Consider the following 67,690-nt stretch of genomic DNA (forward strand, 5'->3'; position numbering starts at 1 on the left):
CAACAGGCTTTAGATGCCGGGCCAAAAACATGCTACAATTGTGAACAAACAGGACATTTTAAAAGGAGTTGCCCCATAGGAGGAGGATTTAACGAAACTAGGTATCAAAGGAGTAGAATACCGAGCATTTGCTCACGATGCTGTAGAGGGAGACATTGGGCTAATGAATGCCGTTCTCAAATCACTATAGAGGATACTCCATTATCAGAAAATGGACAAGGACCAGGTGTTTTCCCACGATATCGTGGAGAGAAATTTGGGCTCCATTGCCAAACAATGGACAGTGGGGTGCCATGCTCTGGGGCCCACGACCACAAATATATGGGGCACAGGAGGAACCCAGCAACCCCATCAGGGTAGTTCCCAGGACACATTGTCCATTAGATCTCTCATCAGACAAAACAGAGGGAGTGCAGGGTTGGACATCTGCGCCTCCTCCAGAGCAGTACTAACTCCAGAGATGGGAGTTCAAATCATCCCCACAGGGGTAAAAGGGCTTCTTCCCCAAGGAACAGTAGGCTTATTATTGGGACGCAGTTCTTCTACTCTAAAATGACTTATAATAAATCCTGGGGTAATTGATCCTGATTATGAAGGTAAAATAAAAATTATAGCCAGTTCTCCAAGGGGTATATTAGTAATTTCAACAGGAGATAGAATAGCGCAGTTATTAATAATACCCAGCCTACATGATAAATTTTCCAGTCATACTATAGAAAGAGGTTCCAGGGGATTAGGCTCCACAGGTGTAGATTGGGCTATGCTGTCTTTAAATTTAGATTCTCACCCAATGCTAAAACTAAATATTCAAGGACATGAATTTAATGGGCTACTGTATACAGGTGCAGACCTTAGCATCATCTCTCATCAAGAATGGCCAAAACATTGGCCGTTACAACAAGCCACTCAAATGTTTCGAGGCCTAGGAGTGGCAACTACTCCCCATAGAAGTGTGATGGTATTAGATTGGAAGGATCCTGAAGATTGTGAAGGAATTATACAGCCATATGTATTGGATCATCTTTCTATAAATTTATGGGGACAAGATGTCCTAGATCAATTAGGACTAACATTAACAAATAACATCAATTCAAATGCGCCCACTATTATGGCTAGACAAGATTTTAGGCAAGAAAAAGGATTAGAAGAAAAAGGACAAAGTATAGTGTCACCAATACAAATAGATCAAGAAATAGATAGACATGGATTGGGTTTTCAGGAGGGGTCACTGAGACAATAAAAATTACTTGGAAATCAGAAAGAACAGTATGGGTTCCTCAGTGGCTCCTGACTAAAGAAAAGATACAAGCATCCCATGACCTGGTCAAACAACAATTAGCTGAGGGACATATACAACCCTCTCATTCTCCCTATAATACTTCCATTTTTGTCATCAAAAAGAAATCTGGTAAATGGAGATTATTGTAAGATTTAAGAGCTATTAATAATGAGATGGTTATTATGGGACCTGCTCAATTGGGGATTCCTCAATTGTCTGCTTTGCAAAAACCTGGTATGTTTTAGTTATAGATATTAAAGATTGTTTTTTTTCAATTCCAATTCATCCTGAGGTTAGTCCACGTTTTGCATTTAGTGTCCCTGCGCTGAATCGTGAAGGTCCCAATCAGAGATATGAATGGAATGTACTCCCTCAGAGTACTTTCTGGGATGGCTAACAGCCCAACTATGTGTCAAATTTATGTTAACAAAGCAATCCAGCCACTTAGAGATCAAAATCCTGAACTACAAATATTTCACTATATGGACGATGTATTATTAGCACACAAAGACAAAAACACATTGCTAGAATGTTATGCCACACTTAAGAACTTATTAAAAATTATAATCTAGAGATAGCAATAGATAAAGTACAATTAAATTTTCCAATTAATTATTTAGGAGTTCTATTATCCTCAACCATGGTCCATCCACCAAAAATTCAAATACAAGAAGATCAACTCAAATCACTTAACGACTTTCAAAAGTTATTAGGAGACACAAATTGGATAAGGCCTTATCTAGTCATACCAACAGGAGAGTTGGGACCTTTATTTGATATCCTAAAAGGTCCATCAGATCCAAATTCACCCCGCATGTTAACGCCTGAAGCAAGAAAGACATTAAAAATCATTGAAACATATATGGAGAATATGCATTTGGATAGAATTGATAAATAAAGTTTGCCTTTATTATTTATTGTACCACCAATAAAAAATATTCCTACAGGAGTATTTTGGCAAGAAGATCCATTATTATGGATACATTTATCTTATTCTCCTAACACTATTCTTACAAGGTATTCTGAGGCTGTAGAACAATTAATACTCAAAGGAATAAAAGCAGCAAAGGGAGTGTTTGGAATTTCTCCCAATAAAATTATTACTCCATATACTATGGATCAAATTGATGAGTTAGCTAATGAGTTAAATACTTGGGAATAATCATGTGCAAATCTAATGTTTCATTTGATAACCACTTACCATCTAATCTTTTGTTGTCTTTTTGGTCTTCGCATCCTGTAGTTTTTCCAAAAAATGACAAGAAAAACCCCTATCAGGAATGCTCAAAGTATATTCACTGATGGGTCAAATAATGGTACAGCAGTAGTTACCCCTGATCAAACTTTTACATTTTTTGTACCCAAACAATCAGCTTAAAAGGTAGAGCTTAATGCAGTATTACAAGCTTTTGTGATGTTTAAAGATTCTGTATTTATTTTCCGATAGTCAGTATATAGTTAATGCTATAGTATCCCTTGAAGATGCTGGTAGGATTTCCTCTTCCTCTACTGTTTTCTCTTTTTTTCCATTATACAAAGTCTAATCTTGGACATACAAGATCCATTCTTTATAGGACATATCAGGGCACATACAGGATTGCCTGGAACCCTTAGTTTGGGCAATGATTTAGCAGATAAAATTACACATGACATACATATTTTTTGTATGCTAGAAGAAGCTACAAATTTTCATAAATCCTTCCATGTCAATGCAAATACTTTAAAAAAGCATTTTAAAATACCTAAGGAACAATCTAGACAAATAATAAAACAATGTCAAAATTGTGTGACCTTTTTACCACAAGTTAATCTTGGAGTCAATCCTAGAGGACTGATATTTGGCAGATGGATGTAACACACTTGCCAGAATTTGGAAAATTAAAATATTTGCATGTTACAGTTGATACTTCTTCCAGATTTTTGATGGGCTCCCTTCATGCTGGAGAAAAACTAAAGATATTATAGCTCATTGCTTACAAAATTTGCCACTGTGGGCATTCCAAAACAGTCAAAAACAGATAATGGCCCTGCCTATACTTCTACCTCTTTTAAACAATTTTGCTCATCATTTGGCATTACTCATATAACCAGAATCCCATACAATCCACAGGGTCAAGGCATAGTTGAGAGAGCTCATCAAACTATTAAAATGTACTTATTAAAGCAAAAAGAGGGAATTGGGAAGGGGTATATATCCCTCAAAGGTAAACTTAAAATAACCCTTTTTACTCTAAACTTTTTAAATTTTGATTCATCGGGGCTTAGTGCTGTGGAAGGGCACATGTGTCCAAAAAATGTACATAAGCCCAAGGTACTTTGGAAGAATATTCTAACAGGACAATGGAAAGGTCCTGACCCATGATTGTCTGGAGTTGGGCTTCTGATTGTGTGTTTCCACAGGGAGAACAGCAGCTGATTTGGATTCCAGAGCGACTAACAAAGCAATTTCTACAGACCAAAAAGAAGATGATTTGGCTCAAATCCATAAGAGCTGATATCCAGAACTCCAGTTTGGCTATTCTTACATCTGTGACCATGGTTCTCCCCCACCTGGATGCTAATGAATATGAACACCATTAAGACCTATTTCAAATGTAAGAAATCTTGGGGCTTGCTTGTGGGAATACCTTCAGACCCATATGCAAGTTACAGAGAAAAGGATGGGATATCAAAAGAAGAGTTAAACCCAGGTGGTAACCAGGATGCTTTTTTCAATATCTATTTTATTATTGCCCTTTCCCACATCATGAAGTTTTATTTTGTTTTTTGAGCTCATACAGACCTAGGTTAATGTTTTTCTGATCAGTTTCTATTTTTTGACTGGAGTTTTTGAGCATTGTAATGGGGATTTCACCTGTGGAAAGCTACAAGGTCTTTACTATTGTCTTATGTGTTGTATGTATTGTGTTATGTGTGCACACTTGTGTTTTCTGTTGTATGTCTGTATGTGCATATGTCCATATATCATATATGAGGAGCGCTCAAGAAAAAATGGATCCAAATTTTTTTTTTTATTATTCATGTGATTTAAATGGTTTAATTTAAATTGGGTAAACAGCTGTTGAGGATTGTTTTAAAATGTGAACAAAAAAGGAGGTTAACAGATCTGTTTGTTTACTTTCACCTTTCCTTTTCATTATATCTAATTCTATTCAGGATACTAAATTGTTTAGAAAATTGCTTTTTTTTAGTGCCTGCTGGAATGTTACATAATTTTTTTAGCCATCACTGCCAGAACACCTATCTTCATCCCAGTGCTGGTGAAGACAAAGATAAAACCAAACTACAGCTTCTGCGATAGCTATCACAACAAACTGTATAAACTGATGCATCAATGAATAATGTAACTCAACAAGTGATACTCAATCAAGGAGTCGATTTACTTTGGGAGGAAATGGACATATTAATGGATTCCTCTGCTTTGAACTGCTTGTAGACTATGTATCACTTGTATACATTGTGAACTATCTGTTGGTGCAGCAACTTGTGGTAGTGCCGGGGTATCATTGCGATGATTTCATCAGTGGTACAATTTTTCCAAAAGGGGCCATTGTGGTGTATTGTATCCTCCCCTTTCTGCTTGTAGCAGGTTGTTTATGGTGTTTGTGTAAAAACCACTATCCACAAGTGTGGCTAAATGCTGGACCAGTAGTCAATGACCGGTAAGATCCAATTGCAATGGTACCAACCTAAGACAGGAGGCTGACACCTTGAGGTCAGCTCATCTGATGACGGATAAGAACCATATGTAGTATTGGACAATCTAAGACAGGCATGGTCCCTAAGCCACATACTTGTTGTTTAATTAAACAAAAAGGGGGAGTTGTTGAGAGCCGCAGCCGAGTCGGGATGGCACCTGGCATTTTGCCAGGGGGAGTGGTTGAGAAGTGGTGCCAGTGAGCCATTAGGATGGTTGAGTTCCCGTTGAGTTCTCACGGAGTTCCCATTGAGTTTCGGTTGAGCTCTCGTGGAGTTCCTAGAGAGTTTGTGTGGGTTTGTTGAGTTCCGGTTGAGCTCTCGCGGAGTTCCTGGAGGGTCTCGTGGGTGGCGTTTGAGTGGGTTGGGAAATAAAGTTCATTCCTGCTTGAATCTACAAGTGGCTCGACCTCCCAGTTATTTGTGCCCAGCCAGACTGCAGCACACAGTGAAGGGACACTTCCCTCTATTGTGTGTGAGGAGCTCTGTGACTTCAATTCTTAGGTCTGTGTTTTATTATGTTTTGAGTTCAAGAGCCTGACTTTATTTTTTTTCACATAGAAATCCAGTTTAACCAGAACCATTTATGAAGAAATTCCTAAGGGTAGCCCCATATCCTACAGTAAAGACCAAAGTAGGATGTGCTAGCACTGAACTGGAATCTGTAAACACGATGGGACTCTCTGCTCACAGGGTCAGGTTTGTCATGTGCTATACTGATTCACCAAGGGCAAGGTGGCCATGGAACCACTGGGGGCACACTGAGGGTCAAGAGATCCAGGGAGATAGCCAGTGTTTTCAAGATCACCATTTCAAGGTTCGTTTTCTATCTGCCACACTCTTGGATGTGAAACAATTTTAATCATGTGCATTTATGTTCTCAATTGTTTCTTTTTTTGTGTGTTTCTACTTGTTTTTGTTAAATTTTCTCAACTCAATTCTAGTTTTAGTGAAAAGTAGAATCCAACTGCTTTAAAGAGTAAAGCTGCAGGAGAACTTTAATTTTCCCAAGAGTCACAAATACTCTCCTTGTTCATCTAGATAGTTCCTCTGTATTTAGTGCTCAGACATTTGTTCTTCATAAATCAACCTTTTTTAAAAAACAAAATTATGGGTATTTGAGATTAAAACCAAGAGCACATTATCATCGAGCCACACCCCACCCATTGTCACTTTATATTTAGACCTCGTTTCACTAAGTTGTCCAGGATATCCTTGAAGTTGGAATCTTGCTGCTTTGCTCTCCCAGGTGGCTGGGTACAGGTGTGTGCCACTGCACCTGGCATGAGCCAACCTGCATGTGAGATTCCTACCTGACATCCAGGATTTGCACTCCTGCCCTTTGTGTCCATAGCCAAGGACTTACTCAGGACTGCTCAGTGGATCCTGCTCTCGATGCTAGCTATTAGGAGATGGCTGTGGATGGAGAGTCCACTCCCTGTGTTCCATCAAGCCATGGTTGTATGAGGAAGATGAGCTCCCGTCATAACAGAGTGTGATGGAATAACACTGATTAGTCAGTACCCTCTGTGTGGACATGTTACCGTGAAGCCACAAAGAAGAGCCCTTCACCATTGTTTATAGAGAAGTAAGACCCCAAGCATGTCAGGGAACAATGAAGCATGAGACTTGGTGTCATTTATAGTGATTTGAAGTGTGGGTAGGTGAAATAGGTAAAATAAAATCACAAAATTTTAATGGCTTATTCAAATATCATAATGGCAAAACAATGCCAATTTTTTTTGGTTGTAATCTAAGAAAAATACAATGAGATTTCTTCACTTAATTAAGAACCAGAACCTCTTGTGGACCACTGAAGTCAGGACCACAGCCCAGGCAGTGAAGAGGCTATAACAATTCAGCGTGTTTAAAAAGTCATGAATTGTGAAGAGGGGATCCAACATGGCGGCCGGCGAGGAAGCAGCACTTTCAATATCTCCACATTAATGGGATCAGAAAGACCCATTAAAACAGCTACGTTCTACCTACTGAGGAACTTCTAGCAAAATTCTGTTGAAAGGAGACCTGCCGGGAATTAGTAATTTTATTAGAGTTGACAGTTTGCCCCAGACAAGTGAATCTTTGCCTGCCACATGGGCACAGAGGTCCAATCCCGCGGTCCCCGCCCGACCCGGCAAACGGCACCCGCCATCCTGGCTCTCCTGGTGCCCAGGTTTCTCTCTGGGAACAGCCACCCCGCCTGCCCAGCTCTTAGCCACGGGCCGCAGCTCCCTGGCTCTACAAGCGGCCCCCGGAGGCCCGGGTCAGCGAGAAGGGTCCCCGCCTGGCCGGCAGACAGCTCCTGCCATCCCGGCTCTCCTGGTGCCCCGCTCTCACTCTGCGAACAGCCACCCCGCCTGCCCAGCTCTTAGCCACGGGCCGCAGCTGCCTGGCTCTACAAGTGGCCCCCGGAGGCCTGGCTCAGCGAGAAGAGTCCCTGCCCGGCCGGCAGACAGCTCCCGCCATCCCGTCTCTCCTGGCGGCCCTGCCCGCTCTGCAAACGACCACCATGCCCGCCCGGCTCTTGGCCACATGGGCGCCGCCTGCCCGGCTCTGCAGGCGGCCCCCAGCGGCCCAGCGCAGTGAGAAGGGTCCCCGCCTGGCCCGGCAGATGGCCCGGCAGATGGCCCGCGCCCTCCCGGCTCTGCTAACATCCCCACCCACTGTGCAAACGCCCCCCCCCCAGACGACGTGAAGGGAATCTAACCAAGCCTTTATGAAATAATGAACTGGGAACTAAAACCAGAGATTGTGTCAGACCAGAGACAAGCCAGTTCCACCCCTCCCTTTGGACACTCCGGCAAGGAGCCAGGGGCCTGCCATAGCAGAGAGGGGAAGTCACCAAATTTCAGCCAAAGAGACTCCTTCCCAGCGGAATCTACTTTAGCAGGTGTGTGACTCCCACCCACATCAGATACAAACAACCGGGAAACTTCGAAATCTCTCCGTAGGCGTGACCCTAAGAACCAAAGGACGCTCGACCCCCAACTCCCCCGAATGCCAGTGATGTGGGCGTGACTGTAGGGGCAGAGGGAAGCAGAGAAGACTCCCAACCCCTAACCCCCCCAACCGGGCGTGACGGTAGGCTTGGAGGGAAATAGAGGACACTCCAGACGCCCAACTCTTTCTACCGCCAGTGGAGTGGTCATGATTGTAGGGGCTGAGGGAAGCAGAGGGGATCCTTGGCTCCCAACTCCCATTACCACCAGCGGCGACACCAATGGTCTTAGCCGCCAGATTCCGAAGGTGTGCCCACCAAAGGGGTCCGGAAAAATTAAACTATTGATTCCCAGACCACAGCTCCACAGCACTGGGGCTTAGATGAGTGACAGAGAGAGTGCTCAGTCATTAGGGAAATAGAGCACTTGGTGGGGCTGAAAGTGTAACCAAATCCTTGGGGAACTGCCTCCAGTGAGCAGGACCTGGCTGTCTTGCAGGAGAAAGGGGAGGAGGGGCCGTAGAAGTGAAACAGCTCTGGACCAACAGGATTGAGAGACTCCCAGGAGCCACCTTACAGGGATTGCTGTTTACACATTGAGGGCAAATCTCAGCCTGGAGGGCTCAGCTTTGCCTACGGGAAGAGAAAAAAATGGATCTCTAAGACCTAATTTTATTTCTTGTTTCATTTTATTTTTTCTCTTCCTTTTTCCCTCTTTCTCTCCCCTTCAAGTTTTATTGTTCTTTCCATTCTCCTCTATACTATTTATCTCCCTCTCCTTCTTTCTTTTCATGAGCACCTTCTTCCCCTCCCCCACCAACTTTCATCCCAAGCATTACGTCCTCCATTTCGTGTAACTGTCTAAATGCAAATAGGTGAATGTTTCGAGGCCGTCTATAGTGCTCCTAAATACATAGCTGCTACCAACACCCTGATCCAATCGACGGTTAATACCCGCCTTCAGTAGAGCAATCTTCTAAAGTAGCCTAGACATACTAACCCTTATGCCTGCATAGCACCTAACCTAAAGTCCTAAGAACAAAAAACAAACCACTATATGCATACAAAATCAGGAAGCCCTTTATAATTTGAATGAATCAGCTCTAAGTACAATAAAGCCCAACATCTATAGGAATAATCTCCCACCACAAAGGAGAGACAACAGAGATAAACAAAGCCAAAACAAATGTATAGGAGAAAGAAGTTACAAAGCAGTCAAACAGAGCTGGAAAGTAACGTGAACAACATGAAAAAACAAGGGAAAAAAGGATTACAGATAATGCAAGACAACTTAAATCTACAGGAGGACCTAGAAGCATCAGAAACATGGAGAAGGAAAGAAATCAAGGCATACCTAACTCAGATGGAATGGAATTTTAGAGAAGACATGAGAAAGCAAGTCCAAGAATTGAAAGTATATTTCGAAAACGAACTAAACAAACAAATTCAAACTGCAAAGAATGAGTTTACCAGGAGATAGAAATCTTTAAAAAAACCAAACAGTAATTTTAGAAATGCAAGAAACCATAAACCAGATTAAAAACGCTAACGAGAATATTACAAATAGACTAGATCAAGTAGAAGTCAGAACATCAGATAATAAAGACAAAGTTTATCAACTTGAAAAGAGTATAGTCAACACTGAAAAGATGCTTAAATCTCATGAGCAATCTATCCAAGAGGTATGGGATCTCATCAAAAAACCAAATTTGAGAGTCATTGGGATAGAAGAAGGCACAGAGGTTCAAACCAAAGGAATGCACAACCTATTAAATGAAATAATCCTAGAAAACTTCCCAGAGATGAAAGATGGAATGGATTGCCAAATCCTGGAAGCCTACAGGACCCCAAACATCCAAAACTGTAATACACCAACTCCAAGACATATAATTATGAAGATAGCCAACATACAGAATAAGGAGAGAATATTAAAAGCTACGAGGGAAAGGAGGCAGATTACATTCAGGGGTAAACAAATTAGGTTAACGGCTGATTTTTCATCACAGACTTTGAAAGCGAGAAGATCCTGGAACAATGTATTTCAAACGCTGAAAAATAATGGTCTACAACCAAGAATACTGTATCCAGCAAAATTAAGCTTCAGATTTGACAATGAAATTAAAATCTTTCACAATAAACAAAAGCTAAAAGAAAACCAGCACTGCAAAGCATTTTGGGCAAAATTCTACAAGAAGAGGAATGGAAAAATAGTGCCCAAAACCAACAGCGTGAGGTATCTCAGTAAAGGGGGAGGAAAACAACCAAAAAGTAAAAACTAGCCAAACTAAATAAATAAATAAACATGACTGGAAGTACAAATCATATTTCAATTGTAACCTTAAATGTTAATGGACTAAACTCACCAATCAAGAGACACAGGCTAGTAACCTGGATCAAAAAAACAAACCCAACAATATGCTGCCTTCAGGAGACTCATATGATAGGAAAAGACATACACAGGCTGAAGGTGAAAGTTTGGGAAAAATTATACCACTCACATGGCCCTCGGAAGCAAGCAGGAGTGGCCATACTCATATCGAATAAAATCAACTTCAAACCTAAGTTAATCAAAAGGGATAAAGAAGGACACTATATCCTGTTAAAAGGAACTATCCACCAACAAGACATAACAATTATCAATTTATATGCACCAAATAATGGTGCAGCAACGTTCATAAAACAAACTCTCCTCAAGTTCAAGAGTCAAATTGACCACAACACAATAATTACGGGTGACTTCAACACACCACTCTCATCATTAGACAGATCCTCCAGACAAATGCTGAATAAAGAAACTGTAGAACTCAATGACACAATCAATAACCTAGACTTAACTGACATATATAGAATATATCAACCATCATCAAGTGGATACACGTTCTTCTCCCCAGCACATGGATCTTACTCAAAGATAGATCATATATTATGCCATAGGGCAACTCTTAGTAAATATAAAGGTGTGGAGATAATACCATGCACATATCTGATCATAATGGACTGAAACAGGAAATCCATGATAAAAGAAAGAAGGAAAAATCCTGCATCACATGGAAAATAAACAATATGTTACTGAATGATCAATGGGTTACCGAAGACATAAAGGAGGAAACCAAAAACATTCTTAGAGATAAATGACAATTCAGACACAACATACCGGAATTTATGGGACACAATGAAAGCAGTTTTAAGAGGGAAATTCATTTCCTGGAGTTCATTCCTCAAAAAAAGAAAAAACCAACAAATAAACAAACTCACACTACATCTCAAAACCCTAGGAAAGGAAGAACAAAACAACAGCAAATGTAGCAGAAGACAAGAAATAATTAAAATCAGAGCGGAAATCAACGAAATTGAAACAAAAAAAAAAACATTGAAAAAACTGATAAAACTAAAAGTTGGTTCTTTGAAAGAATAAATAAGATCGACAGACCCTTAGCCATGCTAACGAAGAGAAGAAGAGAGAAAACTCAAATTACTAACATACGGGATGAAAAAAAAAAGTCACAACAGACACTACAGAAATACAGAAGATAATTAGAAAGTATTTTGAAACCCTATATTCCAATAAAATAGAAGACAGTGAAGACATCGATCAATTTTTTAAGTCACATGAGCTGCCCAGATTGAGTCAGGAAGACACACACAATTTAAACAGACCAATAACAAAGGAAGAAATAGAAGAAGCCATCAAAAGACTACCAACCAAGAAAAGCCCTGGACCAGATGGGTATACAGTGGAGTTTTACAAAACCTTCAAAGAAGAATTAATACCAATACTTTTCAAGCTCTTTCAAGAAATAGAAAAAGAAGGAGCCCTTCCAAATTCATTCTATGAGGCCAACATCACCCTGATCCCCAAACCAGACAAAGACACTTCAAAGAAAGAAAACTACAGACCAATATCTCTAATGAACATAGATGCAAAAATCCTCAATAAAATCCTGGCAAATCGAATACAAAAGCATATCAAAAAAATTGTGCAACATGATCAAGTAGGATTCATCCCTGGGATGCAAGTTTGGTTCAATATACGGAAATCAATAAATATTATTCACCACATCAATAGACTTAAAAATAAGAACCATATGATCATCTCGATAGATGCAGAAAAAGCATTCGACAAAGTACAGCATCCTTTTATGTTCAAAAAACTAGAAAAACTGGGGATAACAGGAACTTACCTCAACATTGTAAAAGCTATATATGCTAAGCCTCAGGCTAGCATCATTCTAAATGGAGAAAAACTGAAGGCATTCCCCCTAAAATCTGGAACAAGACAGGGATGCCCTCTCTCACCACTTCTATTTAATTTAGTCCTTGAAATACTAGCCAGAGCAATTAGACAGACAAAAGAAATTAAAGGCATAAAAATAGGAAAAGAAGAACTTAAAATATCACTATTGGCGGAAAATATGATCCTATACCTAGAAGACCCAAAAGGGTCTACAAAGAAACTACTAGAACTAATAAATGAATTCAGCAAAGTGGCAGGATATAAAATCAACATGCATAAATCAAAGGCATTTCTGTATATCAGCGACAAAACTTCTGAAATGGAAATGAGGAAAACCACCCCATTCACAATATTCTCAAAAACAATAAAATACTTGGGAATCAACCTAACAAAAGAGGTGAAAGATTTATACAATGAAAACTACAGAAACCTAAAGAGAGAGATAGAAGAAAATCTTAGAAGATGGAAAAAAGTACCCTGTTCATGGATAGGCAGAACCAACATCATCAAAATGGCAATATTACCCAAAGTTCTCTACAGGTTCAACGCAATGCCAATCAAAATCCCAACGGCATTTCTTGTAGAAATAGATAAAGCAATCATGAAATTCATATGGAAAAACAAAAGACCCAGAATAGCAAAAGCAATTCTAAGCAGGAAGTGTGAATCTGGAGGTATAGCGGTACCAGATTTCAAACTATATTACAGAGCAATAGTAACAAAAACAGCATGGTACTGGTAACAAAACAGGCGGGTGGACCAATGGTACAGAATAGAGGACACAGAGACCAATCCACAAAATTACAACTATCTTATATTTGATAAAGGCGCTAAAAGCATGCAATGGAGAAAGGAGAGCATCTTCAACAAATGGTGCTGGGAAAACTGGAAATCCATATGCAACAAAATGAAGCTGAACCCCTTTCTCTCGCCATGCACAAAAGTTAATTCAAAATGGATCAAGGAGCTAGATATCAAATCAGAGACTCTGCACCTGATAGAAGAAAAAGTTGGCTCCGATCTACATATTGTGGGGTCGGGCTCCAAATTCCTTAATAGGTTGCCCATAGCCCAAGAGTTAAATACAAGAATAAACAAATGGGACTTACTCAAACTAAAAAGTTTTTTCTCAGCAAGAGAAACAATAAGAGAGGTAAACAGGGAACCTACATCCTGGGAACAAATTTTTACTCCTCACACTTCAGATAGAGCCCTAATATCCAGAATATACAAAGAACTCAAAAAACTAAACAATAAGATAACAAACAATCCTATCAACAAATGGGCCAAGGACCTGAAGAGACACTTCTCAGAGGAGGACATATGCTGCAGCCTGGCTGGCTGGGCAAAATAACCCGGGGATGACGAACTACTTGTGTAGATTGATGCAGCAGGAATAGGAGCCGTTTATTGTAGGATCTGACCGATATTTATACATTTTACACAGCTTATCTAATTAGCATAAAATAGATACACCAGTCAACCAATCAGGAATCTCCACACTTAATGGCTCCCTTTTGTTACTTCACAAACCACTCCCTCTGGCATTTTGCCAGGCGCCTTGCAGACTTGTTTACAGACTCTAACATTTCTCTGGCAAAATACCAGGTGCCAATCTGACTTGTTTACAGACCTTAACATTTCCCCCTTTTGTTTAATTTAAATAAGGACCATAGTGTTTTTTACAGAAACACCATAAATAACCTGTTAGAAACAGAAAGGGAGGATACAAAATGTTACAATACCAAGCCAATTGATGGCTCCATGCAAGAAGCCCTTGGAAAAATTGTACCAGCAATGACACTGTTAGCAAAGATACCGAGTTACAATTTGTTGTAGATTACAGTTTGTTGTCTTAGTCCAGATAAAGCAGTGTCTCAATAGATTAACTCACAGTCCAGGTAAATCACAGTCCAGGTAAGTTCTGCAGGCAGCTAGCTTAAGTTGTAGCAGCAGAAACAGCAACAGCTCCGAAGTCTCGTTGGGTTCTCAGCCGAAGTTTCCTCCAGTTCTCAGCAACACTGTAAATTCTTTCACCTTTGTTTTCACCGGCACTGGGAGGAAGGCAGGAACTCCGGATGGCTGAAGAAAATCCTGTAGCATTCTACTAAGAAAACAACCTTCTGAACAATTTAGTACATTATCTCAAGGTTTTTTTTACATTTGAAATAAGCCTTAATAGTACTCATTACTCATCAGCCTCCAGGTGTGGGAGACCCATTGTAGTTACTGGCCTTGGAAATGATCAGACTTCAGGGACGCCAGTAGTGTCTTCCTCCCAGCTGTAGCGTCCTCGGGCAGCCCCAGACGGGGAGTGTCCAGACTCAAATTGCCACCGGGCACAGGGAGCAAAAGCTTGCAAGACTGTGCCTCTGGGTCAGGTCTAGATTTGGGCTCACAGTGGCATTCCGCTCCCCCGGGCAGGGGGGCGGGGAAGAGCCCACAACTGCCGCTTGGAAAATTCTTGTTGCGCCATGATCGGCTTGGGCAGGTGGCAGCCACCTTGTCGTTTCACGCACCCTGCGGTATCAAAAAGTATTCAGTAATAGCCTTTTGCTGCAACTTTTTTCCTGATAATCCTTCTTCTTTTGAACTTTCTTTTTCTTTCTTACTAGAGTTTCTGGGCTTTTATCAACACATGCCCTAACTATTCTTGGTTCCACTGGGGTGCCTCCTTCCCTTATCAATTTACTTCTCACCCCTTCCATATTTTCATCACAAAGACAATATAACATTTCAAGACAAAACAAGACACAAACATACCGTATTAATCTTCTCCATTTTCTTGAAATGGCCATTTTTCCTCTCGCCCTATCTGCCTAGGGACGAGCAGATTGCTCCCGTCCTATCTATGGACGGGCAGCTTTTTTCGTCACTTACCCCCGAGTGTCCCGGGACTCCCCGTACAGGCCACCATCTGCCGCAGCCTGGCTGGCTGGGCAAAATAACTGGGGGATGACGAACTACTTGTGTAGATTGATGCAGCAGGAATAGGAGCCGTTTATTGTAGGATCTGACTGATATTTATACATTTTACACAGCTTATCTAATTAGCATAAAATAGATACAGCAGTCAACCAATAAGGAATCTCCACACTTAATGGCTCGCTTTTGTTACTTCACAAACCACTGCCTCTGGCATTTTGCCAGGTGCCATCCAGACTTGTTTACAGACTCTAACATTTCTCTGGCAAAATACCAGGTGCCAATCTGACTTGTTTACAGACCTTAACAGACATACAATCAATCAATAAGTATATGAAAAAATGCTCACCATCTCTAGCAGAGAAATGCAAATCAAAACCACCCTAACATACCATCTCACTTCAGTAAGATTGGCAAGTAACAATAAGTGCTAGCGAGGATGTGGGGAAAAGGGTACACTTGTACATTGCTGGTGGGACTGCAACTTGGTGCGGCCAATATGGAAAGCAGTGTGGAGATTCCTAGGAAAGCTGGGAATGGAACCACCATTTGACCCAGCTATTGCCCTTCAAGGTCTATTCCCTGAGGACATTAAAAGAGCATACTATAGGGATACTGCCACATCAATGATCATAGCAGCACAATTCACAATAGCTAGACTTTGGAATAAACCTAGATGCCCTTCAATAGATGAATGGATTAAAAAACTGGCATCTATACACAATGGAGTATTACGCAGCACTAAAAAACGACAAAATCATGGATTTCGCAGGGAAATGGATGGCATTAGAGCAGATAATGCTAAGTGAAGTTAGCCAATCCTTAAAAAACAAATGCCAAATGTCTTCTTTGATATAAAGAGAGCAACTAAGATCAGAACAGGGAAGAAGAGCATGAGGAAATGATTAACATTAAACAGAGACGAGTGGGGTGGGAGAGAGGGAGAGAGAAGGGAAACTGGAAATGGAAGGAGAACCTCATTGTTACACAAAATTACATATAAGAGTTTGTGAGGGGAAAGGGGAAAATAAAAAAAAAGACAAGGGAGAGAATTAAACAACAGCAGATGGGGTAGAGAGGGAAGATGAGAGGGAAGGGGAGGAGGGATAGTAGGGGATAGGAAAGGTAGCAGAATGCAACAGTCATTAATATGGTATTATGTAAAAATGTGGATGTGTAACCGATGTGATTCTGCAACTTGTATTTGGGGTAAAAAATGGGAGTTCATAACCCACTTGAATTAAATGTATGGAAGATGATATGTCATGAGCTTTGAAATGTTTTGAACAACCAATAAAAAAATCAAGAAATATTTTGAAAAGAAAAAAAAATCATGAATTGTGCTCAAAATTTAATTCTTATTTATCTGTTAAAATGCAGTTAATAATTAGTAGGTTAGAGAATGAAGAGAGAAAAATGTGAATTCACTATCTTGCCTCCATTTGCATGGTTTCTCTCAAAACACACATCTACTCTTTGAAGTTTTATATTCTTGAGGAAATCTGCAAACTAGACAGATGCAATGATGTATATTATTCTATTCAATTTTAAATACTTTGCTCCACAAAGATTTCTCATTAGTCATACCTGCATGTTAGACATGACTCCACATCAACATGGTGTGGAAAGGCTGGTTCTTTCACCAGTTCAATGAACATCATCAAATTATGTGTATTGTTATATTCCACTTTAAATGCTATTATGGTGCATCACTTAATGAAATTGAGATATCAATGCATACGAACACAGTTTCAACTTGTTCACTCTTTCACGACTTTAATAAAATCACCTTGATTGGATGAATATCTATGATATATTATAAACTAGTAAAATAGATATGGATGTTTACTGGATATTGCCACTGGTTTTAAAAATAACACAGTGTAGTACAATATTTCCATGGTTTATGTTTTACGTGAGCAAGTATAACTGGAAGACTGCATCCTAGAAGGGAAATTCTTGGGTAAAAGGTGAATATGTAAGTAATATTTGTTACTTTCATATAAGTTTCCAAATTTGCTTTCATCTTTCTAGAAGAAGTGGTGATAGTAACAGAGCTATCTCACATCAGCCGCTACCTGATGGATGGCACAAGGAGAATAAAAGACAGCTGGGTCCTCCAGGTTCCTGTGACCTCTGTGACAGATGGGGACTGTCACCAGCTTTGTGGCATGAGAATGCACCACTGTATGACCTAGGTGCCTTTGCTTGATTTTGCATCACATACAGCAACACAAGACTGAGGATGATTCAAGCAGACTTACTTGAAAGGATCTATAAATTTGACATGTTCTCAAAGTCTTCCTTAGGAAGGACGCCTGCATTCCACCAGATGTCCATCTCTGTAAATTAGCACAAATGGACTGACAATTGCATAACCAAGAGTCAGAGTTTCTTGAGTGATTTCTGTTATGGAATCCTTGTGTAAGGAGAAATTTAGAAGTAAAGTCAGAAAGCAATCTGCCCAACAAAAGAAGAGAAAGCAGAGCATCAAGAGAAGAACACTTTGAGCAGCCTTCACCTCAGGGGGTGTTCTGTGGAGGAGCTTGGAGGTCTGAAGGTGGAGCACCTGCTGGTGGTGCTTGTGGAGGAGGGACACCATGTGGCCACTGGCCCTGCCCATGACACCCTGGAAGACAGCATCTCGAAGGACCATGAGAACAATAAAAAATCCATCTAATTATCCAGTTGTGAGTTTGAAAGTAACAGTAGTTGTCACTTCTAATAATTTGTGATGTGTTCATGCTGCTGATATTTTTGATGTAAAATGGTAAGTTCATGCTTATGAAGGAATTGAGTAACCAAAAGAAGAGGAACAAGGGAAGCAGGTGCCATGCAGACCTGGGCTGCAGCCTCCCCCACCTGGAGGCTCTGGGACTGATGGTGATGGCCTGGACCACTGTGAGGAGACTGGTGGTGCTGATGGACAGGCCCCAGGCCACCCTACCGAGGTAAACCACCATCTTACAGGCTATATCACCTATGAGGTCTCTAAATCCAAAACTGGATATTATCAATGGCATTAGTTTTGTAAGAAGAGTTATCATATTTGTAAAAGCCAAATGAATGAGAACGAGGCGTATAGATTTGACAGTGCTTCTAAAGACGCTCATGTAGTTCATAAGAACAAAGATGTTCCCCACAACTCCAAGTCCTATTAGAATCACAAAGATTATCCCCTTGACAAGATGCAAAATCATTTCTTACTTCATACCTTTCCTCATATTTTCAGCCTATTACCATCTTCCCAAACTACACAGCTCTGTATCACATTTGGGAGGCTCTTCTGAGTCATATAACTCACTTCTCTTTCACTCTGACAAAATAAAAAAGAGAATGTCAGAAGAGAAAATGGCATTATCCCAGATGGGTTTTACAATTATACTGTGAGTGTTCCTAAAAGGAAGTCCGTGCTTTCAAACATATGCATGACCCCCCACCTGAGAATAAAACCCAACAACTGCACAGGTACATCCATCCATCCTGGGGAAAACTCCCCAAGATAAACCTAAGAGAGAAGTTCCTTGCTGCATGGTATTAAACTAAACTCAAAGAAATTTTTGAAAGTGTAATGTCAAGCAAATTAATGCATTCATACTGGAATTCAATAAGAGACACTAGGATTCTGATTGCTGATTGTCACAGTAGGCACTCTCACACACAGACATGCAAAGAATGAGTTTGACTTACTCTATGGTCTAATGTTACATGTGAGGACAGACAGTTTCAGGTGGATGGAGACAGAATGCCTTCTCATTAAGCACCCTGCACTTAGGGATACAAAAACATAATGCAAGAGGAAAATTGTATCTTGGAAATCAAATAATACACCAGAAACTAGGCACAGAATATTATATAACCTAAGAATGCAGAGAGAGTCACAGCAGGACAACATGGAGTTTGAAGAAACTGAACATTTCTAAAAGCAGAAAAAGCTTCCAACTTTCTATCCTCAGGACCCACCACAGAGCTCTCTGCTGAACTCAGATCTTGCACACAGGGTCACAGTGGCTCCAGCATAGCTGAGGGGCACCTGCTGTAAAAGACCCCTTCATCTTCCTGGCCAAGGTCATACCTTTAAATACCAGAAGAAGAGGGAAGGTCCTAAGGCTCAGACCCTGTCAGCCACCCCCTTGCTCAGTCACAGAGAAAGACCTTGACTGCTGAGGGCATGTCACCTGGGCCTGTGAGCAAGTCAGATCCTAGGGTCCACTCACCTGGGTGGCTGTGCTACAGACAAGCTCTGGGTTGTCTTTTAGACAAGATGCAGCTTTCAAGGTCGCATTTGTACCTTCTGGGTTTGTGAAGTTTTTCCGTGCAATTAACTACCACAGAGGCTCCAGTGTTGAGAGCTGACACCTGTCAGGGAGAAGCTAACCCCTGTGGACACCAGTCCCTGCAGCATGGCTCTCCCTCTCCCTCCACAGTTACTAAGTTTGTGAGGCTCAGACCTCATCTCAGTTTTAATTGTAGCTTAATTATTTAACAAGAAGTTTTCATAATAAGAAAGTGAATCGCCAGCCAAGTCTCCGTATCTGAGTTTCCCATTTCTTGGCCCTCCCTGCACTTTTCCAAAGTCCCACAGCTGAAATAGATTGGTGCCCACTTCTGGGACACAGATGTCACTTTCCCTCATGTCCAAGGCCTACTCCATGCACAGGGATGTGGTACTTGAGGACCAGCACTGGGGACTCTGCCTTCAAAGCAAGTCTCAACCAGGCACCTTGGAAGAACATGAATCACTTTTCTCTACCTCTGTACATTGGCAGTTCAAGGATGTTGCTGTAAGTGGTTTCTTTGTTACTTCTATATTGAACAAAAACTTGAATTCAATAGCTAAATGCCCACATGGCCTCCCCCTCAAAAAATCAATGTGCCATCACAGAAATGCAAATCAAAATTACAGTGAGATTTCCCCTTACCCCGTTTAGAATGGCATTCATCAATCATACAAATACTGAGATAAGCCCCCCTGGGCCTGGCTCACAGTAGGCGGGATCCACCCTTTCATCTACAGGGCAGACAGCTGCCAGAGCCCAGCCTCTGGCACAGGACCGCCTCTTCCAAACAGCAGACTCCACGGGAGCTGAGGCCCAGCCCAGATCCACCCGCACTAGCCCTTGTGGGACCCAGGCTCACAGTAGGCCCAGGTCCACTCCTCCACCAGCAGGGCAGATACCTGCCAGAGCCTAGCCTCTGACACAGGACCACCCCTTCTGACCAGCCCAGATCCACCCACACTGGCCTGAGTGGGACCCAGGCACACAGTAGGCCCAGGTCCACCCCTCTACCGGCTGGCACCTGCAGCCAGTGGAGGGGCCAGCCAGTGGAGGGGTGCACCTGGGCACCCTCTGGCACAGGACCACTTCTTTGACCACCAGAGGGAGCCTAGGCCTAGCCCAGATTCATCCACATAAACTTGAGATTTGTGTAGGACCTATGTCCAGAATAGGTCTGAGTTTGGCTCTCCCCACCTGGGAGCCTGGGCCTAAATTATACAGGTGAAAGAAATTAAAGGGATACATATAGGAAAAGAAGAACTTAAATTAGCACTATTTGCTGATGATATGATTCTATACCTAGAAGACCCAAAAAAACTCCACCAGAAAACTTCTAGAACTAGTAAGTGAATTCAGCAAAGTAGCAGAATATAAAATCAACACCTATAAATCAAAAGCATTTCTGTATATCAGTGAAATATCCTCTGAGAAGGAAATGAAGAAAACTACCTCATTTACAATAACCTCAAAAAAAAAAAAAGATACTTGGGAATCAACTTAGTGAAAGAGGTCAAAGATCTACACAATGAAAACTGCAGAACCCTAAAGAAAGAAATTTGACAAGAAGAACTTAGAATATGGAAAGATCTACCTAGTTCTTGGATAGGCAGAATTAACATTATCAAAATGACCATATTCTGATCAAAATACAAATGACATTCCTCATAGAAATAGAAAAAAATAATCATGAAATTTATCTGGAAAAAGAAGAGACTCAGAATAGCTAAAGCAATCATTAGCAGGAAGAGTGAAGCAGGAGGCATCACTATACTAGACCTTTAACTATATTACAGAACAACATTAACAAATACAGCATTGTATTAGCATCAAAACAGACTGGTAGACCAATGAATAGAGGAATAGAGGACACGTAGACTAACCCACAAAATTACTATTATCTTATATTAGACAAAGGGGCCAAGAACATTAATGGGAGAAAAGATAGGCTCTTCAACAAGTGTTGCTGGGAAAACAAGTGTCTATTTAACACATAGAACACTTCAATTCAGACTAGGCACATTTCAAATACTCAGTAACCTCCTGTAACCAATGGTTGCCATATTGGGTCCTTTGTCTATTTTTCACCTTTTGGTGAGACATATGCTGTAGGCTGCATGAGAAGTCCCCTTGTTTTGTGGTTTCTTGTTGAGTTCCATCAGAAAGGGACACCAAAGATATGAACTTAGATATACAAGAGTAGAGAGAAATGTTTTATTTCTCCCATAAGAATCTATTAGACTGTGAGTTGATTTCTACATGCTTTTGGTGGGAATAACCTTAGTTAGGTCACCTTCTACTAGAATGCTGTCATAATGGCTCTCTCTCCTTTTACCTCCTACCTCTCTTAGTTTACAGAAGGAAAGATGCTTCACAGAATTTGTTAGTTTCCCTCAATCTTGCCCTTACCTTTATCCAAATATATTTTATGACTGCTTTTTCTATTTCTATAAGGAATGTCACTGGGATTTTGATTGGAATTGCATTAAACCTGTATGATGTTTTTGGTAATATGGTCATTTTGACAATATTAATTCTTCCTTTCCAAGAACAAGGGAGATCTTTCCATCTTCTAAGGTCTTCTTTAATTTCTTTCTTTAGCAGTCTGTAGTTTTCATTGTAGTGTTCTTTTATCTTTTTGTTAAGTTGATTCCCAAGATTTTGTTTGTTTGCTTGCCTTTGTGTTTATTGATTTTTTTAAAAAAAATGACAGTAGAATGCATTACAATTTTTGTTACACGTAGATAGCACGATTTTTTATATCTTTGGTTGTAGATAAAGTATGAGGCTATTGTAAATGGGGTAGTTTTCATTGTTTCCCATTCAGAGGATTTGCCATTGATACACAGAAATGCTTTTGATTTATGGGTGTTGATTTTATATCCAGCTACTTTGCTGAAGTCATTTATTAGTTCTAGAAGTTTTCTAGTGCAATTTTTTGGATCTTCTAGGTACAGAATCATATTGACACCAAATATTGCTAATTTGAGTTCTTCTTTACTTATCTGTATCCTTTTAGTTTCTCTTGTCTAATTGCTCTGGCTAGTGTTTCAAGAACTATATTAAATAGAAGTGGTGAAAGAGGGCATCCCTGTCTTGTTCCAGTTTTTAGAGGGAATGCTTTCAATTATTCTCCATTTAGAATTATGTTTGCCTACGGTTTGGCATAGATAGCTTTTACAATGTTGAGATAAGTACCTGTTTTCCCTACTTTTTCTAGTGTTCTGAACATAAAGGGGTGCTGTATTTTGTTGCAAGCTTTTTCTGCTTCTATTGAGATGATAATTTTATTCTTTAAGTCTATTTATGTGATGATTTACATTTATTGATTTCAATATGTTGAACCAACCTTGCATCCCTGGGGTGAACTCTACTTGATTGTGGTGCACAACCTTTTTGATGAGTTTTTGTATTTGATTTGCCAGAATTTTGTTGAGAGTTTTTGCATTTACATTCATTAGAGATATTGTCTTTAGGTTTCTTTTGATGATGTGTCTTTGTCTGATTGTGGGATCAGGATGATACTCATAGAATGAGTTTGAAAGTGTTCCTTCTTTTTCTATTTTACAAAATAATTTAAAGAGTATTGTATTTGTTCTTCTTTAAAGGTCTTGTAGGACTCAGATGAATATCTTTCCAGTCCTAGGCTTTTCTTGGTTGGTAGGCTTTTGATAGTGTCTTTCATTTCATTTCTTAAAATTTATGTGTTTAAATTGTGTATATCATCCTGATTCAATTTGGGTAAATTAAATGACTGTAGAACTTTGTTGATGCCTTTGATATAATCTGTTTTATTGGAGTACAAATTTTCAAAAAAATTTTTAATTATCTTCTGTATTTCTGTGATGTCTGTTGTAATATTTTCTTTTTCATTATGTATTATAGTAATTTGAGATTTCTCTCTTCTTCTCTTCTTTATCTTGACTAAGGCTTTATTAATTTTATTTATGTTTTCAAAGAACCAACTTTTTGTTTTGTCAAGTTTTTCAATTGTTTCTTTTGTTTCAATTTCATTGATTTCAGTTCTAATTTTAATTACTTTCTGTTTTCTACTGCTTTTGGTGTTGATTTGTTTTTTTTTATAGGACTTTGAGATGTAATTTAAGGTCATTTATTTGTTGACTTTTTTTCTTTGAAGGAATGAACTCCATGCAGTGAACTTTCCTCCTAGAACTGCCTTCATAGTGTCCCAGAGATTTTAATACATTGTATCCGTGTTCTCATTTACCCCTGAGAATTTTTTAATCTCCTCTTTGATATCTTTTTCAACCTGTTGCTCATTCAATAGTATATTACTTAGTCTCCAGGTGTTAAAGTAGCTTTTATTTTTTATTTTATCATTAATTTCTAATTTTATTCCACGTGGTCTGATAGAATGCAAGTATATCTCTACTTTTATTTATTTTCCAAGAGTTGCTTTGTTTCATAATATATGGTCAATTTTAGAGAAGGATCCATGTGCTGCTGAGAAGAAATTATATTCACTCGTTGAAGGATGAAATATTCTATATATGTCAGATAAGTCTAGGTTCTTGATTGTATTATTAAGTTCTACAGTTTCTTTGTTCAGCTTTTGTTTGGAAGATCTATCCAGCGGTGAGAGAGGTGAATTAAAGTCACCCAGAATTATTGTGTTGTGGTCTATTTGACTCTTGAACTTGAGAAGAGTTTGTTTGATGAACATAAATGCTTCCAATGTTTGGGGCATATTTACAATTGTTATGTCTTCTTGTAATGATTCCCTTGAGCAGTATAAACTGTCTTTTTAATCACTTTTGAAAAATTCCTTTTAGAGGACCCAATATGGCTGCCCGAAAGGAGGCAGCACTTTCAATGCCTCCGCAGTAACGGGAGCAGAGAGGACCATTAATTCACCTGCATGCGGCCTGCTGAGGGACTTCTAGCAAAATTCCGCTGAAAGGAGACCTGCCGGGAATTAGTAAGTCTATTAGAGGGGTCACTTTGTCCCAGACGAGTGAATCTCAGCGAGTGAAACTCAACAGGAACTCACGGCCAACGCCGAACTCCCGCTGCTGCCCACACTTTGCAGTGTACTTACAAACGGCCACAGCCTGCTTGGGCCCCAGCCGGCCTAGCGCAGAGGCGGTTCGGGGCTGCAAACGACCACCCCCTCCGACCACCCCCTCCCCCCCCCCGCCGGCTCGGCGCTGTGAACAACGACCCCCACCCCCCCACCCCTGCCCCGCCGCGCTCGTGTGAACAGCTCCCGCGGGGGGCGCAGTCCCGCCGGCTCAGCCGAAAAACCGCTGCTCACACATTGCAGCGAGCATACGGAAGGCTGGGTCCTGCCTTCCCAGCTCTGTGAGCCGCCTTTGGGGGTTTGGCACTGGAAACAATCACCCCAACCCCCAACCCCGCGCTCGTGTGGACAGTCCCCGCCTGCCGGGCGCTGCTAAAGGCCCCGCCCGCCCGGCTCTTGCATGGGGGAATCAGGAGTGGCACGGGACCCGCGGTGCGGAATTCCGGCTACCGCTATCACCAGTGCTGACAACTGAGGTCTCTTGCACCAGCTTCCAGGGGCGTGGCTACCAGAGGGCAAGCAAATTCGCTGGGGGTTCTCAGCCCCAAGCTCTACAAACTTAGGGTCTAAGGGAATGGCAAACAGGGAGAATGTGCCCAGGCGTTCTTGAAAACAGGGCTCACAGGAACAGCAGACTTGGTGTGTAGCCAATATTGTGGTGAGCATCACCGGTGCACTCAGGATTAGAGACCCGCCCAGTCCAGGAGGAAGAGCTGCTGCACAGCGATTGGCTCCCGCCTACTGAGAGGAGAAGCGTGGCCCGGTGGGCACAGCTCCACCTACTGGAAGAATAGTGAATCGAACTCTAAGACTGCATGTATTTTTTTTTCCCCCCCTCTGGTCTCCTGTTTTATTCACACTATGGATGATCTCTCTCATACCAGAATTGTAGTTAACAATCTGAATTGATGAGTCTAAAAGACTGCATGTATTAAAAATTTTTTCTTTTTTTTTTCTTTTTATTGGTTTTGTTTTGTTTTTGTTGTTGTTTTCCCCAATTTTTTTTTAAATTCATTTTATTTTATTTTTTAATACTAATTTTCATTTTTATTATTGCGATTATGATTTCTTTTTAATTATTTTTAATTTTCTGTTTCCTTTCTCTCTCTCTTCTTTTCTTCTGTCTTTGCATTTATTTTCAATTCTCATATTCCCCCTTCCTTGAATTCTGCCTGCTTACTCTCATTCTCTTTGGTGACTTATTCCCTCCCCCTATAATACCTTTCCTCCCAAGCAGCAAATAAATTTATAGGAGTAATCAACAACTCAGTAGTCAAACAGAACAAGAAGCAATATGAAAAAGCAAGGAAGGAAAGGAGTACAAACAATGCAGGAAGGCCTAAATATCCAGGAGAATATAGATTCATCAGAAAAATGGTCATATAAAGACCTCAAGGAATACCTTAGACAGATGGAATGGAAACTTAAAGAGGATACGAGACAGCAAATTCAAGCAGCAAAAGAACACATTGAGAACGAATTACAAAAACAGATAAAAGAAGAAGTTAAGCATCTTTATCAGGAGATAGAGATTATAAAAAAGAATCAGACAATAATCTTAGAAATGAAGGAACTTATAAACCAAATTAAAAACTCAAATGAGAGTATCACTAACAGAGTGGAGCAAGTAGAAGCCAGAACGTCAGATAATGAAGACAAAATATATCATCTTGAAAAGAGTCTAGCCAACTCTGATAGGCTGGTTAAAAATCACGAGAGAAGCATCCAAGACATATGTGATAACATTAAAAAACCAAATTTAAGAGTGATCGGGATAGAGGAAGGCACAGAGATTCAAACCAAGGGAATGTGTAATCTACTACATGAAATAATTACAGAAAACTTTCCAGAAATAAAAAAGGAAACAGATATACAAATTGTAGATGCATACAGAACACCGAGCATACAAAATCAAAGTAGACCAACGCCAAGACACATTGTTATGAAGATATCCAATATACAGAACAAAGAGAAAATAGTAAAAGCTACAAGAGAAAGGAGGCAGATTACATTCAGGGGTAAACCAATAAGGTTAACAGCGGATTTTTCATCACAGACACTGAAAGCGAGAAGATCCTGGAACAACGTATTTCAAACACTGAAAGACAATGGATGCCAACCAAGAATTCTGTATCCAGCAAAATTAAGCTTCAGGTACGACAACGGAATAAAAATCTTTCATGATAAACAAAAGCTAAAAGAATTTGCAGCCAGAAAACCAGCATTGCAAAATATCTTGAGCAAAACACTACACGAGGAAGAAATGAGAAACAATAACCAAAGCCAACAGTGGGAAGAGCCCCAGTAAAGACTGACGGAGGGGGGAAAGCTAATCATGGAGAAATAAACTAAATTTAAAAAAAAAAAGAGAGAGACAAATAATCAAACATGGATGGAAGTACAAACCATATAGCAATAGTAACTCTAAACATTAATGGTTTAAACTCTCCAATAAAGCGACATAGACTGGTAACATGGATTAAAAAACAAATCCAACAATATGCTGCCTCCAGGAGACACATCTGACAGGAAAAGACATACACAGGCTGAAGGTGAAAGGTTGGGAAAAAATATACCATGCACACGGTCCTCGCAAACAAGCAGGTGTGGCCATCCTCATATCGAACAAAATCGACTTCAAGACTAAGTTAATCCAAAGGGATAAGGAAGGCCATTATATACTGTTAAAAGGAACCATTCACCAACAAGACATAACAATTATCAATATTTATGCACCAAATAATGGTGCTGCGACGTTCATAAAACAAATTCTCCTCAAGTTCAAGAATCAAATAGACCACAATACAATAATTATGGGTGACTTCAACACACCTCTCTCACCATTGGACAGATCCTCCAAACAAAAGTTGAATAAAGAAACTATAGATCTAAATAACACAATCAATAACCTAGACTTAACTGACGTATATAGAATATATCAACCATCATCAAGTGGATATACTTTTTTCTCAGCAGCACATGGATCCTTCTCAAAAATAGACCATATATTATGCCATAGGGCAAACCTCAGTAAATATAAAGGGGTGGAGATAATACCATGCATTTTATCTGATCATAATGGAATGAAACTGGAAATCAATGATAAAAGAAGGATGGGAAAATCCTATATCACATGGAAAATGAACAATATGTTACTGAATGATCAATGGGTTACAGAAGACATAAAGGAGGAAATCAAAAAATTCTTAGAGATAAATGAAAATACAGACACAACTTATCGGAATCTATGGGACACAATGAAAGCAGTTTTAAGAGGGAAAATTCATCGCCTGGAGGTCATTCCTCAAAAAAAAGAAAAACCAACAAATAAATGAGCTCACACTTCATCTCAAAGCCCTAGAAAAGGAAGAACAAAACAACAGCAAATGCAGCAGAAGGCAAGAAATAATTAAAATCAGAGCGGAAATCAACGAAATTGAAACAAAAGAAACTATTGAAAAAATCAACAAAACTAAAAGTTGGTTCTTCGAAAAAATAAACAAGATTGACAGACCCTTAGCCATGCTAACGAAGAGAAGAAGAGAGAGAACTCAAATTACTAACATACGGGATGAAAAAGGCAATATCACAACAGATGCTACAGAAATACAGAAGACAATTAGAAATTATTTTGAAAACCTATATTCCAATAAAATAGAAGATAGTGAAGACATCGATAAATTTCTTAAGACATATGATTTGCCCAGACTGAGTCAGGAGGATACACACAATTTGAACAGACCAATATCAATGGAGGAAATTGAAGAAACAATCAAGAGACTACCCACCAAGAAAAGCCCAGGACCGGATGGGTATACAGCAGAGTTTTACAAAACTTTTAAAGAAGAATTAATACCAATACTTTTCAAGTTATTTCAGGAAATAGAAAAAGAGGGAGCTCTTCCAAATTCATTCTATTAGGCCAACATCACGTTGATTCCAAAACCAGACAAAGACACCTCAAAGAAAGAAAACTACAGACCAATATCCCTGATGAACCTAGATGCAAAAATCCTCAATAAAATTCTGGCGAATCGGATACAAAGGCACATCAAAAAAATTGTGCACCATGATCAAGTAGGATTCATCCCTGGGATGCAAGTTTGGTTCAATATACGGAAATCAATAAATATTATTCACCACATCAATAGACTTAAAGATAAGAACCATATGATCATCTCGATAGACGCAGAAAAAGCATTCGACAAAATACAGCATCCCTTTATGTTCAAAACATTAGAAAAACTAGGGATAACAGGAAATTACCTTGACATTGTAAAAGCTATCTATGCTAAGCCTCAGGCTAGCATCATTCTGAATGGAGAAAAATTGAAGGCATTCCCTCTAAAATCTGGAACAAGACAGGGATGCCCTCTATCACCACTTCTATTCAATATAGTTCTCGAAACACTGGCCAGAGCAATTAGACAGACAAAAGAAATTAAAGGCATAAAAATTGGAAAAGAAGAACTTAAATTATCATTATTTGCGGATGACATGATTTTATACCTAGAAGACCCAAAAGGGTCTACAAAAAAACTACTAGAACTAATAAATGAATTCAGCAAAGTAGCAGGATATAAAATCAACACGCATAAATCAAAGGCATTCCTGTATATCAGCAACAAAACTTCTGAAATGGAAATGAGGAAAACCACTCCATTCACAATATCCTCAAAAAAAATAAAATAAAATACTTGGGAATCAACCTAACAAAGGAGGTGAAAGATATATACAATGAAAACTACAGAACCCTAAAGAGAGAAGTAGAAGAAGATCTTAGAAGATGGAAAAATATACCCTGTTCATGGATAGGCAGAACTAACATCATCAAAATGGCGATATTACCAAAAGTTCTATATAGGTTTAATGCAATGCCAATCAAAATCCCAAAGGCATTGCTTGTAGAAATAGATAAAGCAATCATGAAATCCATATGGAAAAATAAAAGACCCAGAATAGCAAAAGCAATTCTAAGCAGGAAGTGCGAATCAGGCGGTATAGCGATACCAGATTTCAAACTATATTACAGAGCAATAGTAACAAAGACAGCATGGTACTGGTACCAAAAGAGGCGGGTGGACCAATGGTACAGAATAGAGGACACAGAGACCAATCCACAAAGTTACAACTATCTTATATTTGATAAAGGGGCTAAAAACATGCAATGGAGGAAGGATAGCATCTTCAACAAATGGTGTTGGGAAAACTGGAAATCCATATGCAACAAAATGAAACTGAACCCCCTCCTCTCACCATGCACAAAAGTTAACTCAAAATGGATCAAAGACCTTGATATCAAATCAGAGACTCTGCGTCTGATAGAAGAAAGAGTTGGCTACGATCTACATATAGTGGGGTCGGGCTCCAAATTCCTTAATAGGACACCCATAGCACAAGAGTTAATAGCAAAAATCAACAAATGGGACTTACTTAAACTAAAAAGTTTTTTCACAGCAAGAGAAACAATAAGAGAAGTAAATAGGGAGCCTACATCATGGGAACAAATATTTACTCCTCACACATCAGATAGAGCCCTAATATCCAGAATATACAAAGAACTCAAAAAATTAGACAATAAGATAACAAATAACCCAATCAACAAATGGGCCAAGGACCTGAACAGAAACTTCTCAGAGGAGGACATACAATCAATCAACAAGTACATGAAAAAATGCTCATCATCTCTAGCAGTCAGAGAAATGCAAATCAAAACCACCCTAAGATACCATCTCACTCCAGTAAGATTGGCAGCCATTATGAAGTCGAACAATAACAAGTGCTGGCGAGGTTGTGGGGAAAAGGGTTCTCTTGTACATTGCTGGTGGGGCTGCAAATTGGTGTGGCCAATTTGGAAAGCAGTATGGAGATTCCTGGGAAAGCTGGGAATGGAACCACCATTTGACCCAGCTATTGCCCTTCTCGGACTATTCCCTGAAGACCTTAAAAGAGCGTATTACAGGGATACTGCCACATCGATGTTCATAGCAGCACAATTTACAATAGCTAGATTGTGGAACCAACCCAGATGCCCTTCAATGGATGAATGGATTAAAAAAATGTGGCATCTATACACCATGGAGTATTACGCAGCACTAAAAAATGACAAAATCTTGGAATTTGCAGGGAAATGGATGGCACTAGAGCAGATTATGCTTAGTGAAGCTAGCCAATCCCTAAAAAACAAATACCAAATGTCATCTTTGATATAATGAGAGCAACTAAGAATAAAGCAGGGAGGAATAGCAGGAAGAAAAGATTAACATTAAACAGAGACATGAGGTGGGAGGGAAAGGGAGAGAAAAGGGGAATTGCATGGAAATGGAGGGAGACCCTCATTGTTATACTAAATTACATATAAGAGGTTGTAAGTGGAATGGGAAAATAAACAAGGTGAGAAATGAATTACAGTAGAAGGGGTAGAGAGAGAAGATGGGAGGGGAGGGGAGGGGGGATAGTAGAGGATAGGAAAGGTAGCAGAATACAACAGTTACTATTATGGTATTATGTAAAAATGTGGATGTGTAACCCATGTGATTCTGCAATCTGTACTTGGGGTAAAAAAGGGAGTTCATAACTCACTTGAAGCTAATGTATGCTAATGTATGAAATATGATATGTCAAGAGCTTTGTAGGGTTTTGAACAACCTATAAAAAAAAAAAGAAAAATTCCTTTTAGTAAAATAGATATGGCTGTTTTACTGGATATTGCCACTGGTTTTAAAAATAACACAGTGTAGTACAATATTGCCATGGTTTATGTTTTACATAAGTATAACTGGAAGACTAAATCCTTGAAGTGAAATTCTTGGGTAAAAGGTGAATATGTAAGTAATATTTGTTACTTTCATATAAATTTCCAATTTTGCTTTCATCTTACTAGAAGAAGTGGTGGTAGTAACAGAGCTATTCCACATCAGTCACTACCTGATGGATGGCACAAGGAGAATAAAAAGACAGCTGGGTTCTCCAGCTTCCTGTGACCTCTGTGACAGATGGGGACTGTCACCAGCTTTGTGGCATGAGAATGCACCACTGTATGACCCAGCTGCCTTTGCTTGATTTTGCATCACATACCGCAACACAAGACTGAGGATGATTCAAGCAGACTTACTTGAAAGGATCTATAAATTTGACATGTTCTCAAAGTCTTCCTTAGGAAGGACGCCTGCATTCCACCAGATGTCCATCTCTGTAAATTAGCACAAATGGACTGACAATTGCATAACCAAGAGTCAGAGTTTCTTGAGTGATTTCTGTTATGGACTCCTTGTGTAAGGAGAAATTTAGAAGTAAAGTCAGAAAGCCATCTGCCCAACAAAAGAAGAGAAAGCAGAGCATCAAGAGAAGAACACTTTGAGAGGCCTTCACCTCAGGGGGTGTTCTGTGGAGGAGCTTGGAGGTCTGAAGGTAGAGCACCTGCTGGTGGTGCTTGTGGAGGAGGGACACCATGTGGCCACTGGCCCTGCCCATGATACATCTCGAAGGACCATGAGAACAATAAAACTTTATCTGATTATCGAGTTGTGTGGTTGAAAGTAACAGTAGTTGTCACTTCTAATAATTTGTGATGTGTTCATGCTGCTGATATTTTTGATGTAAAATAGTAAGTTCATGCTTATCAAGGAATTGAGTAACCAAAAGAAGAGGAAAAAGGAAAGGATGTGCCATGTAGACCTGGGTTTTAGTCTCCTCCAGCTGGGGCTCTGGGACTGATGGTGATGGCCTGGACCACCGTGAGGAGACTGGTGGTGCAGATGGACAGGCCCCGGGCCACTCTCTCCAGGTAACCCAGTATCTTACAGCCGACATCATACAGAAAATTCATCAAAGCAAAAGCTGCTACTGTCCTTGGCATTCCCCTGGAGAAAAGGGTTATAATATTGGTGAAGGCCAAATGGATGAGAATAAGGTGTATATGTTTCTTCTCACTGCCTTGAAAAATGCATATGTAATGCACAAGAACAAAGATGTTCCCCACAAGGCCAAGCTCTGTTGGGAAGACGATGATTATCCCCTTGACGAGGTTCACAACCATGTTATCCTCACAGGCACAATAACATGGATGCTGCAAACATCTGTTCAAAGAAACCAACAGCAATTTTTCAATGTTATCTGTAAAAGCATTCACATCCACAATTTTTAAAGGGAAAAGGCAGTCAGGGCATGGGTAACTGTTGCAAATCTTTGTCCCAGAAGCCTTTACTTTCTGTGTCATTCTTCATGGGTCATTCTATATGGTGTCAGATGCCATTTTGACAACGAATATCTAAAATTCTAAATCATCAATTCAGTATTTTTTTATAAGTACACATTGGCAAAACAAAGCTACTTATTCAAATTCTTAATATTTCTCCTATATTCAACTCATAGGTTGAACTAAACCTAAATTTCACCAGCCAGAATTTCCCCATTTTTAAAATCTTAATCTAGCACATTCTCAATTATTCTCTCTCTAAATCCAAGGACTAATGTTTGATCTGACTATCTTCCCCACACCATCACCCACCAGGAAGGTACAAAATTCTTTAACTAATTAATTCTTTAATTAATTCTTATTAATTCAGCCAGTTTCAAAATCCGTATCACCTTTTATTTTGTTGAATTGCCCTTTCTGTCTCTCACTTTTGTGAATGTAAGAAATTCCAGCTTTTCTTTTAGGATGTCTAGTTTTATGTCTTTGCTGACAGTCCCTTAACATTTCTTTACTTCTACACACTAAAATGACTTGTGGTCTTACTGCCTTAGATTTTCAGCACTTTTTAGAGCCCTCAAGTAGGCAGACTGCATGACCTTTCCATGTAGGATCCAGTGGTCAGAGCTGATCAGCAAAGGCCTCCAGGGACCAGGCTCCAGCCTGAGAAGGTCCATAATCCACAGGCTGCAGCCAGGGAGGGTGCCCTAGAGGACCATGGAGGCTGCCTGTGACAGTCTCAGGAGATGTCCATTCCCACCCGGGCCTCAGGGGCTCTAAGGGAAGTCTAGGTCAGGTCTGGGTGTGCTGATAACAATGAGATCAGCCCAGGAGGATTAACTATGGGTTATGTGCTGTCTTGACAAGTGAGCACTTAAGAAAAAGGAACCCCTTGTAAAGCCTGCTCATAACAAAGTAGGTTGGGAGACATTTTGCATGAAAAGAAAACCCCAGGGTAGGGGACCTGAGGGCATTTATACCTGCAGTGAGCCCTGGGGGACGAGACTTCATTCAGCTCTGTAGCCTGTGCTACCTGTGCCTCTGTTCCCAACATTTTAGGGCTAAAGAATCTTTATCCATTCCCACCAATGTCATGCAAAAATGGACAGGATGCTACCTTTTCACATTTAAGTGCTCTGATCTCAAGTCTAACCTAGGAACTGAACAGCTGGTTCATGCCCTAAAATCTCTCCAACAGCATAAATCCCATCACTTGTTGACTTCAACTGGTGGATCCCTGTGTTTTCTACTTAATTCCACCATATTCCCATCACTCCATTCCAAAAGCCTCTCATCCTTAACATTCCTCTGCAGATTTAACATAAGCTCAAGATCTCGTGCCACCTTAACACCTCTCATATTTGGCTGTAATTTCTTCTGTAATACCTCTCCTTTAATTCACTATATATTCTTCATTCTGATTGATAAAAACCACTCCTGATTCACATCTGATGTCAGTTTTCAACTTTAATGTATGTACCTTTGTGTCTCAGGATTGTCTTTAAAACCCAGACTTATTCTATGATTTTACTCCTCATGAATTTTTAGTGGATTTTCCCAGAACTGTACATCAAATCAAACTGCACAATGATGGCTATAGCACCTCAGCTGTCAAAGGTTCATCAGACAAAGGCCTCCAGGAAGAATCAGAATATGGACGGCCTGCAGGTGACCAGGAACCAGGGGATGCTACCTAGGAGTGACCCCAGGACAGGTCTGAGTCCCCACTGGGTGAGCACAGGACCTCCCAGGGAAGCCTGGGCAGGTCTGGCTATTCAACAGGGCTCAGGGAGGAGCAATCACTAGGTCTTGTGGTGTTGTGTGCTAGGGACAGAAGAGGCACCAAAGACAGCAGCCAGGCTCAGAGGGCACAGCGTTTGCTGTAATCAATCAATCCCTGAACCCCGAGTTCAGGGAATTTCAGAGTTTTATACCCAGCATGCAAGGGGAGGGGCTCAGAAGCTCAGAGTCTGCAGGAGTTCACATAAAAGCAGCTTTTTCTTTCATTGTTGTGGGCAAGTTAACCCTTCAAGGACAACCCCTGAGCAGGGGAGAGCTTCTTCTCCCCTCTCTTTCCTCCCCCTGCCAGCTGTCACCATGGAGCCCATTTGTAACTCATCTTAAAAATGTAGACATCTCTGTGAAGCCCAGCTCAAGGCCACAGGCCTTGTTTTTACATTTCTACCAACTACAATACTGGATATGTTTGTTAAAAAGTGGTAAGGGGTGTCCAGCACCTGGAGTGCTGGAATCTTCCCGGCCAGTGGCCAAGTAAAACAGGGCGACATGAAAATAGGAAGTTTATCCTCATTGAACTCTTTTGCAGAGACTCTTTTTCTGACAGTCCTAAAATCAGCCATGGTGGAGATTTCCAGAGGAACCCAGTTAAGACTTTTCTGTGGAGAAAGGGGGACCATTTCAATTGTGCACAGTGCAGGTGAGAGTGGCTCTTAGAGTAGGAATCCCCAGTTAAGCCTGGGATATCAAGAGGCTGGAACCAAAAGGAGGAGATGTATCTTTACTCAGACAGGGCAGTGGTGGCATTTGAGCTTGTACACAACCCTGTCCTCAGCTAGCCCAGTGCCGAGTCACCCATGTGTGTTGTCTTCAGCTTCTGAACAAAAGGGCTGCTCTATGTCAGTCCATGTGGATTGCTGTCTTCTCTCCCTCCTTTGCTTCATTTTACTGCCCACCTTTCTTTCTTTCTTTCTTCAGAATGCTCTGAAGGCAGAAGCCCCAGTGCTGGCCATCAGGTATCCTGTCCTGTGTTTGAAGAACATCTTGAAAATGCACAGAGATGACATTTTAGAGTCTCCTTTCAATGGAGTTCTTCCACTTTTCCTGGAGCTTAGACTCAGGAGAGCCCTGGGCAGGTGCGGTAGAGAAGGGCGCTGAGCGCTGACCACACTTTCCAGGCTGCATGCTGCTGGAGGGTCCTCTCTGCACTGCGCGGCTACCCTCTGTGTCCACAGGTGTCTGTCTGGTGTCCAGCACCACGTGACTCATTCTTTGGCATGAGTAAGTCATGGGGGAGACACTTCCAGGCCATGTTGATGTTCTGTGACACCTAAACCCTCACCCACTGGTCTGAGCATCCACTGATGGTCTCTTCCTGGAGAAATTGCTCTTAGGATGTTGCAAAGGGCGATTTTCTAATTTCACTGCTCTCCTTTTGCATTTATCATTTGTGTGTTCCATGCAAGTTAGAGCTTTCCCTTTCCCTGGTTCACTTACATTCATTGTGCACCTTTGTGTTCTTGGTTCATGGGAAGGTGATGTCATCTTATGTCATTACTCAGTTTGACTCAGGTTTTCTCACTTTGGCCAGCAGAGCCCTGCAAGCTGGCCCCCTAGTTGGCATGCCTGTCCCTCTTGGATCCCTTCTTTACCTTGTGACATAATAGACGCTCAGTCTCATCTTACCTTTCTCTGAATTAGCCCTGAAACAACCTCTGTGTTAAACGCTCTGCTTCCTTTGTATCAGAAAACGGTATTCAGAACCCAATCCTGGATGGAGGAGAATGGAGTAAACCATTTTATTTTCCTGCTTTCATACCCGAGACATCTTCTCATCCAAATGAGCCCCAATAGTGCTCTCCTCAAAGGGCTCATCTTCCACCAGATGCACAAGTGTTTGGGGTCTGCTCTGTGCCAAGTGCACCCTTGGTATGGGAACAGGGTCACACAGGAGTGAAGGGACAGTGACCAGGGCCCTGGGTCCCACCCAGCCCTGTGCTGTGCTCCCTGGTGGAGAAGCCACGCTCTTCTCACCTCAGCTCGGCCCTGAGATCAACATGGTGGTGTCCTTTGCACCAGGGACCAGGACGGCAGCAGAGTGAACCTGTGCAAGGGTCATTCTTGTCTGTAGATGACCGTGGAGGTGTCCTTGAGCTTCGCACCAGGACTGATTTCTAAAGGAGGGTGGGAGGATCCTTCTGAGTGTCCAGGCTCACTTACAGTCTCATGACTGAGGAATAAAGCACCAGTCAGGGCAGCAATGTGAGCTCTGTACACAGATGTAGGACGGTGACTTTGGTCCTGCCCAGGTCCTGGTTGGGGCTTTCTCTGAGAGCAGAGTCCCCAGTGCTGGTCATCAGGTGCCACATCCCTGTGGGTGGAGAGGGCCTTAAATATGAGTGGAGGTGACCCTCTGTGTCTCAGACCCTGGCCCCATTCTGATTCAGTCGTGGGCCTTTGGGAAGGGGAAGGGAAGGCCAAGAAATGGAACCTCAGACACAGAAACTTGGCTGGTTGTTCACTTTCTCTGCACAAACTTTTACTAAAATAATCATGTCCCAATTAAGCCTGGGATTACTTCTGAGCCAAACAAAGCAGTAATTGTGGAGGGAGAGAAAGCCATACTCCAGGGACTGAGGTGTGCAGAGCGGTTGATGCTCTCTGACAGGTGCCACTGTGACAACTGGAGTCCTGGAGGTGGTTTATGTGGCAAGAGCCCCACGGACCCAGAGGTACAACAGGACCTGGGAAGCTGCCCTTGTCAGAAGGACCAACACAGAGCTTGTCTGCAGCACAGCCCCAGGTGAGTGGGCCTGAGGTTCTGGTTTCCTCACAGGCACAAGTGACATTTCCTCTGCAGCACGGAGCTTACTCTCTGTGGCTGAGCAGGGGGGTTGCTGAGAGGGTCGGAGCCTTAGGACCTCACTCTGCCCGTTTGTAGGAAGGACCTGAAGACAGAGGACACAGATGTCCCTCCAGAGACTCTTAGGCATCTCTGTCCTAATGTTCAGGATCTGGTACCACGAGAGAGCTCTGGGTGCATATTTGCAGAAGGTTACCCTCTTACTTTATTTAACAAGTCAGAATGGTACAGATCTTTTCAAGCGTCTATGGAAATTTTTGTACCTTCAGCCTGCAATTTCACCTGAATTGTGACTGCATTAGCTTTCATAAAATTTGACATTTCCTTTTAGATGCATTTCTCTTTTTACAGGATGGAGCACTGTGGGTTTTTTCCTTTATGTTAACAATTCTTTAAGCAAGTTTCTGAGTAATTTGGAAGATTTGTTTCTGTATTCATCCTTGAATCATCCCTATTACACAATATATCATGCCATACTTGGAAGTCAATTCCACTACTTACATTCATGTTTGATGGAGAAACTATTAGAAACTATTAAGATTAGGTGCTGCAGTTGTGGCTCAGTGGTAGAGCGCTTGCCTAGCATGTGCGATGCCCTGGGTTCTATCCTCAGCACCACATAAAATAAATAAATGAAATAAAGGTACTGTGTTCAACTATAACTAAAAAAATGAATATTTAAAACAAAAACAGAAACTATTAAGATTAAATACTATAGTTGCTTTTTAAAGAGTACCCACTATGACTCTGCCAGGCTGGGGGTTAGTATAACATGAAATATCTCACATTAGTTTTATCCTGTTATTTTGCAGCAAGAATCAGTCATGTCATGATTCATTTTGAAAACCATGTCTGATGCATGCAGTCACCTGCATGAACTGTCGACTGTTGGTCCTGGTGGGGCTTATGCCTGTCTGAATGTGAAGCCTGCCTTGTAAAATAGTTCACCACTCCCCAAGGCACCTGGGAGAGAAGGCAGATGTCTGATATCTTCACTTTGGTCAGCAAGAAAGAGAAGTCATATATTAGAAGTCTCTGAATCTGCCCCCAAACATGAGTCAGAGCTTTGAAATTGGGAAAAGGAAGAGAGAGCTAGAACATATGTGAACACCTAGACAAACAAGTGAAACATACACAGGAGAAGTTCTGATAAATCTGGGAGGATATTGGGACATACTGACCCCAGTAGTAATTTTTCACCCATCAAGAGGCTCCCTGGTACACACTAGGGCACAAGCCTATGTTTATGATTTTTTTTTTGGTGCCAGACACTGAATCCAGGAGCACTTAACCACTGAGCCTCATCTCCAGCCCTTTCAATTTTTTTATTTTGAGACAGGGTCTCACTAAGTTGCTTAGGGCCTTGCTTAGATGCTGAGGCTGGCCTTCACGTTGTGATTCTTCTGTCTCCCAACCACTGGGGTTACAGGCATGCACCATCAGGCCTGGATTGTTCATGCACGTTATGGCCTCAGAGACCCTCAGGAAAAGGGATATAAAGCAACCCTCTAGCATTTTGTAGGGAGAAGAGGGAGAAGGCTTACAGAAAGGTTTCCTCAGTATAAACAACATGTAATTTTTATGCATTGGACCAAACATCCTTGTTTCTTTCATTCTGGCGAAGTTGCCAACAGTTTGAAAGAAATCCCTTAGTGAGAAAAGGGATTGAGAACAGGGGTGTAAGGAGCAACATTTTATCCCTGCCTGAATCTGAAAATCGGCTTGGCCTGGTGAAGACCAAAGCAGCCCGTTGTTAATCAGGCTTGCAGGGAGCCACAGAGATCAGGCTGCAAATCTGACAGAAATCATTCCCCTGCAGTTCTGCAGCAGCTGCACTGTGCCACTGTGACCCTGTGTGAGTGAGTTCTTCCCAATGTAATCATCCCCACCTGCTGTGCTCAGTGTGGCCTTAAGGGAGCCTAGTCCATGAACTGCCTCTCCTCACCACAGCACCAACCCTAATCAACCCCTTCTCCTAACCCAGCTCCATAAGCATCCACACATCCAGAAAGGATGCTGGCTCCCCCAGTGGTCCTTGAGGTCACTCAGGGGGAGCTCAGACCTCTGCCAAGACCCTCCTAGAGGGCCACACTGGCTCCTCTGGGCACCAGCCATGGCTGCATCTGCTGACGATCTGATCTTGTCACACAGGACACTCGGTGCTGATGTCTCTGTCTGATTCAGTGAACATCAGAATCCTGTCTGGAAAGGTCGTGCAGACTGACTTGACCTTGGGGATCACAAGGACCACCGCAGACTTGTAAGCAGGAGGTCCCAGAGTCGGTTGGGGCTTACAGTTCAGAAACACTGACGTTCAGTTCTCAAAAATGAGACATTTGTAAGCAAAAGGCAAACCTGGAAACCATTATATTCATGAAAATGTGACCCAGAAAGGAATACTGAGCAGAAGGAGAGGCACTGTGGGTGGTGTGATGGGTCAGAGAAGGGAAAGTCCTGAGCATCGAGGTTTTCTAAGAGTGTGTGCGGGGGGTGTGGGGAGAGATGGAGGACACACATGAGCCCAGGATTTTAGAACTGATGATGAGGACAGACAGAATGATAACAGAAACATGGCAGAAGTTCAGGTTTGGCCAACGGTGGGTTGAGGGCAGCCTTGCTGAGGTTGAGCACAGGGTGGGATTAGGGATGTGGAAGCAGAACTGGTTTTGCTTGTGTGGACTTTAAAGAAAAGGTGGATTGTAAACTTAGAACTTTGAATACTAGCCCCCAGGATAGTATTTTCCCCCATATTCTTACTAGTTAAAGAGACACACAAAGAATGCCGTTGTGGTTTAGATATGAGGGTCCCACAAAGCCCATGAGTGGAGCAATGCAGGGAGTCAGAGAGGAAGTGATGGGTCATGAGAGCCTTGGGCTAGTCGATGCCTTAGTCCCTGCTGGGGTTACCCAGGGGTGACTGTATGCAGTGGACAACTGGGACTGGGCCTTGGGGCAGGCATTTTGTCCTTGTGTGGGGGGTCTCCCTCTTGCTTCCTAGTGCCATGTTCTCAGCTACTTTTCTGCACCACATTCATCTACCACGATGTTCTGTCACACCTCTGGCCCTCAAGGATGGAGTTGGCCCTCTGTGGACTGGGATCCCTAAAATCATGAGCCCACAAATGAGGCTTTCCTCCTGTAAAATTGTTCTTGTCAAGTCTTTTGGTTACAGATGAGGAAAGAGGAGTAAAACAAGAGACCAGAAAAATGAGTAGAGTAGTTCTTTAGATAAAACTAGCACTGTGATGTGTGTACTGTCATGACACTTTAGAGAATGATGTATGAAAGGCTTTCTGAAGATAAATATAATAATTTCTAATGTTTTTTCCCTAAAACATGTCTGCAGTATCCACAGGCCTCTGCCTAAGAAGTAAGAAATGGTTCTGGACCTGGCGAAGGGAACGACCTTCATGTTCCTAACAGGACTGGGCATTGCTGGGAACACCTTTGTCCTTGTGAGCTACATTTACGTTTTCAGAGGCAGTGAGAAGAAACCTATCCACCTCATTCTCATCCACTTGGCTTTCACAAATATCCTAATGCTTTTTACCAAAGGCACACCAAGGACAATAGCCAGCTTTGGTTTGAGAAACCTCCTAGGTGATGCAGGCTGTAAGATTGTGGTTTATCTGGAGAGGGTGGCCCGGGGCCTGTCCATCTGCAGCACCAGTCTCCTCACAGTGGTCCAGGCCATCACCATCAGTCCCAGAGCCTCCAGGTGGAGGAGGCTGCAGCCTAGGTCTGCATGGCACATCCTTTCCTTGTTGCTCTTCTGTTGGATTCTCAATTCCTTGATAAGCGTGAACTTACTATTTTATATCAAAAATATCAGCAGCATGAACACATCAGCATTTAGTGAAAATGATAACTACTGCTATTTTCTACCAGAAAACCGGATAATTGGAAGAATTTTCACTGGTCTCATGGTCTTCAGAGATGCTGTGTTCCAGGGTGTCATGGGTGGGGCCAGTGGCCACATGGTCTTTCTCCTCCACAAGCACCACCAGCAGGTGCTCCACCTTCAGAACTCCAAGCTCCTCTACAGAACGCCCCCTGAGGTGAAGGCTGCGAAGAGTGTCCTCCTTCTGATGCTCTGCTTTCTCCTCTTCTATTGGGCAGACTGTTTTATTTTGTTACATTCATTTTTCTCCTTACTGAAGGATTGTGTATCTGTAAGTACTCATGAATTTCTGACCCTTGGTTATGCGATTGTTAGCCCATTTCTGCTGATTCACAGAGATGGATATCTGGTTGAAAGTTGTCATGCTCAGTAAGAAAGAAAAACTGAGAAATTATCCATTTCAGTGATCCTTTTAGTACGTTTGAAATCCTGTTAGTTTTGTGCTGCTTTATGTGATGCCAGACATTAAGAGGAGGAAAGTCACACAGAGGTGCATTCTCACAGCTCCAAGTCGGTGACAGTCTGGAATGCACAGAGGTCACTGGGAGCTGGAGGGACCCAGCTATCTCCTCTTTGTTCTTCCTGCCACCCTTCAGGAAGAATCTGATGTTCTCCTGCATGTTAGGTGGCTCTTTCATACCACCACTTCTGCTAGTGAGAAGCCGAAGGACAATGCCGAAAACCATATCAAGATTACTTATGTATTCACATCCAGACCCAAGAAGCCCAATTCAAGGGCCTGGTCTTCCAGATGTGCTTGCTTACATAAGATACACAGAATAAAAATATTTTATATTACAGTTTTAATTGATAAACAAACTTGAGTATTCAATAAGTGGGCCATTGTTGTTATTTAAAGACAATTTATAAATTTTCATCCTACGAAGTGGAATTTTATTGAACTTGTTAAAAACAAGGGTGGGTTCAAACTACTAGGATGTAGGGAATATGACAATTAAAAAGCAGTGGAGACTAATAGTACTTTAGAAAGGAATACCAAGCATTTAACTGGATTGTGTCTGCATATGAACAGCTGCAAAACACAAAAGAACCTGAAAGAGTAGTTCCTCATTTGGGAGAAAGAAGCCTTATGGAGGTGCACCATAAATCATTTTTCTCTTTTCATATTTTCTAAACCGTTAAATGCATTTTTAAATAAGTGAATAAATAAAATTGAAAACAATCTGAGGCTTCTTTAAAGACATTGCTTTTTATGCCCTTTCCATTGCTCATGCTTTTGACCTTCCCTAATTTCAATGACATACAAACTGTTCTGGTTTTAATTAGGGGAAAAGTTGCTTTGCCCTTGTCCCACATTGGAGCCCAGAGCCCATGGGTGTGGAATGCACACTTCTGACAATGAGGGCCTCCAGCCAGCCCCTCTGCACTACCTGGGATGCATTGTGCCCACTCCACATGTTCACTGACAAGGATCAGAGGGAGGAGACACAGAGGTGCGCCTGGTGATGGAGGCCCTTTGTGTCTCTTGGTGGCCCTGCTGATCAGTGGAGGAGACAAAGGGGAGGGAAAGGAGGAGGAGAGATGGGACAGGGAAGGACAGTGGGTGAATGTGACCTCACTCCTGTCACATTTGTGAGTACACCACAGTGAGTCAGGCAGACTCTTCATTCCAGAGCAGCCACATTCATAAGCTAATATTTATGTGGATCCCTCTCTTGTGCTTAGTTGTGAGTCTGTTTTCCACAAAGGTAGGAGAGATATGAGAGATACAGAGACAACCAATATTTGTGAAATGATAAGTTTGACAATACGCCTAAACTCCTTTAATGAAGGCGCTTTGGTCAATAGGACCCAAAGTGATCTTCAGGTTCAATACCATCACTATCAAATGACAATGACATTTTTCACAGAACTAGGGACAATAGTCCAAAATTCATATGGATGAGGACAAGACCTAGAATAGCCAAAGTGATCCTGAGCAACAAGAGCAATGCTGGAGGAATCTAATGCCACATCTCAAATTGGACTGCAGAGCTATAGTAACAAAACAGCATGGTACAGAATGGACTAGAGGTCACAGGGACAAAGCCACAAGGTACAGACATGTGCCCTTGGATAAAGGTGCCAAAAATATATGTTGGAGGAAGACAGCTTTTTAAAAAAGGGTACTGGGCATCCTGGATATCCATATGTAGAAGAAAGAAGCCAGATGCCTGTTTCTCACCACAAACATCAACTCAAAAGGTACCAGAGACCTAGGAATGCACCTGAGTACTGCAGCCACTGTGAGAGACACAGCAGAAACACTCAACATACTGACCCAAGCACCAACCTCCTTAATAAGTCTCCTAAAGCTCAAGAAAAAAGCCCAAAATAAAACAACAACAATAAAAAGGCAAGCCAGGCATGGTGGCCCACACCTGCAATCCCAGTGGCCTGGGAGGCTGAGGCAGGAGGATCTCAAGTTCAAAGCCAGCATCAGCCATTTGGTGAGGCCATAAGCAACTCAGTGAGACTGTGTCTCAAAATATAAAATGAAAAGGGCTGGCAATGTGGCTCAGTGGTTGAGTTCCCCTGGGCTCAATTCCTGGTACCAAAAATAAATAAATAACTAAAATAAAGTAAGAAAACCAAGAACCAATAAGTGTTGTGGCATCAAATTAGAAACTTCTGCACAGCACAGGAAACAAGAGATTTGAAAGAGAGCTTGGGGTAAGGGAGAAAATCTTTGCCATCTACACTTGCTATGGAGAATTAATAGGCATAATGTATAGAACTGGACAAAAAATCCAACTCCCCCCAAAACAACTACAATCAAACAAATTGAAAGCCTCAACAAACATAAAACAAAATAACCAAGTCAATAAATGGGCAAAATATCTGAACAAGAATTTCTCAAAAGCAGAAATACCAATATCTAACAAATGTATGTAAAAACATTCAACATTCTTAACCATTGAGGAAACGAAAATCAACTACACTGTACTTTTATCTCACTCAAGAACAAACAACATTAGGGACACAGATCATACCAATTGTTGGTAAAGATGTGGGGGAAGTACACTTATATATTGTTGGTGGGACTGCAAATTAATACAACCACTTTGGAAAGCAGTTTGGAGATTCCTCAAAGACTAGGGATGAAACCACCACAGGATGTAGCTACTCCACTCCTTGGTATTATTAAAAGAACTAAAATCAACTTAATACAGGCATACAGGCAAATCAACGTCTTTAGAACTTCAATCCGTAATAGGGAAATTATTGAATGAGCCCAGGTGGCCACCAATAGACAAATGCATCAAGAAAAAGTGGTCTCTACACACAATTGAGCATTAATCTGCTATAATTTTGCTATATGGCAGTAAAAGGATGGAATTGAAAATATCAGGCTAAGTGAAATAAGCCCGACTCAGAAAGTCAAGGTTCAAACATTTTCTCTCATATGTGGGGTGGGGTGGGGGTGGAGAGAGGAGATGAGAAGGAATATAGATGTGATCTCATGAAACTAGGAGAGTGACACATAGAACAGAGGAATGTGCTTGAGAGAAGAAGAGATCAAAGATCAACCAAATTGTGCCACGTCCCTTATGAGAATCCCACAGTAAATCACATGAATATATACGTCAATGTACATAGATTTATGATTTGAAATAATAAAAATAGAAGGGAGAACAGAAAGGTAGAGCCAGCAGATTATCAGGAGGAAAAGGGAAAGAACAGGAAAGGAAGGGAGAACAAAACTGATAAAGTCATGTTGAGTTGACTAAGAACATGGCAGAATTATCCCTCTAGCGAGTGTCGTCATACTACAAGAATAAAGAACCACGTGGGCCACAGTCATTCTCTATGGCACCATGATAAAAAGAAAGAGCATGACAAGAGTCGGTGTCTTCTGGGTTTACACGGTGGAGCGCTTCACTGTGGTGAGGTCCAGGGGTCAAGGTGGGGTCCAGGGGTCAAGGTGGGGTCCAGGGGTCAAGGTGAGGTTCAGGGGTCAAGGTGGGGTCCAGGGGTCAAGGTGGGGTCCAGGGGTCAAGGTGGGGTCCAGGGGTCAAGGTGGGGTATAGGGGTCAAGGTGAGCTCCAGGGGTCAAGGTGGGGTCCAGGGGTCAAGGTGAGGTCCAGGGGTCAAGGTGGGGTCCAGGGGTCAAGGTGAGGTCCAGGGGTCAAGGTGGGGTCCAGGGGTCAAGGTGGGGTATAGGGGTCAAGGTGAGGTCCAGGGGTCAAGGTGGGGTATAGGGGTCAAGGTGAGGTCCAGGGGTCAAGGTGGGGTCCAGGGGTCAAGGTGGGGTCCAGGGGTCAAGGTGGGGTCCAGGGGTCAAGGTGAAGTCCAGGGGTCAAGGTGAAGTCCAGGGGTCAAGGTGGGGTCCAGGGGTCAAGGTGGGGTATAGGGGTCAAGGTGAGGTCCAGGGGTCAAGGTGGGGTCCAGGGGTCAAGGTGAGGTCCAGGGGTCAAGGTGGGGTCCATGGGTCAAGGTGGGGTATAGGGGTCAAGGTGAGGTCCAGGGGTCAAGGTGGGGTCCAGGGGTCAAGGTGAGGTCCAGGGCTCAAGGTGGGGTCCAGGGGTCAAGGTGAGGTCCAGGGGTCAAGGTGTGGTCCAGGGGTCAAGGTGGGGTCCAGGGGTCAAGGTGGGGTCCAGGGGTCAAGGTGGGGTCCAGGGGTCAAGGTGGGGTCCAGGGGTCAAGGTGGGGTCCAGGGGTCAAGGTGAGGTCCAGGGCTCAAGGTGAGGTCCAGGGGTCAAGGTGAGGTCCAGGGGTCAAGGCTCCATTCTCTGCCTGTGGGTTTAGGTTTCCCAGCACCACTGTCTGGAAGGGTGACTTATCTCCAGCTCCTGTGTCTGTCCCCTTTGTCCAGGATCAGGTAACTGTATCCATGAGGGCTCACCTCTGTCCTCCATTCTACCCCCTTGGTCTTCATGACAGATTCGGGCTGGCACCAGGCTGCCTCACTGGGCTCTCAGGTACACGTGGAGGTCAGGACTGAGCTCTGCAAGGTTGCTCTTGTTGCTTTCTCTCTTCCTGGTCTCCCATTCTTCCAGTGAACTTCAGAAGTGTGTTCCTCATCCTGTGCAGAAGGGCGTTGGTGTTTATGAGGATGCACGAGTCTCTGCAATGCTGCTGACGGCTGGCCATTCTGATGATATCAGCTCTGCCTGTCCAACACGAGTCTCTCCATGGTCTGAGTTCTTCAGCTTTCTTCACTGTTCTGTAATTCCCTTTGTAGATGTCCTTCACACCCTTCATTAGATTGATTCCCAAATATTTTTTTGGAGATATTGTGAATGGGATATATCTCCTCATTTCTTACTTGGCAGATTTAATATTGGGGTTTAGAAAAGTTGTTAATCTGTTTGTTGATCTTGTCTCCTGCTACTTATGAAATCTGTCTATGAGTCCTGAAGTCTTCTGGGGCAGTTTCCTGGGTCTTCCAAATGAAGGGCCATGTTATCAGCAAATAGATAGATCGAGTTCTTCTTTTTCTATTTGTGTCCCTTCAATTTCTTTCTCTTGATTGATTGCTTGAGTTTCAAGGTCTAAATTGCACAGGAGTGGGGAAAGTGCCCATCCTTGTCTTGTCCTGTTTTCAGAGGAAATATTTTCAGTTTTCCTCTTTCAGTATAAGGTTGGCCTTGGGTTTTTTATACACAGCCTTTACAATGGTGAGGTAAGTTGTTTCCATCCCTAGTTTCCATAGTGTTTTAAACATGAATGGGTGCTGTACTTTGTCAAAGGCTTTTTCTGCATCCATTGAGATAATCCTGCGGACCTTGTCTGGAAGTCCATGTTTGTGCTGCATTACACTCTAGACTTGCATAGGTTGAATCAGCCTTGCATCTGTGCGATGAAACCCACTTGAAAACAGTGTGCTGTGGTTTAATGTGTTTTTGTATGTGATTTGCCAGTATTTTATTAAGAATATTTGCATTTAAGTTCATCAAGGTGATAGACTGAAGTTTTGTTTCGTTGATGTGTCTTTGTCTGGTTTTGGTATTGTGATGTGGGCTTCATAGAATGAGTTTGGCAGTTTCTTTTGTTTCTGTTTCATGGAATCATTTGAGGAGGGTTGGTGTTAGTTCTTCACTAAAGGTCTGGCACAATTTGGCTGAGTCCATCCAGTCTAGGGGTTTCCTTTGTTGGAGGCTTTTGAGAGCTGCTTCAATTTCATTACTTGGTGTTGGTCTGTTTAAATGTTTGATATCCTCATTGTTCAGCTTGGGGAGGTCAGAAGTTTCTAGAAATTTGTCAGTATCCCAAAATTTTCCTTTTTGTAATATAAATTTCCAAGATAGTTTCTGATGATCCTCCGGATTTCAGTAATGTCTCTGGTGATGTTTTCTTTTCATCTTGGATTTTGTTAATTTGATTCCCCCCCCCCCTTTATTGGTTAGTTAGGTGAAGGTTTTATCAATCTTATTTATCATTTCAGAAATCCTACTCTGTTTAATTCATCTGTTGCATTTTTTTCTTTAAATATTTTTGTTAGTTATTGAAGGAACTTTATTTATTTATTTGTTTATATGTGGTGCTGAGAATCGAACCCGGTGCCTCACACATGCCAGGCAAGTGCTCCACCACTGAGCCCCAGCCCCAGGCCCTGTTGCATTGTTTGTTATTCCCAATTTCACTATTTTTTGGCTCTGATATTAATTATTTTCTGTTTTCTACTGATTTTGGTGTGAGATGTTCTGTTAATCTATTTCGTATTTTTCTATATATATATTTTTTGAGGTTGACCACAATACTGTGAATGGTCCTCTGAGGCCCAACTTAATAGAAATAGGCCTGGATTCCAAACTACTGAGATCACGTCATGACTTTTACAATAATTTATATACAAACATCTTAAAATCAGGAGAAAACTGCAAGTTCACACACAAAATCCCCTGTCAAGTGCCTCAGAGTTCAGTGCTGCTATTGTAGCAGGGAACACTGCTCATGGCTGTTCCACTCTGTGTCTACGCTCACAAGTGCCCTGCACCGTGCAGGCCTGGGTCTCCCTTCCACACCAGGGACCGCAACTCAGGTGGCTTCCATGTGTGGCGCAGTGTTCTAGTCCCTAATGTGTGCAGGGCGCATCCCCAGGTCATGAGTCCCTCAGGGCACAGGGGAGGCCCAGTGGCCGGGAGCCTGCCTACAAGGCCAGCCCCGGCTGCTGTGTCTCTGCAGAAAGGAAGCTGCCCTCACGCCCCTCAGCCCTTGGCCACCTTTATTTTTATTCCTTGCTCAGGGACTGAAAAGTCCCCAGGCTGTAGGAGCCTCAGTGACATGGGGTGCTTCCTGGTGTAGACGGATCATACAAATGCCCCCCAGGAACAGCGCAGATGTGGAGTTTGAAAGCATTTTATTAGTGCGTCATGGTCACCCTCACAGGGCCCCTGACCAGCCACCTGCCTGGGTGCCTTTCCCCACGTGGCCTCCTGCTCCCTCCTCCCACCCCTTCTTCCCCTCTCTGTCCTCTGCTCGCTTCCTCCTTCTTATTCATGTCCTACCACCTTGTGCCCCACAGAGACTCACAGCATGAAACTCACTGCACATCCCCAGGAGCACACGGCATGGTCACACCCAGCTCATCCCGCGGAGCCTGCCCTTCCCCACCCATCCCTCTTCCCCAGTCCCGTCCTCTGCTCCACAGACATGTTTTCTATTTTCATGGGTCTGCCCTGCCCATCCCCCTGATTTTGCTCCAGTTTCCACATATAAAGTGCAGTGTTCACCCCCTGCCTTTCTGAATCTGGCTGACGTCACGTAGCCTGGTTTTCTGTAGTTCTGTCCATCTCCCAGACAGTGCCCGGTTTCACTCCTCTTCACGGCTGAGTGGCACTCCATTGTGTCTGCACACCTCATGGTCTTGGTGCATTCCTCTGCTGGTGATCACAGGGTGTTTCCTTCACATGGTCATGTGCATCGCGCTGCTGTGAATATTGATGCATTCTTATCCCTATACTATTTCAATTTTAGTTTTTTGAATAAATACCAATGAGTATTGTAGCTGGATCATATGGTGGTTCATTTTTATATATTTAAACAATCTTCATACTGCTTACCAGCATAGTCATACTAATTTTTACTCCTTCAAAAAACATATTAATTTGCCTGTTTTTTCACATACTTGAAAGAATCTACTATGATTTGTATTCTTGAAAAATGCCATTTTAACTGGTGTGGGGTGAAATCTCTTCGTGATTCTGATTTGCATTTCTGTGATGGAAGGTTTCGTTTTTTGAGAAGAAGACTGTGGGGGTATCTAACCACTGGGTTCACCTTGTGTTTCCAGAGTCCCTGAAACTTAACATCAGGCACCACATCCCTGTGCATGGAGAGGGTCTTGAAAATGAGGAACCTTGATCCTCTGGGTCTGAGACGCTGGCCCCATTTGGACGCATCTGTGCACGTTTGGGAAGGGGAACAGAAGGGAATAAATGGGACCTCAGATGTGGAAACTTGGCTGGTTGTTCACTTTCAAACTATAACAACTTTCATTAAGATAATTAAGCCCCAATTAAGACTGAGACAACTTCTGAGCCCAACATACAGAGCAATTGTGGGGGGGAGGGAAAGCCGTGCTTCAGGGACTGAGGATCTGCAGAGGGTCTGCCTCTCCCTGAGAGCTGTCGACTGTGACAGCTGGCGTCCTGGTGGTGGCTTATGGTAGGCAAGAGCCCCACAGATCCCCGAGGTACAAGTACAGCCTGGGAAGCTGCACCCGTCAGAAGGGCCCACACAGCGTTGTCAGCTGCACAGCCACCAAGGTGAGTGGGCCCAGGGTCTGACTTGCCCCCAGGCACATGAGCCGTCTCCTCAGCAGCACAGATCTTACTCTCTGAGACTGAGCAGGGGGTTGCTGAGAGCCTGTGATCCTTAGGACCGTCCCGCTTCCTCTGGTATCTGAAGGTTTGCACCTGGGCCGTAACATGAAGGGCGTTTATATCAGATGTCCCTCAGCTACACGGGAGCAGCTGGACCTGTGTTGGGGATCTGGATTCATCAGAGAGCTCCGTGGTGGGCCCCGAAGACAGAAAGTTAGACTCTCTGTCTGCCTTTAGAAAAGCTGTGTCTTTAGCCTTGGTGTCGACCTGTGATGATTCTGAAAACATTCTTAACTTACATGGGATGAGTGCAACTAGAGTACGGTGTATTATTCAGTTTCCAAGGTGCAGTTGTTTCTCTTGTATTATGTTTCTGTGTCTGTAAGTGCATTGTGTTTAATGTGAAGGCATTTTGGGGGCATCCAACCTGAAACTGTCCTCGAACATAGCATTAGATCATAAATGTGAGTCATATTTAAGCTTCAGATCTCTGTTAGAGTGCCTACTAAACACAATCAGTACTTAAAACCACAGTGTCTCTTATTGAATTTCAGTGTGTTTTCATTAGTTTGCTTGATATTAAAATTCCAGAACTATTTCTTCAAGTTTAGTTCGTATCATGCACCGAGGACCACCAATCACATATTTATCTTGGGAAGCTACCCCTAGTGTGGATGCATGTACCCACCTAGTTCACTGGATCTTACCGCCAGGTGGGGATGATATATTTCTCTGAATGTATGACCTACCTTTTAGAGCCACTTAGTCTGTACCTGTGCAGTCAATCTGGAATAATGCAAAGCTCTCCTCTGACATTTTTCATTTCATTTTGTCATAGTGAAAGAGAAGGGAGTTGTATGTCTCAGAAGTGCCTCCCACGTTTGATGCAGGGCTGTGTGGTTTGGAAAGATGGGAGTGGGCTGAAAATATGAGAAAAATTAGAAATGTACAAGCAACATGAAAATATTTGATGTGTCCTCTGGGCCATGATGTACACTGAGCGCAGTTATTTTCATCCTTGAATTACTAGTTGAAGCTGCTTTTCCTGGATCATTAAAGCTTGTGTCATAAGGCGTTGCACAGCCCATATTCAGGATTCTGTGCTGTTTATGTGAAGGCATTGGTGCAGGCTTTATTCTCCTCATTTGCTAGTGGAGGAAACAGAGTTGGAAAGGGAATCTTGAATCTCTCTGAATTCAAGGGCTCTGTGGTGTTAAAACTGGGCACAACCAGTACTCCTGCCCTTCAAGCTGCTAGGGAGGCTCAGCAGAGGAATCTAGAGCAATGTTTTAATGAACAGCCGGAGTCGGGGAAAGGATTCAGAACTGCATTCCATGTACACAAAGCACATGCAGATCCTAGGTATTTTTTAGTTTCCTGGGTTCTTTTTTTCTGGAGAAATTGACCATATTTAACATAAGTTCTTACGTGAGACTTGAGATTGAAAATCTAACAGGAAAATGTAACATCCTGACTAGGATTGCACAGAAATCACAGCAGCCCAATTGTTGACTAGGTGGGAAAAAACCCCCAATCAACAGAAACAAAACAAAACAAAACAAAACCAAGACCAAAACCAAGCCCAGCTAGAGCAGGCTGCAGAATTGACTGAAGTCTTGTTCCCAGCAAGGTTCTGCTTTAGTGACTTGTGCCCAGTGTCTCCCAACCCACTTCTCCACCAGGAGGCTTCCTGGGGATTCCTAATTCATACACTGACTCATCTCCTGGCAGCATACAGCAGGTGGTCCCACAGCAGACCCTGTGATAAACACCGTCACATGCAGAACAGACCCAGGCTTTTCTTAGAGGTCCTTGAGGTCAGCAGTGGGAACTCAGCCCTTGGCTGCAGAGCCTGGCAGGGCAGTATTCCATGGCTCATGTGAGCACCCTTGCTAGCTGCATGCCGTCCATAATCTGATTTCATTCCTTCATGTCTTGGACAGGTTCGACTTTACCTGTTGATTCCATCTGTAAAGGTTTTGGAGTTTGGTTTCAACAGAGAACTGCAGAGACTCTCTGAGTATTAGTAAGCAGGGAAACCACAGAGTCCTGTTGTGTGTAGGAGAACACAGAGGGAAGCTCTCCTCATCAAAGATGGAAAACCGTGATGCAAAAGTGAACCCAGAGTTGTGGTGCTGATCCAAATAAGAGATAGAAGGGGACATTGAACAAAGCAACAGACCGTGCAGAAATTGAAATGTGGACATATTTACATTTGTTAAAGACGTTGAAGCAACTGGACTTTAAAAATTTCTTGTGCATGGGATATTGGGGGGATGAAAGACCAAGCATGATCTAGAACTTTTGCATTGCAATATAAGAATATATAGAATGAAATTTATAAAGAACAGGGAGAACTCTGATTGGAGGAGTACAGGTTTAATGTATCCATGCTGAGGTTGAACATAGATGGGAAACCAAGGACACATCCAAGCTTGTTATTGATGATATGGAGCTTATAAAAATTCAGGGTTAACAATTTATTGTTCTGAATAATAGTCCTCAAGATGGTGTTTTAAATGATGTAGAATGTTCCTCAAACTATTACAGAAAATGAAATATTATTTTGAACAAAATCTGCACCATTACAAATAAACTGACTGCTTTTACACTCTGGGAATTTCAGCTGTGAAATATTTCTTTGCAGATACGTATTATCATTAATGTTTCTTTCTTCAAAAGGTGTTCCTACGTCCAAGCATATCTGCCTGAATTAAGAAATGGTGTTGAATGTTGTCAAGGGGACTATCTTTGTGTTTCTAATAGGACTTGGAGTTGTGGGGAACGTCCTTGTTCTTGTGAACTATATGGTCTTATTTAGAAGCACCATGAAATCTATCCACCTCATTCTCATCCACTTGGCTTTTACAAACATGATAACACTTCTTACTAGAGGCATGCCAAGGACAGTATCCAGTTTGGGGTTGAGAAGCCTCATAGATGATATAGCCTGTAAGGTGGTGGTTTACCTCAGCAGGGTGGCCCGGGGCCTGTCCATCTGCACCACCAGTCTCCTCACAGTGGTCCAGGCCATCACCATCAGCCCCAGAGCCTCCAGGTGGAGGAGGCTGCAGCCCAGGTCAGCCTGGCACCTGCTTCCCTTGTTGCTCTTCTTTTGGATTCTCAATTCCGTGATAAGCATGAACTTACCATTTTATATCAAACACATCAGAAGCATGAACACATCAGAAGTTATTAGAAGTGATAATGTCTGTTATTTTCAATCACAAAACTGGACAATTGGATGGATTTTTATTGTTCTCATGGTCCTTCGAGATGCGGTGTTCCAGAGTATTATGGGCTGGACCAGTGGCCACATGGTCTTCCTCCTCCACAAGCACCACCAGCAGGTGCTCCACCTTCAGACCTCCAAGCTCCTCCACAGAACCCCCCCTGAGGTGAAGGCTGCAAAGAGTGTCCTCCTTCTGATGCTCTGCTTTCTCCTCTTCTATTGGACAAATTGTTTTATGTCTTTATATGTCACTTTCTCCCTAGAGAATAATTTCATAGAAGTAAGTGCTGTAGCATTTGTGGACCTGGGATATGCAGTCCTCAGTCCACTTGTGCTGATTCACAGGGAAGGACACTTGGCTGAATGTTGGCACCTGTCTATTTCAATGATTTTCAATAAGTAAGTTTGAAACCATTCTTAGTTTTGTGTTGCTGTATGTAATGGGAAAATCAAGTAAGGGTAGCTGAATCACAGAGAGGCTCATTTCCGTACCCCAGATCTGGTGACAGTCCCATGACATCTGCCATAGGCAGGTGGTGTAGTGTGTTTCTTCTATCTCTCTGTGGAGTCCTGTGAGAGATGTCATCTGAATCTGGCTATGGATGATCTTCTATCTCTCCTAGGACCCTGTATGTTTGCTTGTTTTACTTCTTTTTTAAATCCCAGACTCTGTTGATATATATATATATATATATATATATATATATATATATATATATATATATATATATATATGTAAGGTGTATATATGATTAGTAAAATATATCTTCAGAATTATAATATTTACATATAAAATAGAATAACATACTTCATTGGATGTCATCTATAGTATAAAATCTGTAAGAGTAAAGGGATTGAAAGTGTAGTTGTCTTGTTTGATAGAAATGTCAATGGAGGCACAGTGAAAATAACTTAGTTTTTCTTTTCATGTTTTCTGATTGGTAAATTCCTATTTGAATGCATTTTATCTCCAATAAATGATAAGTTGATATTGATCACAAATCATGACTTGTTTCCAAAGTGTTCGATAAAGTCTTTACGCTGCTTGATGTTCTCTCCCTATTTTTAGAAATACAGATCATATTCTGATTCATAGTGAAATGAACTTACTTTTCCTTTTTCTTAAATGGACAAAACATATATTTGTGTAGAAAGCACAGATATGGCATGAATGTGTTGATTAAACATTTTGAAATATTATTGATACTGTCAACATATTGAGTATACCTTAAAGATATCAGATTTGACACAGAGGTCCTTCCCCTTCATTTCAAGATGTTCTCTACATTTTTCTTATGACCCTGTTTAATTTTGGACATTTTAATTCTCTAGGAAGAAATGGTGAAGGCCTTTGCATTGATAATATGTTAACATATTTAAAGTAATTTTTTAATGTTATCATGTCATACTGAAAAATTAGGAGTCTATCTGCTGGATAGAGTGGTGGCGTCCTTGAAGATAAAGTGTGTAATAGTGTCTTAGTCCACATTTCTCCTGTGACAGCTGTGTCCTGAAATCTAGCAAGAGAACGAGACAAAGTGAGCTACCCCTGAACAGGTGGTCACTTATGGGCTCAAGGGCAGGGAGTGCAAATCCCATAAGTGCAGTTAGGGATGAGTGACAGGTAAAGTGGAATCAGGGGGTTAGACGACTGAGCAATTGCAGCAGAAAGACACCTGGAAGGTGGCTCATGACAGTTGGAAACAAGTTGTCAAGGGTGGCCTGGATTTTATTTTCCCTACGTAAGCATGATTCTTCTTCACTCTAAAATGTGGGGATTGAGTTGAGAAAATAAAAGTTCATCTGAAATCATAATTAGTAAATATTTGAAAAGAACGGAGCATGTGATTAAGACTGTTTCAACATGTGGAGCTGAGAAGGAGAGAGGAGAGAGGATGGGAAACTGGCCTGGAGCACTCTGACATGACTGGCAGGACATCAGTCTCTTTGATTTCTCAAATGTCCGTAGGTTTTTAAAGCAGTAAAATATAAACAGTGAGATGAACTCTGCATCAGTTGTGCCTTAGAAAGCTAACATGATGTTTGTAGTAGAGATGACAGAATATTCCCCCAATTTTGTGAGTCAGACCTCCACATTGAGACACCCTGAAGATCCTGTTATATGGAATTGAAACAGCGATGTTTACACATAGACCTGTAGTTGCTAAAAAGGAAAACAAAGAAATATCTTGAAAGCAACAATGAATACATCAGGTAAAAGCCATTAAAGATTCCTAATTGATAGTGGATTTCATACACAGGATCTTGGGCCCCAGAAAACTCCACTGATCACAAACTTAGAAAATCCCTCCTCTTATTGGTGGATGCATGAACATTTGGCTCTTTAGTGATTATGGTCAGTTCATACCCAGTGTCAGTTGATCACTGAAATGTCTGGTGGTTCTCTGTTCCCGTGACCAGTCATTCTGTTAGGTGAACGTCCGTCTCACTGGGGAGAGGAGGAGGAAGGGGTCAGTGTGCTCTGGCAGGGCAGCAAGGTCCCTCATGGGCAGCTCCCTCCCCTCCACACAGCAGCTCTGTGTCTGCAGACTGGCTCCAGGATGGGCGTTAATGGAGGAGCCATGAAACCTGTTCTAGAGATTGGAGTCAGATTTGAGTCAAATTTCCACTCACAGAAGTTGGGGTTTCACTCCTTCTACAGATACAGAAGGAACTGGGCAGAATTCCCATATGTGTCCTTCCTACAGACCCCATGATCTGTGGATCAATGCCAAAGATCTCTAGGTCTCACAATTCTGATTCTTTCCATGATGGTAAACATGACCATTGTCCCTTAGTTCTTCAATGCCACCATATGGCACATATGACCTTGGAAACTGATGGTCCCCTTTGTGTTAACTCTTCTAGTTCAATGCTAGTACCTCCCATTTTGATGTTAGATTAATGGCAAAGAACCAAGAGAATTCATCTAAGATGCTGAGCTCTCCTCATGAATTTCTTCAGCAAATGGTGTTGCTAAAACTAGATGCCCACATGCAAAGTATGATATTAGGCCTTAATTTTAAAACATACACAAAACTCTAATCAAAGTTGAGCAAAGATTTAAATATATAAGTGAAATTTTAGAACTCCTCAAATACAAAATAGAAAAATACTTCTCAACTTTGTCTCCTCAGTGAGTTTTTGGATATGAATTTCAAAACAGAAAAAAATTGAAGAAATTACCATGTGGGATTATATCACAATAAATACATTGTGCACATAAAGGAGATACTCAACACATTGAAAAGTCAACAGTGAGATGAGACCCACATTTGAAAACTATGTGACTAGTACAGTTTCACCGTCCAAATTATGTGAGTCACTCATATATGTGCATAGCCCAAAACCCAAGACTAAGCATGTTATAGATGGACAAAGGACTAGAAAAATACTTTTCAGAAGAAGACATACAAATGTTCCAAAAATACATGAAGAGTTACTCAACATCACTAACTCTCAGAAAACTGCAAGTCAAATTCAGAAGACATAACGTCACACCTGGTAGATTGGTTTTTATCTAGGAGATAAGAAATAATAAGTTAGCCAGGACCTGGAGAGAAAACAATTTTGGAAATGCAAAGTGACTCTGGATATTATGTGTGCATTGTTGTTGAGAACTATGTTTTTTTTCCATTATGAGAAAAAATGGATATTCCTCAGAGAATTAATAGCACAGCCTTTTCCATCTTAAGCAAAAAGAATGAAGTTGAATCTAATGTATGAAATATGATATGTCAAGAGCTTTGTAATGTTTTGAAGAACCAATAAAAAAAGAATGAAGTAGGAGGCATTACACTACTTCAGAACTCAAAATACACTACCAATCTGTAGGAGTATAGAAAGCATGGTGTTGGCATAAAGACAGACACTTTCACTAGTGGAAATAACCGGGAGTCTAGAAGTACTCACACATCTACAGCTTATTGAGTGTCCACAAAGGTGCTCTGAAGGTTCATTAGAGAAAGAACAGATTCTCAATGAAGTGGTCTTGGAAAAATTGCATGTCCACATGGAGAAGAATGTCACTAGACTCTTGTCTCTTACAACCTACAAAATCTATTAAAAATAAATCACAGACTTAAATGTAAGACCTGAATCAACAAAAGTAGTAGAATAAAACAAGGGGAATGATGTAGGACATTGCAATAGGCAAACACATTTAAACAAGTCAACAAAATGAGAGGAAACTTAAGACAAAGTGACAAAAGGGATTCTGTTGATCTTAAAATGCTTTGCAGAGGAAAAACAAAACAGAATGTGTTAGAGTCTGTATTGTTGCCTGTGTTCTTGATGATTGCCATTCTGACAGGAGTGAGATGAAATCTTAGAGTAGTTTTGATTTGCATTTCTCTAATTGCTAGAGATGTTGAACACTTTTCCATATATTTGTTGATCAATTGTATTTCTTCTTCTGTGAAGCATCTGTTCAGTTCCTTAACCCATTTATTGATTGGGTTATTTGTTTTTCTGCTGTTAAGATTTTTGAGTTCTTTATATATCCTAGAGATTAATGCTTTGTTGGAGATGCATGTGGTAAAGGATTTCTCCCAATCTGTAGACTCTCTCCTCATATTATTAATTGTTTCCTTTGCTGAGAAGAAGCTTTAAATACTACAGAGTTATATAACAAAAATGGCATGACATTGGCACCAAAATGGACATGGAGACCTATGGTACAGAATAGAGGAAACAGATACAAACCCACACAAATACAGTTATCTCATACTAGACAAGGGTGCCAAAAACATTCACTGGAGAAAAGATGTCCTATTCAACAAATGGTGTTGGCAAAACTGGAAATTCATATGTAGCAAAATAAAATCAAACCTCTATCTCTCAACCTGCACAAAAAAATCTACTCAAAGTGGATCAAGACTTAGGCACTAGAACAGAGACCCTCTGCCTAATAGAAGAAAAATAGGCCCAAATCTTCACCGTGGCCTAGGATCTGACATCCTTAACAAGATTCCTAAAATGCAAGAAGTAAAATCAGTTTCCTTGTTTTCAGCATCAAAAAAATTATACATTAGAGGTTGTATGTGTGTGTGTTTGCCCTGAATTGAATATTATTAAGTGCATATATGTACAGAAGCATCTAATGGTACCAACAAATATGTGTGAATTAGTGTCAATTAAATAAGCAAAGACCTCTGTGAAAGAAAGAGGTCAGAGTGATGGATGTAAGTCATGTCACTAGTAATATCAACTGTTGTATTATGAGATGCTGGGATGTACTTCTTTATTTGAAACAAATTAAAAGTTCGGTGGCCAGAGCACCCTGCACATGCCCAATCTCATCTGAAAAGGATTAAAGCTGGAGATGACTAAAGGTCCCCTTTACCTGGTCCACTGAGTGATGTGTGGGTCTATAGATAGAATCATGAGCAGTGGTCACATATCAGACTGAGAGGAAGAGGGATGGAAAATCAGCACCTTAATATGAAAAGCATCATCAGGTCTCAAAGTGTATGATTTCTGTCGTGCAAATGCACTCATCTTGATGACGCCCAAAGCACTGTGCTCTGCTTTGATCAGTGAAGAGAGAAGGTTCCTTCCGACCCACATTTACTTTGTGCCACTTTTGCTCGTTGGACAGCATAACTGTTCTCACCTCCAGGTGCTCTGGATGTCTGACTTGGGGCTAAAAGGACTTGGTGTTTGTGCTTCTGAGTTTTGGTCTTTTGTTGGGGCTGGCCCTTCTTTCCATGCCCCAATTCTTCCCGTTTGGAATGGGAACATTCATTCCATGCCTTTGTCTGTAGGATGCAGGTAACTTGCTTGATTTCTACCATGTGAATTAGTCATGTTTCCTTAGAGGAACAGAATCAGGAGGAAGTTTAATTGTAAAAGGAGGACTTGTGAGGTTGGCTTATTGACCACAAGCTGGGGACTCCACAGTGACCATCTGGAGGCTGGACAGCTGGAAGAATCCGTAGCTGTGTGGTCCAAGGGGCTGAGGCCACAGAACAGGAGGGATCAATGGTGCTACCCTAGTCCAAGACCAAAGGCTTCTCGAGAATCCCTGCCAGGGTTCACTCTGGAGGAGTGTAGAGCACAATATCCTCAGATGAAGGTGGCAGCCATCAAGACCTACACCTTCACTCCAGAAGGGTCTGGGACATTTGTCATTTTGCCAGGATTGGGTTGTTGTAGTATTCTGCTGACTTTAATAATTGGACAGGGTGATACTAAGGGATCTCCCGCACTCCAGGAGTATGATTCCTTACCTCCATTGTGGAATAACAGTCCAGCGTTTCTTGGTAATCTGGATCAATCACACAACACACCACAGCTCCCTACTTAGCCTGTTGACTCAGGGGCATGAGGAGCCTAAAGTGGCCAGGGGGAAGTCTTCACTTCCAGTTGAATGAGATCATTGCTGCATCTCCAGACAGAAGCATCCCTCCTCCTGGAACTAAGACTCCAGGCCTGCAGAGCAGAAGGTTGCAGAGACAGGAAGCAAAACTTTCCTACTGGGTACTAGGGGTGATGGTGAGTGGCAGCATTCCTTTCTCCACCCTTGACTCCTGGACCCATGAATTCCAGCAATAGGAGGGACAGTGCCCTATAGCGGCTGCTTATTCAGGGAGTACAGACACCTTCAGAAGAACTGTGTCCAGCCCTGCAATGTACCGCCCCCTAGCTGGTGCTGCAGCTGCATCTTCAAGAGCCGTTGCATTGTTCCATCCTGCCAGCTGCTTCAGGGTGGTGGAGAACAGGTAGGACCAACGAATCCATGAACACAAGCCCAGTGCCTCACTTCTTTGGCCATGGAGTGAGTTCCTAGGTCTGAAGCAATGCAGTGCGGAATACCATGATGATGGATATGGCATTCTCTAAGTGCACAGGTGGTGGTTTTGGCTGAAGCACTACAGACAGGGAAGGAATATCTTCACCCACAATAAGCATCTATTCCACTAGGGACAAACTGCTGCCCCTTCCATGATGGAAGAGGTCCAATGTAATCAACCTCCACCAGGCTGCTGGCTGGTCTCCTTGGGGAATGATGCCATATGGGGCTTAGTGTTGGTCTCTGCTGCTGGCAAACTGGGCACTCAGCAGTGGCTGTAGCCAAACCAGCCTTGGTGAGTGGAAGTCCATGCTGCTGAGTCCATGCATAAACACCATCCCTGCTGCCATGACCACTCTGTTCATGAGTCCATTGGGCAGTGACAGGCATGGCAGGGGAAAGAGGTCAACTGCTATCCACAGATTGGGTCATTCTTTCTATCTGATTACTAAATCCTCTCCTGCTGAGGTCACCTTTTGGTGGGCATTTACATGAGACAGAAATATCTTCACATCCTTTGCCCATTAAGAGAGGTTTATTCATACATCTCTTCCCCAAATGTCCTTGTTGCCAATTCAACAATTATGTTATTACAAGTTCCCTCACCTGCCAGCCAACCCATTAGCTATGGTCCATGGATTGATGAATAGTCACACATCTGGACAATTTCATTCCAGGAAAAATGCACAATCAAATGCACTTCTCAAAGTTCTGTCCACTGTTGAGATTGCCCTTCATCACTGTCCTTCACATTTGTTCCAGAAAGAGGGAACAGCTCCACAGCTGTGAAGATTGCCCTTCACCAATGTCATTTAGGTTTGTTGCAGGAAAAGAAACAGCTCCACAGCTGTGAAGATTGCCCTTCACCACTATCATTCAGGTTTGTCCCTGAAAGAAAGAGCAGTTACAAAGCTGTGAAGATTTCCCTTCACCACTGTCCTTGAGGTTTGATCCAGAAAAGGCAACAGTTCCAAAACTATGAAGATTGCCCTTCACCACTGTCCTTCAGGTTTCTTTGAGAAATGAGGAAGAGTTCCATTACTGTGAAGATTTCCCTTTGCCAGTGTCTTTCAGGTTCGTTCCAGAAGGGGGAACAGTTCTTACAGCTGTGAACATTGCCCTTCACCACTGTCCTTCAGGGCTTTTTTCCAGAAAGGGCTATCAGCTCCACAGCTGTGAAGATTGCCCTTCTCACTGTCTCTGAGGTTTGTTCAACAAAGGGGGAAGAGTTCCACAGCTGTGGGGATTGTCCTTCACCACTATCCTTCAGGTTGTTCTAGAAAGAGGGAAGAGTTCCGCAGCTGAGAATATTGTCTTTCACACTGTCTGTCCTTCATGTTTGTTCCAGAAAGGGGGAACAGTTGCACAGCTGTACATTTCTGTGTGGTACCATGGTTCAGAACCATCCTTGAACCAGCATCAGTCTTCTCTTCCTGTTAATTGATCATAAGGTCCAACCCATGAAGTCATAGGTTCATGCTGAGGGAGAGAAGGCACTGCAGCGGGACCAGGAGTGATGGGCAATTTGGCCACTTCTTCATGCAGCCGACTTGTGCCTTTGGGTCCCTCCCATGCCGGATCATGTACACACCACTTCCACTTGATGACAAGTGCTGATACGCAGGTCCAACCTTACAGCTTGGGGGCCTGAAAACGCCCAGTTCATGATGGGCAGCTCAGGTCGTATAGTGACCTGGTGGCCCACAGTCAAGCATTCAGTTCCCACTGAGGCCCACTAGCAGGCCAAGAGCTGCTTCTCAAAGAAGGAGTAGTTGTGTGCAAATGATGGCAGGGCCTTGCTCCAAATCCCAGTGGCGTCCTCTGTGATTTACCTATGGTGCCTGCCCATGGCTCTGGACATTGTCCCTATCTACCACTGACACTTCAAAGACCACTGGGTCTGCCGGTTCATATGGCCCGAAATACAGAGCTACCTGCACACCAGCCTGGCCTGCTGCATTGCCTTCTTCTCTTCTGGAAACCAGTAAAACCAGAAGCTTCTCTAGTCCTTAGGTCCCTGGGCTGAAGGAACACACCCAAGTGAGGAATGTGCTGTCTCCAAACCCAAATAGGCCCACAGTGTTGTGCTTCTTTCCTGCTTGTCGGAGGGGCCAGTGCGACAACGTATCCTTCAGCTTACAAGGAATGTCTATCTCACCCCACCACCACGGGACTCCCAGAAACTTTACTGAAGTTGAAGGCCCTTGGATTTTAGTGGGATATATTTCCCACCCTCTGATACACAAATGCTCTACCAGCAAGTTCAAAATGGTTGCTATTCCTGCTCAACTGGCCCAATCAACATGATGTCATTGATATAATGGTCCCGTGTGACATCTTGTGGGAGAGAAAGATGATCAAGGTCCCTGTGAACTAAACTGTGTCACAGTGCTGGAGAGTTGACATACCCTGAGGAGGACACTGAGGGTCTATTTCTGGCTTTGGCAGCTGAAGGCAAATTGTTTCTGGTGGTTCTTTTGCACTGGGATGGAGACAGAAACATTTTCCCAATCAATAGCCACACACCAGGAACCAGGAGATGTATTAATCTGCTCAAGTGAAGAAACCACATCTGGCCCAGCAGGTGCAATTGGAGTCACCACCTGATTAAGCTTACGATAATCCACTGTCATTCTCCAAGACCCGCTGGTCTTCAGCACAGGCCAAATAGGGGAGCCAAGGTGTGATGCTGTGGGATGCACCACCCCTGCACCCTTCATGTTCTTGATGGTGGCATTGATCACTGCAATCCCTCCAGGGATGCATTAATCACTGCTTTTGATTCACTATTTTCCCAGGTCCAGGCAATGCCAGAGGCTTCTAGGTACACTTTCCACCCACAGTAGCCCTCGTTCCACAGGTTAGAGCCCAATGTGGGAGTTTTGCCAAGGCTAAGTATATCTATCCCAGTTACACACTCCAGGCTGGGGAAATAACTACAGGATGAGTTTGGGGACCCTCTGGACGCACTGAGTTGGACGTTGGTCCAAACTCCATTGATTCCCTGACTTCCATAAGCTCCTACTTTTATTGGAGGGCCACAGTGACGTTCTGGGCCTCCCAGAATCAATGTCAGTTCAGAGCCTGTGTCTAGTAGTCCCCCAAAGATTGATCATCGCCTTTTCCCCAGTGCACAGTTATCTTGGTAAAAGGCCTTAGGTCCCTTTGGAGGAAGATGGGAGATGGATCAACAGTAAAGATATTGGTACTCTACCAGGGTCCTTCCTCAAGGAGACCTGGCCCCATTGATTCAGGGATTCGGGATCCGTAAATTGACTCAAATCCAGGAAGTGGCTGAGGGGCTGTGATTCTTGGCTGTTATGATCTGAGGCAGACTTTTGTGCATTTGCCCTGTATTTTTTCCACTTTGTATAAGTCATGTAAGAGTTTTGTGGGTTTTCCATCTATTTGAGTTCTAGAATCACCATGATTAAGTAGCCAATGCCAGAGATCTTCACGAGTCAGAACATTGTGTCCACTTCTTCCCCTTTGCTGTCCATTATGGTAACTATGACCTCCCTGTCTGTGGTGATTGAGGGCTGCCGCTTGGCCTCTTCCTCCCTGAGATCCAACCGTGCCCATTGCAGCGAAGTCTTCCAGTTGATTGATGGCAGCTCCACAGTAAGGTCTGGCATGCAGAGCAGAGCGACCACAGAGCTCTTCAAGGGTGCTGGTGCTCCTCTCACACATTTGTTTCCTCTTGTTCTGGTGAAGTGCACGTCTTCTGGACCCCCGCAGTATGGAGGAGAAGGTCACACATGACAGATCCACTCCTGCATTCCAGTCTGCCTGAGCCTCTGAATTCCCTCATCAACAATAAGTCAAGGGTTGTCCGGCATTTCAGCTCATTTATAGTGGGCCACCTTTGGGCCCATCCTTCAACTAAAACTTTTTTAACACTGTGAGCTATTACATTAAATCTAGAATCTCTGCTTATGGGCCAGTATCAATAAATCCCGCCTGATATAAGTTTATGTTCCTTCTGCCCTTATCCCACACCCTTAAAATCCATTTCCCCATGTTTCCCAGGCCTCTGCTTGTATGAATGAGAAAACTCAAGAGCTTCCTTCGAAATGTAGAGTACCGCCCTGTGGGTCACACTCTGTACCTCACCTCTAGGGCCTGCTTAGATTTGAATCTAATTATAGTTCTGGAGGTAAAAGTGCATGGTGAGGGTGGGTTCTGAGGAGTATTAGCACCTTCATGCTGAGACCTGAATCATGGAAGATTTTCACTGTGTCCACATAGAGTGGAGGGTAGTGATGCTCTCGGATGTTCGGTTCAGGGTTTCTAACTTTCCTCACTATGTGATCAACTTTATTTTCCAGGTTGTACTGTCTTCATTGTATGATGTTCTTTCTTCCAAGTGATCAGTCTGTTGGTTGTGCTTTCTATTGGTTTTTTATTGGATTTATTGTATCCTTCATTTCAAGGATTACTGACTTGTTTTTTTTCAGGGTCTCTATCTGTCTCTTGAAGTAATCGTTTGCTACCTGTGTTTGCTCTCTTATCTCATTGTTGGAGCGATCAATTTTTGCCTGTATTTGCTCATTTATGTCTTTCTTTAATTCACAGATCATTTTAATTATGAACCTTCTGAACTCCTCCTCTGACATTTCACCAACTCCGCTGTCCATGGCTTCTGTTATTATAGGGTCCTGGTTTGTTTGGGGCATTTCCTCCCTTGTGTTTTCATGTTGTCTATATGTCTTCTTTTCTTGCAGTGTGGATCTGGGATAGTACAGTTTCCTCCCTCTATTCTTGTAGTACCTGTGCAGATTGTCTGTACCTCACCTTGATGTTGGGCTTCCAGACCCTGCTGGTGTCCCTCAGTGGACGCTACTGCATCCTGTGTCTGGGACCTGTGTGAGTTGGGGTGGGTGGATCTGGGCCACAGGGCTTGACCTCCCACAGTAGTCTGCTGGTAGGAAGGGGCGGTCCTGCACCTAGGCTAGGCTCTGGCAGTGTCTGCCCTGCTGGGAGTGGAGAACCTGGCCTACTGAGATCCTCCTTCCTGTGTGTGCTGATGTGAGCCATCTGGGCTGGATCTTGGCTCCCACAGTAGTCCACTGGTCATAAGGGATGGTCCTGCACCAGAGGCTAGGCTCTGGCCCATCACAACACATTTTCTTAATCCATTCATCTGTTGGTGATCGCCGGGGCTGGTTTTCTAACTTGGCCGTTGTGAATTGTGCTGCTATAGATATTCATGCAGTTGTTTCACTATATTATGATAGTTATAGTGATTGCTTTTTGGAAAAAAAATACCAAAGAGTGTTGTAGCTGGATCATATAATAGTTCATTTTTAGATTTTTAAGGAATGTCTGTATTGATTTTCAACATGGTTGTACTAATTTCTAGTCCACCAAAAATGCATGAATTTACCTGTTTTTGTCAGAGTTTTGAGAGAATCTACTACTGTTTTTATTCCTGATGAATGTCATTCTAACTGAGGTATAATTTTGAATTGCATTTTCTTCATGGCAGGTTTGGGCTTTTGAGAGGGAGAACGTGGGTGCTTCTAGCCATCAGGTTCTAGAAATACCATGTTTTTGTTGCTACAACCTTGAACTGCCAAAGTGCACAGGTGGACAAAGGGGACTCCTGTCCTTCCCAGGTGCCTGGCTGGGGCCTCTCTGAAGGCAGAGTCCCCAGTGCTGGTCCTCAAGAACCACATCCCTGTGCATGGAGTAGGCCTTGAATAGGAGAGGAAGTGGCACTCTGTGTGACAGAACGTGGTCGCATCCTGATTCAGCTGTGGAACTTTGTGAGGTTGAAGGGAAGGACAATAAATGGGAAACAGTCCCAGGGATGTGGCTGGTTGATCACTTGCTCACCACCAAACTTCTTTTCAAATAATTAGGCCCCGATTGAGACTGAGCTAAGGTCTGAAGGAAACAAACGCAGTAATTGTAGAGGGAGAGGGAGAGGCATACCTCAGGGACTGAGGTCCTGCAGAGGGTGCTTCTCTTTGACAGGTGACAACACTGAGCATGGAGCCCCAGTGGTAGTTGATGACAAGAGCCCCACAAACCCAGAAGGTACAAATGCAACCTGGGAAGCTGCGTCGTGTTCAAAGGACCCACACGGAGGTTGGCTGCAGTCTGCCACCAAGGTGAGTGGACCCTAGGATCAGTTTGCCCCCAGGCACAGGTGACAGGCCCTCAGCAGTCAAGGTCTCACTGTCTGTGACTGAGCAAGGGGCTGCTGTGTGTGTCTCAGCCTCAGGACCTTCACCCTGCTTCTGGGACCCACAGGTGTGCACCTGGGCCAGGAAGATGGGGGCCTTTACAGCAGGTGTCCCTCAGCTGTGGCAGAGCCACCTTGACCTGTGTTCAGGGTCAGGATTCACCCGAGAGCTCTGTGGTGGGTCCTGAGGAGAGAAAGCTAGAAGTTTGTCTGCCTTTAGAAAAGCTCAGGTTCTTCAGCCTCCACGTTGTCCTGCATGATTCTGTCAGCATCTTAGCTCACGTTAGATGTTTGAGCCTAGTGTTTGATGTATTATTTGGTTTCTAAGACACAATTTCCCCCTGCATTATGTTTCTCTGTCCCTATGTGCAGTGTGTTTAATGTGAAGGCATTCATTCTGTGTCCACCCTGAAATTGCTTGTCCTGACACATAGCATTAGACCCCACATGTGAGTCAAATTCATTTTTATATGTCTGTCAGAGTGCTTACTAAGCAATTACCATTTAAAATCATAGTGTCTCTTGTTGAATTCCAGTATGTTTTCAATTGTTTACTTGATATTAAAATTTCAAAAAAATTCTTTGACTTCAGTTCAGTTCCATGAAGCAAGGACCGCGATCTCACATTTATCCTGGAGCATTTTCCCCAGGAGGGTGTGTGTTCCTGCCCAGCTGTGGGGTTACTCCAGGTGGGGTGATATCTTTCTGTGAATGCAGGGCCTTTAGCACTGTTTAGACTGTAGCTGTAAATCAGCCTGTGAAAATGTCTTCACTCTATTCTGTCAGAGTGAAAGAGAAGTGAATCATGTGTCTCAGAAGTGCCTCCCAAATTTGATTCAGAGCTGTGCCATTTGGGAAGGTGGGAGTGGGCTGAAAATAAGAGAAAAACTAGAAATGAAGAAGAAATGAACAAACATTTGATAAGTCCTCAGTCCATGATGTCCATTGAGTGTGCTCTTTCTCACCCTTGACTTACTAGTAGAAACTGCTGTCCTGGTCATTAGAGCTTGTATCATAGGCATTTCACAGTAGATATGTAGGATTTTGTGCTGTTTAAGGCTTTGGTGCAGTTATTATTCTCCCCATTTGTTAGTGGAAGAAACAGCATTGGAATATAAATCCTCCTGTTTTCAAGGGTTACATGGTCCCAAAGCTGGGTACAACCTGTTTTCCTGCATTTTATTATGCCAGGGACCTTTAGCAGAGGAGTCTCAAGCAATCTTTAATAACCAGCAGGAGCTGGGGGAAGGATTGCAAAATTGTATTCTATGTATACAGAATACGCTCAAATTATAGTATTTTTTTTTTAACAACCTGGTTTATTTTTTCTGGAGAAATTGACCATATTTTACATAAGTTCTTAGATGAGACTTGAAATTGGAATTCTAACAGGAAAATGTAAAGTCCTGTCCAGGACTGTGTCGAAGTGAGCCGTGCAGTTTAAACCTCATAGCAGCCCAATTGCTGACTAGGTGGGAAAAAGACAGTTAGAGCAGGCTGCAGAGCTGACTAAAGTCACTGTTCCCACCAGGGCACTGTAAGGTGTAAAATGCCTGCATGGCCCCACTAGAGTGAATTGGTTCATGCCAAATGTCTGCCAGCCTACTTTTCTACAAGGAGGT

The 67,690-nt window shown here is 42.4% G+C and overlaps 2 protein-coding genes and 2 pseudogenes across 2 annotated transcripts; 2 read left to right on the forward strand and 2 right to left on the reverse strand.

Moving 5' to 3' along the window:
• Nucleotides 1-17,377: 17,377 nt before the first annotated feature.
• On the reverse strand, nucleotides 17,378-18,272 carry LOC143402229 (putative vomeronasal receptor-like protein 4; annotated as a pseudogene).
• A 13,273-nt stretch (nucleotides 18,273-31,545) lies between these two features.
• LOC143402230 (putative vomeronasal receptor-like protein 4) lies at nucleotides 31,546-32,431 on the reverse strand (annotated as a pseudogene).
• An 8,130-nt stretch (nucleotides 32,432-40,561) lies between these two features.
• On the forward strand, nucleotides 40,562-41,458 carry LOC143401004 (putative vomeronasal receptor-like protein 4). Its single transcript, XM_076857979.2, has one exon. The coding sequence runs from the start codon at nucleotides 40,562-40,564 to the stop codon at nucleotides 41,456-41,458; it is 897 nt and encodes a 298-aa protein (XP_076714094.2).
• An 11,115-nt stretch (nucleotides 41,459-52,573) lies between these two features.
• LOC143402231 (putative vomeronasal receptor-like protein 4) lies at nucleotides 52,574-53,488 on the forward strand. The gene has a single exon (XM_076859625.2). The coding sequence runs from the start codon at nucleotides 52,574-52,576 to the stop codon at nucleotides 53,486-53,488; it is 915 nt and encodes a 304-aa protein (XP_076715740.2).
• Nucleotides 53,489-67,690: the final 14,202 nt, after the last annotated feature.

The sequence above is a fragment of the Callospermophilus lateralis genome, chromosome 6 (assembly GCF_048772815.1).
Source record: "Callospermophilus lateralis isolate mCalLat2 chromosome 6, mCalLat2.hap1, whole genome shotgun sequence".
NCBI lineage: Eukaryota > Metazoa > Chordata > Mammalia > Rodentia > Sciuridae > Callospermophilus > Callospermophilus lateralis.

What these genes read in the sequence shown, in the direction of transcription:
- LOC143401004 (XM_076857979.2), top strand. Translation starts at nt 40,562, where the DNA reads ATGGTTCTGGACCTGGCGAAGGGAACGACCTTCATGTTCCTAACAGGA.
- LOC143402231 (XM_076859625.2), top strand. Translation starts at nt 52,574, where the DNA reads ATGGTGTTGAATGTTGTCAAGGGGACTATCTTTGTGTTTCTAATAGGA.